Below are 72,089 nucleotides of genomic sequence, written 5' to 3' on the forward strand. Positions count from 1 at the left end.
ATTCACAGGAGGCACATAAACCTTGATAGGTTCACCAACTTTCTCTTTGCCCTTGGACCTTGGATCTATCTGCAGTTGTGATTTAGCCATGATTGCTTCAGGATTTGTCCTTTCTTTTATCACAATGCCTTTGAGTTTTGGAAGTGTCTTTTTATCAGAAGCTTCAAATTTAGATTTGACTTTTTCTGATTTAAGTCTGGCTTCTTCTTCCATCAGACTCTCCAAGTCCATTCCTGGATTTTCCTGAAGAAATAACTATCTTGACATTTCTTCATCAAGGTCTAAAAGTTCATCAGAACTTATCCTTTTACCAATAGCAGAAGTAATTCTCTTTCCAGCATCAGAGCTTGTCCCGTGACTTCTGATTTCAGCTTTTCTTGATGAGAAACCTCTACCTTGACTATGACCTCCACCCATTCCATAGTTTCCTTGGTCATCTTTTTCATTATCCTTCCCCTTCAGTGTCTTATCAGTTTTGGACTTAATTACTTTCTCCCCCTTTTTGGCATCAGCAGGTAAGAGAAGAGAGACAAGCAATTCCACTGAAGCTTGGATTTCATCAAGTTGAGATTGCTGAGAAGCTTGATTTTTCAAAATTTCATCAATCTGAGATTGTTGTTTCTCTTGAGTCTTCTCAATATAAGCAACTCTGTCAAAGGTAGGTTGGAAGAATTTTTTTCAAGTTTCTGAATTTGTTCTTGCTTGATTAATTCTTCCTGAATTTTATGTAACTCTGCATGAGTAGTGGAATGGAGACCTTGTATATGTTTAGTACTCAATGTAGTGACTCGAAGCTGTGTTTTGAAATCATCATTAATTAACATCTCATCAGCTTTTGTCAAGTGCTCAGCAAGATTCTTTGCAGATGGAACACAGGTAACTGAGTTCCATTCCTTAGTCCACTCATGTCCTGCAGGAGTTTCACTCCATGGAACTGGTGCTTCTCTTGTAACAAACTTCTTAACTAGTTCAGATTTAGGAACAGTTTGTTGAGGTGCATGTCCTGAAGGACCTGCTTCATCAACATCTGCAGTTAGAGCAGCATCACCAGTATTATCAGTATTTGCAGCATCAGAACTTACAAAATCAGCATCTTCTGATAAAACAACAGTATGAGAAGCAATTGAGGCTTCAGCATCATCCTCTAAGTGCTGATCTGGTTCCAAGTTCTGATCAACAGCCATATCCTGATGCTCACCTATATTCTGACCATCATCATCTAGATACAGAGAAGGTGTATTAGATAATTCTGGAGTTTGAGTAGCATCAGTAATAGGTGTTGTTGATGGATTAATAGCTTTTGGAGCTTCTAAGTAAAGTACTTCAGGCATAACCAGGTTCTGAATATTAATTTCAGCACTTGTGTTGGATTTTTAAACGCAGCGGGGCGTGGAAAAACACTTTTACACACACAAAATCCAAATAAAAGCATATAAATCATGAATAAAAATTCGAGGGATCGAATCTAACCTTTTAAAATAATTCGGAGACAACGATCAGAGATCCTTAGCAGTTGCTCCTCAAGTGTGAAGCACTCCACCGGTATCCACCAAGAAAACGACTTTTAGGAGGAGGAGGAGGTGGAGAGAATTTGGTTTTCTGAAACTTTTGGGTTTCTGGGGTTAGAATAAAATAGGGTCTATAATAGTGTATTTATAGGCAAAATTTTCAGCTGAAATTTTCCCATAAATATTATTATTATTATCCCATTTATTATTCTCATTAATAATTAAAACACCTTTTAATTATTAATCCTTTTTCTAAACACTTTAGAAATTATTCTCTCTCTTGATTTAATTTCCAAAAATTAAATCCTTAATTAATAATATTAAGAACTTTTCTTAATTAATTTATAATCAATTAAATCTCATTTAATCAATTATTAAATTTGCCAATTAATTATTTATTTCACAAATAAATAGTTATTAGTCATTATTAATTAATTTCTCCACCATAAAATCATTCTCTTTTTATGGTGTGACCCTGTAGGTTCAATATTAAGCCGGTAGTAGAAATAAATAATAATAAAACTATTTTATCATTATTTATATAAATTCTCTAATTTATTAAATATGATTAATTAATTAATCATATTTATTCTACATCGTGAGTGATGCTTCTCAACATATCGCGACTATCCAGATAATATGAATTCACTGCTTAGAATACCAAGAACCTGTCAGTGAATAGTTACCGTACAATAAACTCCTTCTACCCTACAATGTTCCGATTAAATACAAGGCATGGATCTCATGTCAAGCCTATCAAATTCAATCACTTGCTTACCATTTACTATGCGTAGTTCTATGCAAATTAGAAACTCCTTTCTAATTTCATTCACTCTGGCCATAGATTCCTGAACTAGCATAAGTGGATCAGCCTTGAACATTCGCTTCCTTCACTGGAAGGGGTAGATCCTTTATTGATCATACACTATCTTCGTGTACAAATTCCTATACCCAGAAGAGCCCTAATAATTGTCCCTGGAGACTAAGAACTAAACCAAAGCATAGTTCAGTGTACACAAGATGACTATGATGACCTCAAGTCTAAGGATACTTGTACAACTATCACTAAGCGAACAACTGCTGACACGTGAGTGAACTCCATCAGTTGTTCAGCTGGGCGAGTTATGTTCAGTGAACTTATTCTATAATAAGCACCTACATACTAGCTATAATGTCACCACACAAATGTCTATGAGAACAGACATCCTTCATAATGAAGCAAGCATAGTATGTACCGATCTTTGCGGATTATTAATTACCAGTTAGTAATCCTATGACCAGGAACTATTTAAGTTTAGAGTTATCATCTTTTTAGGTCTCACTATTATGATCTCATCATAATCCATAAAAAGCTTTACTCTAAACTATGGTATATCTTATTTAAACACTTAAATAGATAAAGCCCGTAATAAAAACAAAACAAGTCTTTATTATTATCAATGAAATCAAAACAGATTACATAAAAGTTATTCCTAAATCCTAATACATGATTAGACTTAGGACATATTCCTTTCAATCTCCCACTTGTACTAAAGCCAATCACTCTGGTATCTAATACCCATCTCATCTTTATGACGATCAAAGTGACTTTCAAAAAGTAGCTTTGTGAGTGGGTCTGCTATGTTGTTATGTGTGTCAACTCTATTTCAATACAATACAAGAAATGTTATTGCGCTCCCACTAACCCTTTTGTAGACGCATGGTTCATCTATGTTTTTGATAAAATCAAACTCTTTGATTATCTCATCAAAATGAATGTTCCATCTTTCGAGAAGCTTGCTTTAAACCACATTAATCGCAAGCAAAATCCGAACTGATTTTAACAGGGCTACATGTAAAAAGTTTCATCAAAGTCAATCCATTGCCTTTGTTTGAATCCTTTTCCCAAAAGCCTGGCCTTATAGGTCTCCACCTGGCCATCTGCTATAATCTATCTTTTGTATACCGTATACATAGATTCCATTCTGGATTTCATGGCACTATGCCATTTCTCTGAGTCAACACTACTCATAGCCTCATTATAGGTCACAGGGTCGTCATCATCAAATGATTGACAACTCATTGTCATTCTCAATGACAAGGCCATATTACCTCTCAGGTTGGTGAGACACTCTCCCTGATCTATGAATGGGCTGTTCCACAAAAGGTTGTTCAGTCAGAACAGGTGTTTCCACTTGATCCGTAGTAGTTTGTGCTTCTTGAACTTCATCAAGTTCAATTTTGCTCCCACTGTTTCCTTCAAGGATAAACTCCTTTTCCAAGAAGGTAGCATGTCTAGAGACAAACACCCGATGATCGGTGTAAAAGTGATACCCTAAAATCTCTTTAGGATATCCCATAAAACTACATTTTACGGATCGATATTCCAGCTTATCTGGGTCAACTTACTTGACATAAGCTGGACATCCCCAAATCTTAACGTGTTTAAGACTCGGTTTCCTTTCTTGCCATATCTCATACGAAGTTTGAGGAACAGATTTTGGAAGGCACCTTATTCAGTAAATATGCTGAGGTTTCCAATGCATAACCCCATAGGAATACTGGAAGATTTGCATAGCTCATCATGGACCGAACTATGTCTAACAAAGTTCGATTTCTCCTTTCAGATACCAATCTGGAGGAGTCCACTGGGAGACTATATCATTTACTTTGAGATAATCTAGAAACACTCCATTAAAGTATTCACCACCTCGATCTGATCGAAGAGTTATTATACTATGTTTGGTTGTTTCTCCACTTCATACTTATATTCTTTGAACTTTTCAAAGACCTCAGACATGTGTTTCATCAAACACATATCCGAATCCAGATCTATCATCTATGAAAGTAATGAAGTATGAAAATCCACCCATGGCTTGCGTAGACATTGGTCCACATACATTTGTGTGTACCAATCCTAGCAAATCTGCAGCCCTCTCTCCACGTCCACTAAATGGAGACTGCAGTGCCACAATAAAGTGAGACTTTCATCATCCCTTTTCTTTTATTAGTTTGTTCAATCTGAAGTAAATTATGTCACATATATACAGACCATTATTTAAAGCACCACGTCCATAAAGAATATTATCTCTAAGAATAGAACATTCATTATTCTCAATAATAAATGAAAAATCCACCCAAGTCTAACATGGGAATAATATTCCTCACAATCGAGGGAACAAAATAACAATTATTTCAAACAATAGTCTTGCCCGTAGGCCTATGTAAATGAAATGATTCTACATCTTCAGCAGCAACTCTTGCTCCATTTCACATCAGTAGAATCACCTCCTCTTCCTCAAGAGTCCTACTTCTCCTTGGTTCCTGCAACAAATTACAGATATGAGAACCACAGGCGGTATCGAATACCCAAGTAGAAATGACATATTCACTTCTATCATGAACATACCTGAATCAGAAGCGGTAGTCTCACTACCCTTCTTCTTCAATTCTGCAAGATAAACCTTGCAGTTCCTCTTCCAGTGCCCCACCTTGTTACAGTGAAAGCAAACAACTTTGCTCTTGGGGTCTTCAGCTTTTGGTGGAACCGGCGTTTTCTCACCTACTTTCTTCTTCTTGGAAGAGTTCCTCTTCCTTTTCTTAGGATTGGAACCTTCACCAATTAGAAGAACAGAACTCTTCTTAGGGGGAAAATTCGATTCCGCAGTCTTCAACATGTTGTGGAGTTCAGGCAGGCTGACATCCAACTTATTCATGTGAAAGTTCACAACAAACTGCGAGAACGAACTCGGAAGCGATTGCAAGACCAAGTCTTGGCTCAGCTCCCCATCCATGGCAAAACCAAGTTGTCCAAGACGTTCAATCAAATTGATCATCTTAAGTACATGGTCATTCACAGATGATCCCTCAGACATCCTACAACCGAACAGCTCTTTCGATATCTCATATCGAGCTGTCCTCCCCGCCACATCATACAACTCTTGTAGATGCATGAGGATGGTGTGAGCATCCATATGCTCATGTTGCTTCTGTAGCTCAATGTTCATGGAAGCTAGCATGATGCATTGAGCAACATTTGCATCATCTATCCACCTACGATACACAATATGTTCATCATTATATGCATCACTAGCAGGTTCAGTAGGCTTAGGTGAGTCAATCACGTATTCCAGCTTCTCAATCCAGAGAACAATTCTCAAGTTTCGAAGCCAGTCAGCATAATTAGGACCAGTCAATTTGTGAGCATCCAGTATGCTCCTGAGTGATAGTGCAGAAGACATAACGTACAAAGTAAATCTGTAAATGATAAACACATAACAACACTTAGCAAATATTCGATTTCATTTCAAAACACTATATGAATCGGGTCTTTATTCATAAGTGGCTCCCACTAGTTTTCCTAATTTATTCAACCCCCTATGTGAAAAAATTAAGCATTCATAATGCTAGTGGGAATAGGGATCCTACATTCCATTACACAACCCCGGCTGTGGCACGAAACGCCATGTAATGTTCAATAGGCAGACAACTCTTGTCAATTACATCTTATGTTATTCCCTAATCAAACTTTAGCCTCTTGAATAATTGAGTCACGGCTGTGGCACGACAAACTCAATATTATAAGTCAAGTCAAACCCAACATTCCGTACAAATGAATCAGTCCCCAAAAGCCCACGGCTGTGGCACGTAACGACCTTTAGATTCTTATTCAATGTACACATCTCTATGTAATAGACAAGTATTTCTTATTTCGAAATCAAGGCCCTCGGCTGTGGCACGAAACGACAATGATTCAAAAATAAGAACTTCTTTCTACCATGTTGGAAGGCTATGACCGACACAAGCCCGTTGTGTCGTTGGCCAATTACTACTTGATATTATTTAATTTTAGAGGGATTATATTACGTTACAATCATAATCATATTATAAAGAAATTCTTCCTTTCAAATTAAATATTTCAAATCAATAATCAATAATCAGATGATTCCCAGATCGGGTGGAGCATTGTCAAGAGGCGTCACTTAATAACCCTTTCTTACAGATAGAAATCTGTTGTTGACAGAATCATCCTTTCTCTCATATCGAAAATTCATATTCAATTACGTGTTTCATAAACACAAGAATCTCATGATTGTATTCATAATATTATTATTAAGGTTATGAAACAATTTCACTATACTAGGTTGTCTAACAAACGCCTTATGTTCATTCAAGTTCACCTAAATCTATCATCACATGATAAACTAAGCATATATCACATATATAAACATAAATAAACATCAAGGTAGGCATATTATATCATCTAGCACATTCGTCTAAGCAATATACATCTCTATGTATCACATGAAGTATTTAAAAGCAATTTAAACAGTTAAAAACAGCTTAAAAACACTTCTGTTAGCTATAAACAGTTCGAAACAATTTCATAAAATATCACATAATATACCATTAGAAGCGTCTCAAAAAGACGAATCCAACGGCACCAAAAACACCCAATTCTGAGCTCCCACGCGCTCTCACGCGCCCTGAGAAGGTGTCCCACGCGTCGCCACGCGCACACGCGCTGTCAGGCGCGTGTCAGACCTCCCCCATGCGCGCCCACGCGCCCACGCGCCCCTAACCCCTTATGCTGACGTCATCATGACGTCAGTATGACGTCACCAGCGCGTGTCTTCCACGCGCCGCGCGTGGCACGCCAGCGCGTGAGCCCCACGCGCGCGTGGTCGACGCGCGGTCCTCCATCCTTTTCAGTCAGCCGCTGTTTTTCTCTTATCGATCCCCGTGCCGCCGTCTGACATTCTCTGCCTTCTTTCTTTCCGTGCACAGCAGCACAGACAACAGCAAGCATATTTGCAGATGTACAGATAATACAAATATATATATATACTTTTATATACATATAATTATACTTATTAAATTACGAATTTAATTTCAACAACTTCAAAAATTCATAATAAAAAATCTATACATCCTAAAATTATGAAAAAAATACCCAGACGATCTACAACACTTGTAGAACCCAGATCAACATTCAAAATTATTCTGAGAAACGATTTCTCATCAGACAAAATTAATCCATAATATAACTTGTAAAAATCATAATTAATTCATACAAGCACATAAAATTCTGAAATTTTTACCACAGATCTATATGCATACGACCTATGCTCTGATACCATTGTTGGATTTTTAAACGCAGCGGGGCATGGAAAAACACTTTTACACACACAAAATCCAAATAAAAGCATATAAATCGTGAATAAAAATTCGAGGGATCGAATCTAACCTTTTAAAATAATTCGGAGACAACGATCAGAGATCCTTAGCAGTTGCTCCTCAAGTGTGAAGCACTCCACCGGTATCCCCCAAGAAAATGACTTTTAGGAGGAGGAGGTGGAGAGAATTTGGTTTTCTGAAACTTTTGGGTTTCCGGGGTTAGAATAAAATAGGGTCTATAATAGTGTATTTATAGGCAAAATTTTCAGCTGAAATTTTCCCATAAATATTATTATTATAATCCCATTTATTATTCTCATTAATAATTAAAACACCTTTTAATTATTAATCCTTTTTCTAAACACTTTAGAAATTATTCTCTCTCTTGATTTAATTTCCAAAAATTAAATCCTTAATTAATAATATTAAGAACTTTTCTTAATTAATTTATAATCAATTAAATCTCATTTAATCAATTATTAAATTTGATAATTAATTATTTATTTCACAAATAAATAGTTATTAGCCATTATTAATTAATTCCTCCACCATAAAATCATTCTCTTTTTATGGTGTGACCCTGTAAGTTCAATATTAAGCCGGTAGTAGAAATAAATAATAATAAAACTATTTTATCATTATTTATATAAATTCTCTAATTTATTAAATATGATTAATTAATTAATCACATTTATTCTACATCGTGAGTGATGCTTCTCAACATATCGCGAATATCCGGATAATATGAATTCACTGCTTAGAATACCAAGAACCTGTCAGTGAATAGTTACCGTACAATAAACTCCTTCTACCCTACAATGTTCCGATTAAATACAAGGCATGGATCTCGTGTCAAGCCTATCAAATTCAATCACTTGCTTACCATTTACTATGCGTAGTTCTATGCAAATTAGAAACTCCTTTCTAATTTCATTCACTCTGGCCAGAGATTCCTGAACTAGCATAAGTGGATCAGCCTTGAACATTCGCTTCCTTCACTGGAAGGGGTAGATCCTTTATTGATCATACACTATCTTCGTGTACAAATTCCTATACCCAGAAGAGCCCTAATAATTGTCCCTGGAGACTAAGAACTAAACCAAAGCATAGTTCAGTGTACACAAGATGACTATGATGACCTCAAGTCTAAGGATACTTGTACAACTATCACTAAGCGAACAATTGCTGACACGTGAGTGAACTCCATCAGTTGTTCAGCTGGGCGAGTCATGTTCAGTGAACTTATTCTATAATAAGCACCTACATACTAGCTATAGTGTCACCACACAAATGTCTATGAGAACAGACATCCTTCATAATGAAGCAAGCATAGTATGTACCGATCTTTGCGGATTATTAATTACCAGTTAGTAATCCTATGACCAGGAACTATTTAAGTTTAGAGTTATCATCTTTTTAGGTCTCACTATTATGATCTCATCATAATCCATAAAAAGCTTTACTCTAAACTATGGTATATCTTATTTAAACACTTAAATAGATAAAGCCCGTAATAAAAACAAAACAAGTCTTTATTATTATCAATGAAATCAAAACAGATTACATAAAAGTTATTCCTAAATCCTAATACATGATTGGACTTAGGACATATTCCTTTCAACTTATGCCTGGATCAACAGGATATATAGTCTTGTGAACAGGAGACACATATGGTGTGTTTGCCATTTCAGTAGCAGCTTCCTGAGGTGGAGTTAATGGAGAAGCAGTGGCTTCAGCAGATTCTTGTTCTGGTGAGATCAGAGATTCCTGATCTCCTTCCTTAGCTGCTGCTTCCTCATCATCTGAAACTGGCCTTTTAGCTCTCTGTTTCTTGTATCTCTTTGAAGATGGGGATTCTTTGGGAGTTTCAGCAGAAGTCATTCTTCTAAGCCTTTTGAGAAGCTTAGAGCCCCCTGTCCCAGAATCCTTCTGAGAAGAAACTTTCTCAGCTTCTTTGATAACAGGTTCTGATGTAGAAACCTGTTCCTCACTATCAGACTCATCTCTCAAAACAATCCTCCTTCTCTTCTGAGGTATTTGAGGAACAGTCTTTGTCCTCTTTGGCTTGGAAGATGAAGGCTTCACAGTAGGTGCTGAGGATGAAGGTTGAGCTGTCTGTGAAGTTGAGAGATATGATTTGAGATATGTTCTGAGGGATGATTGAGGGATAAATGGATGAGTGGTATGTTCTGATGGTTGCTGTGGTGTTTGGGAGGTGGTGGTAGGGTGGACATCAGGATAAACAGATCTATAGGTTTGAGGATCAGCATTTACCAAGATCTGTTTTACAGACTGAGGAATCTGTAAAGGTCTAACCACCTTTTTCTTAGTGTTAGCATTTACCAGGTCATTAAAGGCGCGTTTTACAATTTTGAATGGTGGAGTTAAGGTACTGGCTAGTTGAGGGGGATCAGTACAGCAAAAGTTATATATAAGCTGACATAATCTAGCAAAATAAACTACATTTCTATCTTCTGTCATCCTATCCCCTATGAAACCTATCACAGCACTGGCAAAATCAAAATGAGTTTGGTTAATGATAGCATACCCGATGTGCTGACTCATTATAGGAATGGCATCAAAGTGGGAACACTTATTCCCAAAAGCTTTAGTGATGTAGTCGAAGAAGAAGCTCCATTCCTTTCTGATATGAGCCCGTTTCAACTGCCTAAGCTTAGCCAAACTCTGCTCATACCCCAAACTGGCCATTAACTCTTGTAGAGCTGATTCCTTCGGGGTTGAAAAAGTACAGCCTTCTGGTAAATGTAAGGCCTTGTGAATTATACCAGGAGTTACCACATATGTAGAATCATCCACTTCGAAAACAATACTAGGAGTACCATATGTACCACCATTATCAAAGTGCCCAGTCCGCCAAAACGTCAGAACTTGTTGGCTTGAAAAGATTGAAGGCTGGGTCAATGCATACCCAATTTCACTGTGTGCAAGAAGATCTTGCACAAAATGCAACTCAGACGGAGCTTTAGCATGATCGAGAATTGCAGCATAGTTATTTGGAACGAACTTAGCTCCATCAATGATCAAATCCTTAGGTGCCATGAGAAATATCGAAAATTAAGAGTTGCCTGTTAGGTGTTTGAGAAAATGTCTGTATGAAAAACCAACGTCAGGAGATGAAAGAGAGTAAAAGAAAAGAAAGAGAGATAAAGTGTAAAAGTAAATAAAAGATTGGAAAATCTTCTCTCTGTCTTACTTATACATGGAAAAAAAATATAACCGTTGGACACCTGTCAAACATGCAGTAATAATGAATAGTTAATGGGCACGGGAAAACAGTAATCATTACTTACCCACTTGCAGTTTTTCAAGGAAAAACCGTTCCACTTACCCAGTAATCCCATTAATCGAGGTAAATTAGTTTTAATTCAAAATTGAAACTGTTCCCACTTATTCAATTATTTTTCACTGCAACACCAATATTCTGAGAAGAAATTCAAGTATGAGAATGACCAAAATTAAATCAAGTAAATAAGTACTGATATTGTAAGATCAGAACTTAATTTAAATCAAAATGGAAATGGTCATCAGAATATGGATATATCAGGATTTATCAGTGCATTTAAATTACAAACAACTCAGAGACAAAAACTTGCAAAAAGTAGAAATTCCATTAATATATTAAGAGAATACATTCATGAAATTTAAATTACATCAGAACTTTACAAGATTGTCCTAAGCTTCTAAACCTAGCATCAATAGCCTTAGTCCTAGCTCAAGAAGCAGGGCAAGGCTGACGATGAAGAAAAACAGGAAGAAGAAAATAAGTTATTTCTTCTTCCTACTCTTGACAAAAAGAATAGCTAGTCTGATGATTCGCTCTTGCTGGCGGAGAGCTTCCATCCTTTCCTCCTCCAATCGCTCCAGATGGCGATGGTAGTCTAGGTAAAAGAACAGGAGGTGGGTGAGAACCTCCTGGGGAACCGAGTCCCAAATCTCATCAGGAATGGAAGTGACGTGCCATTCCTGCTGCCATCCCTCACAGCTTAACTCCATGTTGAAGGTCTCATAGTTTAAAAACATATTGTAGTTAACCATGATGTTGTGTATATGAGGGAAAATAGAGTAAGTGTTTGAGGAAAGAATTGATGTAGAGGCTGATGTGAAGTGTTGGTTTATATAGGCAAGAGAATGCCAGGAGACGCAAGGAAATTTAATGCTGACAGGTAGAATTAATTCTACCTCGTCTCCCTAAACTATGAAGAAGAAAAACAGTCATTGGAAAGGTAAAACAAGGTTTAATGCGCACAAGAAACAAGTAAGAATTACTGTGCATGTACGTGTACCACGATCCCTAATTATATTGACTGTTAATATTCCTCCCCAACATATTCTGATTTAAAATGAGACTGTTTTTAGATTTTATCCACAAATAAGTCAAGGAAAGGATCATAATTTAATATCAGAACTTAGACTTATATCAGAACTTAACAGTTATCAGAACATGATTTCTTGACTCAAAAAATGAATGCCTCTTTTTGTAATTCTTCACACAAATTTTGATATAGATTCTTCAGAACTTAATCATCAGAACGTTCAACAGAACTTGTCCTCAGAATTTATGCAATGTGACACATAAACTGTTCATCTAAAATAACATAGACCACCACAGTAATTTTCATCATTCATATGGAGTGTTTAGTGTGTGCATTAAGCTAAATATCAGACAAAGAGTAAAGTCTGATTCACTTCAGTACATCTTAGAAATAAGGCATAACTAAAACTTTACTAAAAATCTGTCATTATTCTGAAGCCTACTATTGAATGAGTTCATGCTTGAGTCCACCTCAACTGTTTTGTGCTAATTTTGTGCATCTTTTTAAATTCCATTTTACAGTGGCTTCTCAGTGTAAGTGAGTCACGACTGCTTATCAGAATTTATGCTATTATCAGAGTACTTCTCCAGTAATCATAGAGTGTGAAAAGTTACCAAGAAAATATTTTACTTTTTTGATGCATATTACTTAATACCAGCAATGCACTTGGGTCGTCCCTTCCACATTTTTACTCTAGATCTCAAAGGAGTACCTAATTTTAATTCCTTGATTCTTTTTCTTTTTCTTTTGATAAGTGAGGTTTATCAGCACTTAGTACATTCAACAGATGTACTAGCATCAGAACTTAACAGATGAGAAGCATTATTCTAGTTTGTGACTTAGTAATAAGATAGACAAAGTAAACTCAACTAAGCTCAATATCAGAATTTGCTTGTGTCAATAGATTTCCACAGAAATAATTACTTCTAACATGGGATCTCTAGTGTATTGAAGACTACTAGGTCAGCATCTAGCATATATGTCCTCATAGGATAGAATAGTTACAAAAACAGACATATCACTATCAGAGTTTAGAAAGTCACATCAGTCAACAGTCAGTACTTAAGCAATTTTCAAGCACAGAATACACAAAGAGAGTAATTTCTGTAAATACTGAGTAACCTATTAGTTTAAAATCTGATTCTCTGGGATACCACAATCCCAGATCAGCTGTTCCCTTAAGATACTTGAAAATTCTTTTCACAGCTGTTAAGTGAGGTTCTCTTGGATCTGCTTGAAATCTTGCACAAAGACAGGTAGCATACATGATATCAGGTCTACTAGCAGTTAGATAGAGTAGTGAGCCAATCAGACCTCTGTAATCAGTAATATCTACTGATTTACCAGTATCCTTGTCCAGTTTTGTTACAGTGGCCATGTGAGTGGATGCACTTGAACAATCTTGCATTCCAAATTTCTTCAGCAAATTTCTGGTGTACTTAGTTTGACAAATAAAAGTGCCTTCTTCATTCTGCTTGACTTGAAGGCCCAGAAAATAGCTAATTTCCCTCATCATACTCATTTGATATCTTGACTGCATCAGTTTGGCAAACTTTTTGCAAAGTCTGTCATTTGTAGAACCAAAAATGACATCATCAACATAAATCTGGACCAGAAGTAAGTCCTTTCCATGGTTGAGGTAGAACAATGTTTTGTCTATTGTTCCTCTGTTAAATCTACTTTCCAGAAGAAACTGAGCTAAAGTCTCATACCATGCTCTTGGAGCTTGCTTAAGTCCATAAAGTGCTTTATCAAGCCTGTAGACATAATCTGGATATTTGGAATCTACAAAGCCTAGAGGTTGTTCAACATATACTTCTTCCTCCAATTCTCCATTGAGAAAAGCACTTTTCACATCCATTTGAAAGACAGTAAACTTTTTGTGAGCAAGATAAGCCAAAAATATCCTTATGACTTGCAATCTAGCAACTGGTACAAATGTTTCATCATAATCAATTCCCTCCTGTTGAGAATATCCTTTTGCAACCAGCCTTGCCTTATTCCTTGTAATTATGCCATCACTATCAGTTTTATTTCTGAATACCCATTTTGTACCAACAACAGATCTGTTCTTTGGTCTTGGCACTAGGGTCCAGACTTTGTTTCTTTTAAATTCATTTAACTCTTCCTGCATTGCTTGCACCCAATCAGCATCTTGAAGAGCTTCTTCCACTTTCTTTGGCTCAGTCTGAGAAAGAAAAGAATTGTAAAGACATTCACTTGAAGTAGCTGTTCTAGTTCTGATACCTGCATCAGGATTTCCAATTATCAAATCAGGTGTATGTGATTTAGTCCACTTCCTTGCAGATGGAAGATTTTCTCTAGAACTGGATGCTCCCCCATGATCCATGCTGTCTTCATTAACATTTTTTGACGCTCCCCCTGAAACTATGCTCTCTGAGTTGGATTCTTCAGAATTTAGATTTTCAGAACTATCAGAACTTGGCTTATCAGAACTTGACGAATCAGAACTTGAAGAGCCAGATGTATGTTCTGATGCTTCTTGAGATGTGGTTATATCTGGAGTATGCTCCCCCTGCATAGGTGCATCTTCCTTTGGTGTAGTCACCACAGTTTCAATAACATCAGAGTTTAATCCATCAGAGTTTGCAGTATCAGGATTTAGATTGTCAGGGTTTTCAGTATCAGAATTTGAGTCTTCATTTTCGAATCTCAGCTGATCATGATCGTTAAAATCTTCAAGTCCAGTAATCTTCTTATCATCAAAAGAGACATTGATAGATTCCATGACCACTCTTGTTCTCAAGTTATAGACTCTGAAGGCTTTTGTGGAAAGTGGATATCCAACAAAGATTCCTTTATCAGCTTTTAGATCAAATTTGGATAGCTGTTCAGGATGAGTCTTAAGAACAAAACACTTGCATCCAAATACATGAAAATACTTCAGATTTGGCTTCTTTTTCTTCACCATCTCATATGGTGTCTTTCCTTGCTTGTTAATGAGTGTTGCATTTTGAGTAAAACAAGCAGTCTGCACAGCTTCAGCCCAGAAATAGGTTGGAAGCTTTGCTTCATCAAGCATTGTACGTGCAGCTTCAATGAGAGTTCTATTCTTTCTTTCAACAACTCCATTTTGCCGTGGAGTTCCAGGAGCAGAAAATTCTTGCTTGATTCCATGGTTTTTGCAGAACTCTTCCATCATCAAATTCTTGAACTCAGTACCATTATCACTCCTTATTATTTTCACAGAATCTTTGACCAATTTATCCAGTTGCCTGACATGATCAATCAAGATAGATGCAGTTTCACCTTTAGTGTGCAAGAAATACACCCATGTGTATCTGGTGAACTCATCCACTATGACCATAGCATATTTCTTCTTTGCAATAGACATGACATTTACTGGACCAAATAGATCAACATGTAGTAGGTGATAAGGCTCAAGAATTGATGATTCAGTCTTGCTCTTGAATGAAGATTTCCGTTGTTTGGACTTCTGATAAGAATCACAAAGGCCATCAGGAGCAAATACTGACTTTGGCAGTCCTCTCACAAGATCTTTCTTGACTAACTCATTTATATTGTTGAAATTTAAATGAGAGAGTTTCTTGTGCCAATTCCAGCTTTCTTCAATTGATGCTCTACTCATCAGACAGATTGCAGAACCATCAGTACTTGTTGAAAGCTTGGCTTCCTAGATGTTACCACGCCTGTATCCTTTCAGAACAACTTTGCCTGTAGATTTACTTACAACTTCACAGTGTTCTTCAAAGAAATCCACATGATAACCTCTGTCACAGATTTGAATAACACTCAGCAGATTGTGTTTGAGTCCTGAGACCAGAGCTACTTCTTTAATGATGACATTCCCAAGATTGATATTGCCATATCCCAATGTTTTTCCAATGTTGCCATCTCCAAGAGAAACACTTGGGCCAGCCTTCTCCACAAAGTCTGATAGCAGGGCTTTATTTCCAGTCATATGTCCTGAACATCCACTGTCAGGAACTATGATGTTTTTCCTGTTGCCCTGCAATCACAAAGACCACTAATGATTAGTTTTAAGGACCCACACATGTTTGGATCCTTTGGCCTTATTAAGTCTGTTAATATATGCAGCGGATTTAGCATCAGAGTTTATGTTAACAATTTTCTTATCAGAATTTACACTATCAGACTTTGAATCAGAACTTACACTAGAAGGAACAATGGTAACTTTCTTTAAAGAAGGTTTTATTTGATAATAATCATAGTACAAACTATGATATTCCTTACAAGTATAAATGGAATGCCATAAACTACCACAATGAAAACAAGGATTTTGTGGCTTATATCTAACAAACTGACTCTTAACTCCTGACTTTGAAGGTAAGGATTTTATGTTCTTATTCTTCCTGCAAAAGGATGCCAGATGGTTAGAACTTCCACAGTTATGACACGTTTTCCTAGGAGCATTAGGAACTGGCTTATAATCATTACTTTTATTCACACCTTCCTTTCCATTCCTATTTTTCCTAGGTGATTTTACCTTGTTTGCATTCTTAACATCTTTCAGCTTATGCTTAAGCTACTTCTTAGTCATTAAGCCTACGTTTACTTCAGTTGTCTTTTCCTGTTTTAGTTTGTCAAAAGTTAATTCCTTTTTAACTTTTGATTTCTCATTATCAGAATTTACAGCTATAAACTTAACAGGTTTTAACTTTGGCTTTTTTTAACAACTACAGGCTTAATATCTACAGTTCCTTTATCATTCTTATCCTCTCCATAACCTAAGCCCTCTTTCCAGTTTTCACTACTTAACAGATTCTGAGTTGTTCTGCCAGAGTTAGTCCAAGTCCTGATAATCTCTCTTTCCTTTTCTAACTCAGCTTTTAGAGATTCATTCATTTTAAGCACTTCATTCCTAACATAGAAAGCATCATCTCTATCTTTCTAAGTTTGATGGAACATGACTAACTCTTTTTCTAAATAATCATTCCTCTTTTTGCAAGCAAGATTTTCAGAAGTTAATCTTTCACATGTTAAAGTTTGATCTCTATAACTAATGAACATGGTTTTAAGATATCTTCTCAACTCATTAATATCATCAGTATGAAAAGCATAAGTAGTTTGAGGTACCTTTAATTCAGCAGCTTCAGAACTGCTTTCAACACTTGCCTTATCAGCATTTTCCATCAAGGCATAATTCTCCTCACTTTCAGAATCTGAGGTGTCTGTCCTGCTTTTCTTCTTTGTGACAAGAGCCTTGCCTTTGTCACTCTTCACTTTCTTGCAATCAGGAGATATGTGGCCTTTCTCACGACAGTTGTAGCATTTGATATTTGTATAATCTCCTCTGTCAGAATTTCCTCATCTTCCCTCAGATTTTCTGAAATTCTTCTTATCAGAACTTGTGCCTTTCCTGGAAAACTTCTTTCCCTTCCTGAACTTCCTATATGCAATCTTTGTGATCCCTTTCACCATAAGAGCACACAGCTTCATCATCTCTTCATCAGCATCCGTCTCAGGCAAGCTTTCAGATTCTGAGTCATCATTACTCTCAGAACTTGATGACTCAGTATCAGACTTTATGAAGAGAGCTTTACTCTTATCTTTCCTTGAGGTAGCTGCCTTGGGGGATTCTTCTTCAGCCTTAAGAGCAACTGTCCTTGACTTTCCTCCTTTCCTCTTGCTTCTTTGTTCCATCTCAAGTTCATGAGTCTTGAGCATTCCATAAATTTCATCAAGAGTTGTTTCATCAAGATTATAGTTGTCTCTTATTGTTGTTACCTTCAAATCCCAGCATTCAGGAAGAGCTAACAGGAATTTAAGGTTTGAATCTTCAAGATCATACTCCTTATTAACCAGTGACAAATCATTCAAGAGTTTGACTAATCTATCATATAAATTAGTCAATGACTCATTAGCCTTTGAGTCAAAGTGTTCATACTCTTGAGTGAGTATTGTCTTCCTGTTCTTCTTGATCGTATCCGTTCCCTGACATCTTATTTCCAAAGCATCCCATATCTCCTTTGCAGTCTTGCATTTTATTACCCTGTTTGACATTACATTATCAATAGCACTATGCAGTAAGTGTCGTACCTTAGCATCCTTAGCAATTGATTCGATATCTTCAGCAGTGTAATCACTTTTCTCCTTTGGTACAGACTTTGCTGCTTCACCTGCAACTGTAACAGCGAGCTTGGTTGGTTTGTGAGGCCCTTCCTTGATTCTATCAAGATATTCTGGATCTGTAGCTTCCAGAAACATGGTCATCCTCACCTTCCATATGGCATATTCAGATGGTCTCAATATGGGAACTCTGATAGTCTCATATCGGCTTTGAATTTGTGTCTTTGGAGGTTCTTCAATTTTGGTGGGCTTAGTTGGAGTTTCTGTTTCAGACATGATTGTGTTTGGATCTTAAACTGTTTGTGCGTTAACAGATAGGCTCTGATACCATTTGTTAGGTCACACACACCGTAGAGGGGGTGAATACAGTGTATAGTACAATCAAATCGAACTTTAATAACTCAAGTAACAGAAAACAAACTTTATTGAAACAATAAACTCTGTTACAGTATGGAACTGTTCTCTCTCAGTGATGAACAAATATCACGAGAGCATCTAGGGTTATAATAAATAATCTTCTCGATTGTGATAACACTTATAGTGTAAACCCTATGTCTGTGTTTATATACTACACAGTTACAAGATAATTGCTAATTGATATGGAATATAATTCTGCTTCCTAAAATATATCAATCAGATATCTTTTCTTCCAAGTATTCTATTCTTCATAAAATTCCTTCTTCATGCATATCTCTTCTTATGTTTGTCTCGATCTTCTTTCCTTTAACCAGCTGCCTTCCTTATCTGAACGTCCTTCAATACTTAAGTTCTGATATCCATCTTCTGATAATATAAGTACTGATATCCTTAAGTCCTGACTTCCAGTAAGTACTGATTTATCCTGTTTAAGTAAGATCTGAAAATTAAACATAAATCACATTAGCCATGACATTATCAAATATATCTAACACCTCCCTTGATGCTGAGGCATTTACTCACCCTGTTCCAGCTTATCAACTTCTAGCTGAACAAGGAAATGACAATGCAGAAAAGATGCTCAATTTGGTGCATACCACTCAGTCAATGCTAAGAGCTAAGGATGCCATCACAGCTTTGCCTTCTACAGCCGGTGATGTGGATTATGAGACTGGTGGTTCAATAGATTTCTTTGGTGATGAAGGTGGAGATAGTGAAGAAGAGGCATTGGACATAGGGGGAGAAGTAGGTTCTAGTTCAAGATCAGGAATGCCATCATGGGCATTTTTAAAGCACTGTGATGAGCACTACTTCAAGACAACCCTGATTCAACTAATCAATCAGACAAATACTGCTCTTCAAACCACTACAAATGCCAACACCAAGAAGCTCCTTCAAGCACATCTTGCTTCTCTGCAACTATAACAGATTCAAGGCTTCCAACATGCTAGAGATGTTAACACCATCAAGGGTGATATTTATGAGATGAAGAAGGCCATTTCAGACAAAATGGATTCTAAGCTTCCAGAAGCTACAATGCTTGACATCAAAAGGCAACTAAGGAAAAATTATGATCTTACCACAAAGATAGATGCTTTGGATACAAGAATGTCAGCTATGGAAGCATCTCTAACAGCCATTCATCTTCATCAAGCCCAACAGACAGATTTACTTCAGAAACTGGTGGCTGCTCAAACCTCCTCCTCTACTCAATTTGATGATAACAAAAAGGGGGAGAAAGGACCAAGTGAGGGGGAGAAGATTCAAATCCAAACCAGTAAAGTACTTGTGCCCATAATTACTTTCTCCAAGCCACCAGTAACAAATAGAATAGATCTGATCAATACAGCAGCAGCTAATTTAAGAGAAGCTGAAAAGGAGCAGTTGAAGCCAATCAACTGGGAGAAAATTGATGAGGACATACAAAGGAAGTTTGGGCTAGTAAAGGAGCTAGTAAAGTCAGCCATTTATCACTCTGAAGTCAAACAGATCTCTGTGAAAGAAATAAGCATGAACTATCTGGAAAGAGGACAACCATCCTGCATCAAATCTCCAAAGGCTGAAATTATTCTGAAGCCGAGGGTGAACTATCCAAAATCATCATTAAAGAACCCTTTGGATACAGTGTATGAGACACCTAAACCTGATGAGAAGAAGCTTCTGTCAAGGTCAATTGCCTTCTACAAGGATCCAGCCGATTCAGCTTTAAAAAGAAGAATTGCTAAAGTTTTCAGGAATGGGAAAGAAATTTGTGTGGTGGCTGGACATCCTCAATTTGCTCAGGCAAAAAGAGAAGAAAAGGCAAGATTGAAGCTGGAAAAGAAGCAAGCTATTCTAGATGCCAAAAAGGCTAAGCAAAAGAAAGAGCAAGCTGCTATCTTGGCCAAGCTACAAGCTGTGAAACCAACACAACATATTCCTTCTCAGCCATCTGGAATCACTAAATCTCAAGATCCAAAGAAGCAAGCTGAATCAGAACAGAAGTAATCTCCAAGATACAAGGAATTGGCCAAAAGAACCAAAAGGAAACTGGATTTTGTTAATAATAATTGGATGATCAGTTTTCTAAGGAATCCACTTCAACTACAACTCAAGTATCAAAACCCTCTGTGGTATGTGAAGACATCAAGGTGGTGGATCCTTACAGGAACATTCATGGTGAACCCATTGTGTCTAAGGATGAACCAATAGACTGGGAGAGCCTACCAATTCCTGACTTCAATTTGCCAATCCTTAGCAAGCCAAAAAGAACAAAGTCAAGAGCAGTCAAGAAAGTGAAGTTGTCACCTCTCAAATCCAAATCTCTTGTCAAAGCTCAATCTAAAGTCAATAAGGGGGATTGCATGTACTTATGTGACATCAAGGAATTCTCTGATCTAAATCTCTATCTAGATGAACTAGAAGAAGTGAGAGGGATTGATGCATATAGAAACCTACCTGAAAGGTTAGTTTTCAAGTACAAGAGAGGAAAGAAGATTCAATGGCCACTTCACAGGATCCTTCAAGAAAGTGAAGCTGTACTGATTAAGGTTTATTCATCTTTCAAGAAGAACTTTGGGTTCAATGTAACTGCAAGAGCATTGGTTCTAAAGAAGATTGAAGAACTGAGGATTTTTAGAGCTAAAGATGCACTCCCAAAGACTCTAATTATTCCTTTCACAGGAAAAAAAGTGCATCTAAGGCCCTACTGGTTGATGGAGTTCATGGATGACAAAGGGGTTAGAATATTTTTCAGATTAGAAGACCAATTGAGCATCTCTAGCAGTGAGACTCTCTTGGAGATGCAAGAAAAGCTAAATCTCTCAGAATCTGATGAACTGGAATTCCACAGACAGCTCCAAAATCAGATAGATGAAAACAACAGAAAGCTTGGAAAGAGATCCAGACCTTCAAGGAACTAGATAAATCTGCTCAGGCTAGAGGAGCACCTTGAGAAAGACTATGAGCTAAACTTTGTACATTTTGTTAATTGAAGAACTTTACAGTTTTTTCTATCTACTTTCAAAGTTGTATTTTTTAGGGTATTTTGTTATCATCAAGTTTCTGTTAATTTATGGCTACAATTCCAGTAGACATAAATTGGGGGAGATTGTTGTGTATATATTATGAACTTGATGATTTCATTAACAAAACACCTTGGTAGATTTTACTTAGTGAAAAATGTAGCACTCGACGAATAAGGATAATAGTCCCGACGGATGACTCAATGTAGTCCCGACGGATGATGATTTATTATCCATCGGGTGAGTAGCTTATGTAACAATAAGTCTGTAGTACATTTCTACATACACATTGTTTATATTCTGTAAGTAGTACTCAAGTCATGTTGATTTTAGCTAGATATGTAGAATAGGTTGATTAATTATACATAGATGATGTCTTGTAATCCTGCATAAATGAAATGAAGTCAAGTGCCAGATTGCTACCCGACGGATGAACAACAATGCCATTCGACGGATGATCAACTAGACAACCCGACGGATGATCATGAACTCGACGGATGATCCTGAACCCGACGGATGATCATGAACCCGACGGATAAAGAATTCAAACATCTGTTGATAGTGACAACATAGTCACATGCGTCGAGTGTATGCAAATGGAATGTGGTAGCCTATTCAACTAGGTTTTCGAGAACAAAGAAGCATTACCATTTCCATGCTATTATGAAGATATTCAAAGATGCTGGAATAGAGTAATGAAGTAGCATAGTATTAGACTCGATAGTTTTTGTTTTATTATCTTGTCTTATTGCTTTGTAATCTTGGTGATATATAAACCAAGAAGCAGAAAATAGAACAACTAACAAAAACTAAGCAACCAAGGGAGAAACATTTGTAAGCTGTATTCTCAGTATTTCTCTGTATTCTTAGTTGTTCAACATTTGTAAGCAGCTGTGAGCTTTTTGTTACATAGAGTTCTCTCGATATATATTATATATCTCTGGTGAATACATTCAAATCCACCAGAAAATTTTTAAAGACTTGTGTTTTTAATTACTTGTATTTTGATTCATTTCAAGTTATTATTCCGCACTCTGCAAATCAATTCACACTGATATATATATTTAAGTTAGAACAATTTTATTTGTGAAAAAGTTTCAAGAATTCCATTCAACCCCCCTTCTGTAATTCTTGTTGCAATGTTAAGGGACTAACAGTATCCTCTCTTTATCTTCTAGGGGTGGAGAAGGGACGATATAATAATCAACCCTGTGTTTTCGAACCTCCTTGACAATCCACTCTGTAAGCTTTCCTTGTCTTATCAGCTTCTTGATTTCATATTTCAATTGTCTGCAATCAGCTGTATCATGCCACATGGCCTCGTGGTATGCATAATACTTCGAAGTATCCCTCTTGTTGTAGTCTGTGAGAGGGGCTGCTTTCCTAAACACCCCTTTTCCAGCATATGTAGCATATATGTGGTCGATGGAGGCTACCGGAGGGGTATGTGTCTGCCATTTTCTTGTATAGGGCCTCCCCGAATCTTTGTTCGTCTCTTTTCCCCTGGCAGACTTCTTGGGGCTTGAACTACGCTGATACATCTTCCTCCTCTCATCAGGGCTCGAGGACCGGTCTCTCTTGTCTCGATAGTTCTCGCTGATTTTCATCTCCCTCATTGACTTCTCTACCCTCTTAAAGGGTTCAGCTTACTCATAGAATTCTGCCAAGGTCCTTGGCTCGCTAGCTTGGAGGCTTTTCCAAAATTTTGACCCTTCTTTCAACCCCGCTATCAGAAAGTTCTTGATGGTCTCTTCACTAGAACCTCTCATCCTAGGAACTTCATTATTGAACCGGCGAAAGTATTCCACCAGAGGCTCCCCCTCCCTTTGTTTAATGTTGGCTAGCGTGGCCATAGGAGGAGTAGTGGAAGGTGGATTGAAATTGTCAAATAAATAGGTCTTCCAAATGCCGCCACGTCCTTATGCTAGTCGGTCCTAACTTGGAGAACTATTGTTGGGCACTCCCTCAGAGTGATGCTGCAAAAAGTCTGCAGTGGGTTGGCTCTGGCACCTAATAGACCTCCATCTCTGTGTTTCCGCTGGGTCGGCTTCTCTGTTGAACAGAAGATCGGGGTTGTGCCTGAATACTCGAGACAAGGAAGATGATCGAATGGCAGCCGTGAACGGAGAAGGGGCCGTTGAGGGCGGGGGTCCCCTCTTCTCCTGTTCCTTCTGATCTAAGATTCTCCTTAGGTCACCCATTCTAACGACTCTGTCACCATTTGCATTACTAGAGTGGTGAGAACCCTGAGGTCGCTCGTGGCGTCCCCTTTCTCCATCTTGTACATGCGACTTCTCTTCATGATTATCTCTGCGCCTACGTCATCCCTCCCTCTTGGGTGGGGTGCACTGTCGTATTTTTGGAGGAGTCACTGCACGCCCTCTTTTTAGGGTTTTCTGATCTTTGGGCTCCTTCTCTTCTCTCTCTTTTTTGATATTCTCCAATTTTATCCTGAAGTCATGCTCACTTAGCTTCTTACCCACGCGGTCTAGCACACTAGTCGACCTTGCCTCAGACGTAGATGTCTTCTGCTCCGATCTCTTAGAGATCTGGCTGCCCCGCATAACCCAATCACGAGGTATCTCTTCCTCTTCTAGTGATGCCTCTTTCTTCTGCTTAGTCTCGATTGTTGCGTCATCAAACTCGTGAATCAGCCTCTTTTGGGGAACCTTTCCCTTTCAGCTATGTTGAGAGAGCTTGAAGCGGCGAGCCTTGCGCTTGGCGTTCCGAACTGAGCTTTTCTCTACCCTTGACATCCGGACGTTGATCTCGTTCATCTGATCGGCCAGGTCTTCAAGATATGTCATGATTTCCTGCCTGTCCACGGTTGCTATTGGTGGAGGTGGCGCCTGATTCTCTTGGGGCGTGTGCTCGACCTCGTTCTGGTCCTTCTTCTTGCCCCCGTTTCCTGGTGTCACCGCTTGTTTGCCTTCTTTGGTCATCTCTTCTCCCTAAGATGAAAACCCCTCCTTCTAGCGCCAAATGTTATAGGGAGAATTTCGTATAATAATGTTATGGAGGTTGATGGTCAGAACAAGGGTCAAGGACGATATTTGAAGGCGGAGGAAGGTTGTTTTATGGTGGTGGTTGAGCTTGTATGTTGACTCTTTAAGAAAGAATAGGGTTTGTGTACGTACCCTATTTATAGGGATCAAGCCTTACGTAGGTCTTGGGGAAAAAGTCACGTAGGCTATGGTTAGGGTTCTTCAACCCGTGCAGCCCAAGCCCATGATAAAAGTCAGACCTTAATCCAATTAGTCAAGTAAATCTCGACCGGCTCCACACGCTTCCTACAATCTCGCGGCATCTTCGCATTTCTTCCCATAATTATAGGAACAACCCGTGTCGGCCCCAAAATCTACGAGCAACTCAATCATCTATGAGTCACTTTCCATGCTGCACACAAAGTCCTATAATGCGGGCCGACCTGGTCGCCTCGGACCGCACCGCCTTCCTTTTCAATTAATAAATACAGTGTTTCCTTCATTTTCATAAGATGTGGGCTCATGGGCCCAGCCCGCATGTGGGCACCTGATTCCAGCTCATGTGTGAGCACCTGAGCCCAGCTCATGTATGGGCACCTGAGCCCAGCTCGTGTGTGTGGGAACCTGAGCCCAGCCCGCGTGTGGGCACCTGAGCCCAGCCCGCATATGAGAGCCCAGATTACAAGTGTGAGCCCAATTCTCATGTGAGAGCCTACTGGCTCACATGTCACGAGCCCAGCTCGCATGTGCTGGCCCAAGTCAGATTAATCCACGATTCTAGCCCACACATGAGAGCCCAACTATTCAATGTTCCCATGGGGACCTGTTTAGGGCCCATGACCGAAAGCGGGCATAACACAATGTATGGATACTTTTAATAAAACATTAAACATATTAACCATAGTTGTACTTAAAAAAAATTTCACACTTAATATATTAGTATCAGTGAGTTGAAGATAAAGCATTGCTTACTTAGAGGAGTTCTAAGTAACTTCACATATACAAATACTTCACAATTAGTTTGTAGTTCAAATCTTAACTAAATATCTTTAACTGATATAAGTCAAAAATTTGAATGCAACTAGTCATGCTACAATCATGATTCCGTTTTCAATTAATTCTGGAGATATAACATTGCTAAACTCACTAAAACGAAGCTCTCATAATTAATTAATAATAATTTAGTTACAATCAATATACTAGATATTAATGATTAACAGTTTTAGTTGTAATGAATCATGCTGCTTATTTATCTTAAGTTAATTTGAATAATGGAGCAACTAAAATCATTGAATTGCTTCATTTTTCATAATCCAAAAAATAGAAAATAAATAATAAATAAATATTAATATCCACTAGTTAGATATTAGCACTTAAATATTTATAATTATTCTTGAATAATTGCCAATAAAATATATGATTTATACACATGGCAATCATTTTCCAAATAATACTTAATTTTAGAAATACTTCCTAAGAATATAATATTCACTAATACTAAAAGTGTTACAATTATTTGTAAATGATACAAATAACTATGTTGCATATTATTTTACTTTAATTTAAATTATGAGATTGATTATGACATGGAATTGTCTACCATCATAATTTAAATAAATAGAAATAATGTTCAAACTTTATGCTAGTAGACTTAATTACCATAAATGTAAATGATATTATAATCACAATGTAAATGACATTGCACATTGGAATCTTGAGAACATTATATGTTATCTATTTGCATTTGAGAAAATCAGTGATTGGTCATACCTCTATTACTTGTTATTATACCTGAGTTGCACTGATCAAGCGTTAATGGATATTGTTGGTAGGTAGTCTTGGCATGTTCGAAATCTTCCAAAAGATCCTTGACTTACTTGTATTACCATCATTCTTTTGGTTTACTTCTATTACTAAAAGAGTTTTTCTTTTGGCTTGCTTGAGCTCCTAAAAGAATTATTTTACTGGCTTGCTCGAAGTAATTCCAAAAAAATTGCAACTTTTTCAACACGCTCCTCCATACCTACTCTGCAATTACTTAGCAAATAACTTGCACAAGTTTTTGTTAGTATACCAACATATAATATTATCATGATTTCACTACACATATATAACATCATGTTTGTGCCTAATGATATTGAGAGATAATTGTATGACGACTTTACTGGTTCATGTTCAATTTTAAATTCAGTTAGAGTGCCATACCATGTCCTTGACGATTGCTTGAGTAAGATACTAGTCCATTCCAACCTGAAGTGAGCTTGTGAATAAGAGATATATAAAGTCTAGTTAATTTGTAATTACAAATTCCAGGAACTGTTGTACATTGACTTCCTCTTTTGACTCACCAACCAGAAGTGCGCTTGTTCATATTCACCTGTAAAATATTTAAGTTTGAATGTACAAGTTGCCAAATATGTCATAATATCCTCAAGTTTCATCACTGGTGAATTCTGTTAGAAACTACTTCCAGATAATAACCTAGCATCTAGTTTGGCCTTGTCCCTCTTAACAATGCCATTGTCATCCAGTTTGACTTCTGGTTATCCTTGTACCAATTGCAATATTGTTATTTGGTTTGGATACCAGCTTTCCTATAATCTGCTTTCTGACTGATTGAGTTCATCTTGCTCTGCAATCACCCAATTTGGATCTATCAGAGCTCCTGTAACTTTTTTAGTTTCTTCTTCAGATAGAAAAGTAGAAAAATAATCATTCATGCTCAGTAGCCCTTCTAATCATACTCCACCATCTGGTTCACTTAAAAACTAGACTCTGGAAATGGTTTTGACATCAAACCCTTTGTCTCAGCAGATATGTTCTTGTTGTGTCCTGTTGATTTATAATATGGTGTTGAGTTTAATTAATTGATCCTTCTTTTGGTCTCCCTAAGCTGTTGCTGGGATTTTCTGAAAATCCTTATCCTTGGTGAGTGGGTTCGTTGAAGTACTACGTTGTGTAGTTTTACTACCCACTTCTTGGATATGAATCATTGATAAGTGGAATGTATATCCACTTGGAACGCTTCTTATCAGCTTAAGTTGATGTTTTGGACTCCAGTATTTGGTATTTTTGATGTGTTTTATATTGAGTCATTACAGGGCATTAGTCGGAGGAAGAAAGGAGCTTTACAATGATTTTATGCTAATAAGAGGTCAGGAATGGAGTTGCGGAAAATAGCACGAAGAATGGAGTGCCAAAACAAGAAGCTGTAGAAAATTCCAGAGAGCAGGCGCGCCCGCGCCTGAAGGAGCGTGCCCGCACCCATGTGTCCAGAGAAGAAGCGCGCCCGTGCCAGGAAGGAGCATGCCCACGCCTGACAAAAGCTCCAGAATCCTGTTTCTACTATAATTTGGTGATTTGAAGAGTCCAGGTCAACCAAGGGCCTATAAATAAGAAAAAAAGAAGACATTTTTGAGAAGAAGGAAGCCAGGGAGAACATTAAGAAGACCTAGAGCACACGAGACGACTACGGAGAGGAAGAATTAGTTCATTCTTTTGTATTCTTCGATTTATGCGATACTTTTGGATGCTTGTTTTGTTCTTGTTCTAAACCCTAGTACTTTTTATATTCTTGAGTAGTATTTTGAACTTATTTATTACCATGTTTTCATTGGAACCCATGGTGATGATGTGTTCGATCATGAACTAATCGTTGTCATGGGGTTCTAGCGGATTTATTTATGGATTCCAATAGTTGATTGTTTTAAATCTTTAGTGTGTGGTGATATATGATTTTCTAGTTTGGTTGTGCTTATTCATCTTTGATGTGTAGCTAACATCTAAGATTGTTTGTTAATCTCTATTGAAGCGACAGTGAGTATATAGGTTTAGTACTTGCCATGCTAGCTTAGGTTTATGTATGAATTGGCATGCATGTTTATTAGCATAATTTTAACCTTCTTTCACACCCTATGTAATAATAATAGATAACTTGTTCTTAAACCGTTATGTTTTCAAATCTTATAGACATATAGGGTCTAAGTCTAAGTATAATTGGTGTCTACTCAACTTCTATCTTAATTGTGGATGTTTAGTAGTAGGGTATACGTATATCGAAAGATAGCGTATACTAATTTCGTGTTATCTGATTAGTTATCATCACCATAGCATACTATTGATAAAGACATTAACTTTGAATGAAATATTTGATGAAGTTAGAATCCCATGTTTTATTCTCATATAAGTAATTCACTTTTAATCTCTTAGTTAATGCATGCTAGTATAATCTCTTAAGTAGTTAATCAACTCAAATTTGTTACTTGTCTTAGCTGTGAACGATAATCATACATTGTTGCATAAGTGCATAATCTTAACTTAACCTAAACCAGTCTTTGTGGGAATGAACTTGATTTATATCTTATACGCTTGCGTGTATTTTTGCGTGTGTTTTTGTGCGAACAAGTTTATGGCATTGCTGCTGGGTATCGGTGTTAATTTTTAGTTTATGTGCATAACATCAGTGGTCATTGAAGTTCACTGACTCGGATTCTTTATCTTACAAGATTTATTTGTTTGTGTGTTTCAGGTACTCTAGAGAGCGTGTATGCGAACACGTTCTCAATCTCGTAAGGAAACACTAGAAGAAGTTGAAGAAAAGGTCAAAGAAGTTCTTGAAGAAGTTGAAAAAGTTGAAGAAGAAGTAATCATTGAAATGAGAGAACTAGTAGCAGAAACGAAAGCGTTGATGGATTATTCTCAACCGAAGATCAATGACATTCAATCTAGCATTGTCAGGCCATATATCGCAGCTAATACCTTTGAGATCAATCCCGACACAATTCAGATGGTACAGAATTCAGTCCAGTTTGGGGGTGCTCCAACGGAAGATCCCAATATGCACACGAGGGATTTCATTGAGATCTGGTACACCTTCAAGTTCAATAATATGTCTGAAGATTCTGTAAAGCTAAGACTTTTCCTATTCTCTCTGAGGGATAAAGCTAAGAGCTGGTTGCACTCTCTACCACCAGGTTCTATTGCAACATGGGAGGACCTTGCTCAGAAATTTCTTACTAAATTCTTCCCTATGGAAAAGACAACTGCAATCAGGAATGCTCTTACTCAGTTCGCGCAACAGTCGGGAGAATCTCTATGTGAAGCCTGAGAGCGCTACAAGGAGATGCTTAGGAAGTGTCCTCATCATGGAATGCCTGACTGAATGGTGATGAATTGCTTTTATAATTGTTTGGGAGCACAGTCAAGACCTATGCTCGATGTAGCATCAGGTGGAGCTTTCTGGGCTAAAAGCTATGAGGAAGATTATGAGCTGATTAAGATGATGGTTGTGAATGAATATCAGAATCTAACTCAGAGACTACCACAAGGCAAGGTAGCAGGAATTCTGGAGGTGGATACAGCTATGGCTATCGCTACTCAGCTAATGGCGTTGACTACGAAGGTCGATTCTCTGACCAACTATGATGTTCATCAGATAACTAGTGTTTGTGAGCTTTGTGCAGGTTCGCATGCGATGGAGCAATGTGCTATATCTAGTGAATCAGCTCAGTTTGTGAGCAACTTTCCGAGGTCGCAATAACCTGTTCCTGCTACTTATCATCCTAACAACTGCAACCATCTTAACTTCAGCTGGAGCAATAATCAGGGTGGTATGCAACAGCCATAACAACCATACCAACAGTTTGGAAATAAGCAATTCAATCCTCCTGGTTTTCAGCAACAGTATGCACCAAGGCAGAAATTTCAGCCACAGGAAATGCAACAAAAATCTCATGGAGGTGTCGGTTAATCTTCGAATGGAAAATCTGAATTGGAGAAGTTGAGGCTTATGTGCAAAAGCCAAGCGGTTTCAATCAAAACTCTGGAAAATCAAATAGGGCAAACTGCTAACGCCTTATTGAACCGACCATAAGGAACTCTTCAGAGTGATATAGAAGCTAATCTAGGCAAGAGGGAAGTCAAAGAACAGCTTAAGGTAATTACCCTGAGGTCTGGAAAGGTCGCGAGCCCCCAAAATCATCAAAACGCAAATTCTGAAAATTTATTCTCGAAGGCAGGCAGGCCTGCGCCCATACCAAGCACGCCCGCGCCCTGCCCTTTTCCAGAAAATGAAAATTCTGCTGAAACGGCTTCGCAAAAGGATGACAAGGTGGAATCGAAGAAGAATGCTGTTGAAAATAATACTCATAAGGATAATACAGGGGATAAACAAGAATATCCTCCACATCCATATCCTAAAAGACTTTAGAAGTAGAAGTTCGACAAGCAGTTTGTGAAGTTTTTGGAGGTTTTCAAGAAGTTGCACATTAACATACCTTTTGTGGAAGCTCTAAAACAAATGCTGAGCTATGCTAAGTTCATGAAGGGTATTCTATCTCGGAAGCTAAAACTTGAAGAGTTGGAAACTGTTGCTCTAACGGAAGAATGCAGTGCTGTGCTGCAACAGAAACTTCCTCCTAAGCTTAAAGATCCAGGAAGCTTCACGATACCGTGTACCATTGGAAATCTATCTTTCGACAAGTGTTTGTGTGACTTGGGAGCTAGCATCAATCTGATGCCCTTTTCTGTTTTCAAGAAACCTAGTCTACCTGATCCAAAACATGTAAACATTTCCTTGCAACTGGCTGACCGTTCCATCACTTATCCGCGAGGACTAGTGGGGGATATCTTGGTTAAGGTGGATAAACTCATCTTCCCTTCTAATTTTGTCATTCTAGACTTCGAGGAAGATAAGAAGATTCCCATTATCTTGGGGAGACCATTCTTAGCTACAGGTCAAACTTTGATCGATGTACAGAAGGGTGAGCTTACTATGATGGTTCAGGATCATGACGTGACTTTTAATGTCTTCAATGCAATAAAATTCCCTACTGATGAAGAGGAGTGCTTTAAAGTAGAGTTGGTCGACTCTGTAGTGACTTCGGAGCTTGATAAAATGCTAAGGACCGATGCCTTAGAGAGAGCCTTAACAGGGGAATCTGATAGTGAAGATGAAGAGGGGGCAGAGAAGCTGCAGTATTTGAATGCTTCTCCATGGAAAAAGAGATTGGATTTGCCATTCGAGTCTCTTGGATTAGCAGAGCTAAAGAATTCTCAGGAGCGTCTCAAACCATCTATTAAGGAAGCTCCCACACTTGACCTCAAACCACATCCTGATCACTTGAGGTATGCTTTTTTAGGTGATGCATCTACTTTTCCTGTTATTATTACATCTGACCTTTCAGGTAGTGACAAGGACAAGCTCTTGAGAATTCTGAGAGAGTTTAAATCATAGATTTGATGGACTATAGCAGATATCAAAGGAATCATCCCTTCTTACTGTATGCATAAAATTCTGCTTGAGGAAGGAAGTAAGCCAAAAGTTGAACAATACATAAGACTCAATCCTATCATGAAAGAGGTTGTGAAGAAGAAAATTCTTAAATGGCTGGATGCAGGGATCATCTATCCGATTTCTGATAGTTCATGGGTGAGCCCGGTACAGTGTGTGCCTAAGAAAGGAGGCATTACAATTATTGCTAATGAGAAGAATGAGCTCATTCCTACTCGGATAGTCACAATGGAGAGTATGCATGGATTATCAGAAACTGAATAAAGCCACCCGGAAGGATCACTTCCCTCTTCCATTCATTGATCAAATGCTTGGCAGGTTGGCTGGCCATGAGTATTATTGTCTTCTGGATGGGTACTCGGGCTATAATCAGATTTGTATTTCCTCGAAAGATCAGGAAAAGACCATCTTTACTTTTCCTTTTGGCACTTTCGCTTTCCATCGAGTTTCTTTTGGACTTTGTGGTGCACCTGCTACTTTTCAGAGATACATGATGGCCATATTCTATGATATGATTGGCACTAATATGGAGGTGTTCATGGATGACTTCTCTGTGTTCGGGACTTTGTATGACGAGTGCTTGCATAATCTTGGTTTGGTGCTGAAAGAATGTGTTGAGACCAATCCGGTGCTCAACTGGGAAAAATGTCACTTCATGGTATAACAAGGTATCATTCTTGGGCACAAGGTATCTAGTAAGGGTCTGGAAGTGGATAAGGCCAAGGTGGAGGTTATTGAAAATCTTCCTCCACCAATCTCAGTCAAAGGAATCCGCATTTTTCTCGGTCATGCGGGTTTTTATCGACGATACATCAAAGACTTCTCCAAAATCTCTAAACCCTTGTGCAATCTGTTGGAGAAGGATGTTCCCTTCAAATTTGATGGAGAATGTTTGGCTGTGTTTGAGAGCTTGAAGAAGAGTTTGACTATAACACCTGTTATTACTGCACCTGATTGGAATGAGACCTTCGAGATGATGTGTCATGCTAGTGATTTTACAGTTGGAGCTGTTCTTGGCCAGAGAAAGAAGAACATATTCCATGTGCTTTACTATTCTAGTAAAACCCTTAATGGTGCACAGCTGAACTACACTACTACAGAGAAGGAGCTTTTGGTAATTGTCTACGGTTTTGAGAAATTTCGATCTTACTTACTTGGGACAAAAGTGACAGTTTTTACTGATCATGCTGCTATTCGATACCTCGTCTTGAAGAAAGATTCAAAACCTCGATTGATTTGATGGATTCTCTTGCTTCAGGAATTCGAGTTGGAAATCAAAGACATGAAATGTACAAAAAACCAGGTAGCAGATCATCTATCATGTTTGGAAGATCAAGGTAAAGCTTCACAAGATAACACGTTAATCAATGAAACTTTTCCTGATGAACAACTTTTTAGGGTGCAAGAAGAAGAATCATGGTTTGCAGATATTGTGAATTATCTTGCGAGTAATGTTCCTGATTCTTCACCCGAAGAGGGTGATCCTGCCGACGACTAGGTATGCCTTGTATCCTTATTATTGCCTTCAATGAGGACATTGAATATTTTAAGTTTGGAGGTGAGGGATGATAATGTAAGGATTAGTTGTGTGTCGTGTTCATATAGATTCATATTGCATGTTTAGTTGTAGTTCGTTCATTATTTTTGCATGATTGTTCATATAGGTCATATTTGCTAATGTCATTATGTGAGTCCATGTAGTTGCATTTGCATGCATATAACATAATCCCTTAGGTTGAGCTGTTTCTGATTGATTGGTTGATTTTGATTTGAGTGTAGTGATGTCGAATAAAGGGATGATTAAGTCCTAATGAATTGATTCGCATGCCCAGAAACAAAGTTTTTTTCACAAGTCTTACATGTTGCTTTTGAACTAGATCATGATCATACTTGTTTGTTTCTTGAAAATTTAATCACTTGGTTATATTTATAATTTTTGCTATTCTCGTAATGACGTAGGAACACTGATTTTTAAACTAGGGGAAAACATGGATTTCATTGCTAATTATGAATAAAGCGAGGCGTCAAATGGCCAGTAGCTGGCTCATATTTTATGAGTAGTGTAGGGTTGAATGAGATGGAGCGAAACACACTCATTCAGAATAAAGGAAAAAAAAAGAAAAAAAAAGATAAAGAAAGAAAAAAAATATATGTGTTGTTATGTGTTTATGCAGAATTGACCAAGGGTGAGCTCTCTAATACTGGAGTAATTAAGTTCTAGGGGACTTTGTGCCTAGTGACCTAAGGATTGTATAGTCTGGGATCCGCTAACCTAACGCTCGCTACATGCGTATTATTGTATAAGTCTTTTGGGACCTCATTCATTGCACGGTCAAATAAGCATTTTGGTGTTTATGTTTCAGTATTATAGCATGAATCCTTGTATAACTCTAGTAAAATTGAGATGTTGTGAGTCATTATGCGTTTAACGTCTATTCTATTTATAAACTTGTGATTATTTTGGAGAAAAATAGGATACGATTATTGATCTAGTGTGGAGAATATATCTGTTAAGCATCGCATACATGCACATTTCTGGTTTATAAGTTGGTTTATGGGATTTAGTTGAACTCTATTTCGAGTAATTACATTCTTCGCGATATTTGCTTGTTGATTGGTTATGGTTATTCCGGGGGATTGTTGCATATTCATATTAGTTGCATTCATGCATTAGTTGTGTTTTTAGTGTTGAGTCTGTTTATGCTTGATGACAAGCATCGATTTAAGTTTGGGAGTGTGATAAGTGGAATGTATATCCACTTGGAACGCTTCTTATCGGCTTAAGTTGATATTTTGGACTCAAGTATTTGGTATTTTTGATGTGTTTTCTGTTGAGTCATTATAGGGCATTAGTCGGAGGAAGAAAGGAGCTTTACAATGATTTTATGCTAATAAGAGATCAGGAATAGAGTTGCGGAAAATCGCACGAAGAATGGAGTGCCAAAACAAGAAACTACAGAAAATTCCAAAGAGCAGGCACGCCCGCGCCCATGTGTCCAGAGAAGAAGCGCGCCCGCACTAGGAAGGAGCGCGTCCATGCCTGACAAAAGCTCCAGAATCCTGTTTCTACTCTAATTTGGTGATTGGAAGAGTCCAGGTCAATCAGGGGCCTATAAATAAGAAAAAAGAAGACATTTTTGAGAAGAAGGAAGCCAGGGAGAACATTAAGAAGACCTAGAGCACACGAGATGACTAAAAAGAAGAAGAATTAGTTCATTCTTTTGTATTATTCGATTTAGGCGATACTTTTGGATGCTTGTTTTGTTCTTGTTCTAAACCCTAGTACTTTATATATTCTTGAGTAGTATTTTGAACTTATTTCTTACCATGTTTTCATTGGAACCCATGGTGACGATGTGTTCGATCATGAACTAATCGTTGTCATGGGGTTCTAGCGGATTTATTTATGGATTCCAATAGTTGATTGTTTTAAATCTTTCGTGTGTGGTGATATACGATTTCCTAGTTTGGTTGTGCTTATTCATCTTTGATGCGTAGCTAACATCTAAGATTGTTTGTTAATCTCCATTGAAGCGACAGTGAATATATAGGTTTAGTACTTGCCATGCTAGCATAGGTTTATGTATGAATTGACATGCATGTTTATTAGCGTAATTTTAACCATCTTACACACCCTATGTAATAATAATAAATAACTTCTTCTTAAACCGTTATATTTTCAAATCTTATACACATATAGGGTCTAAGCATAATTGGTGTTTGATCAACTTCTATCTTGATTGTGGATGTTTAGTAGTAGGGTATACGTATATCTAAAGATAGCGTATACTAATTTCATGTTATCTGATTAGTTATCATTACCATAGCATACTATTGATAAAGACATAAACTTTGAATGAAATATTTGATGAAGTTAGAATCCCATGTTTTATTCTCATATAAGTAATTCAATTTTAAACTCTTAGTTAATGCATGCTAGTATAATCTCTTAAGTAGTTAATCAACTCAAATTTGTTACTTGTCTTAGCTTTGAACGATAATCATACATTGTTGCATAAGTGCATAATCTGAACTTAACCTAAACCAGTCTTTGTGGGAAAGAACTTGACTTATATCTTATACTACTTATGATCGTGTACGCTTACGTGTATTATCGCGTGTGTTTTTGTGCGAACAATCACCACTGCCATTATTTTCACCTCTAACAGCTTGGAGCATCGTGTTGTTAAACTATGCACTCTAAACTTTCAATCATCTTATATTGATCAAGCACAAACACCCTATAGGTTGTAGACTCCACTGAGTAGTCATGGAAAATATCCTCACGAGCCTTAGCGCAAACGCCAAGATTTTCAAACGAATAAAACATTTCATTATTTGCTTCTACAAAATATTCTCTTCCGGACACTTAAAAGTTATTCAGTGTTTGATAATGTTGGCCATTAACTCATTACTGGTCGTTACGTATACATCCTGATCAAGGACAGATCTTACCTCTAGCAAACGGTATTGACTTAAAGCTCTTAGTTACTTAAAAAGTCTTGATTTGCTTAACATTTTCATTGCAACTTTAATCAAGTTCCAGTTCTTTCTTTGTACAACTCCATTCTGACACAAAGTTTCTTGTTGCTAAATATTGTCTCTAAATATTCTTGTTGGTGCAAATATTATTTAGAATTGCTTCTTGAATTCAGTCCCTTTATCTGACCACAAAGTCTTTTTAGTTATAATTGCTTCTAGCTTGATTTTTTTTGGTATGATCAATCAGCATCTGTGATGTCTTGTCTTGAGAACACACGAACAACAACTTTGTATTAAGAGTTGTCATCCACCATCACTAAAATATATCTATACTTTGATGTATACATGACATTGACTGATCCGTAGAAATCCATTCGAAATATCTAGAAGTGGCTCAGTAATGTTAATCATGTCTTTACTTCTACGTGATGCTTTCTTTGACTTCTCTTTCTGACATGCCTCACATTTTGCATCTTGCTTGAATTCCAGATGAGGAAGTCCTCTCACCAATCCCTTTTCACAAAAGAATTTATTTTTATTGATGTTCAATGGTGAGAGATTCTAATGTCATAGCTAAACTCTTGTCCGATGAAGTTTTATAGTAGAAACCGTTGAATTTACCTTTGCCTGTAATTCCAGGTTAGCTATGAGCATATCTTTGCCTGTAATTTACCTTTGACATTTTGTTCTTTGTTGCAGAGATGTCTGATAAGAAGATTTGTGCATTGATTCTCCAGTAAGAAAGATGCTTCCAATTAATATCAGTGATACCAATTATTAGTTGTTATCAGTTATATTAATTGTTGAATCCATGATGATATTCCTTTTTAGCAAAGCTTTGTCCTGTAATGAAAACCTTTGATGTCATCTCCAAAGATTATTGACGAAATAGCTTTTGTCAATCATATTTGATTGTGAGGCTCTTTCTTCGATCATATGCCTTGAGTAACAATTATCAAGAACACATATGAGTCGATTAACTTGTTATGCCATGCACTCATAAATGAATTAAGAGTTCTCAGTATCCAACTTATTTGTTTGGGTCCAGATGAATTAGAGATTTTACTTTTAATATTAATAACAACAGCTTCAACCATAACATGCTTATTCTTATCTTTGACTGCCATTATCTCCATTTTCATATCCTTAGAAAAATTATCTCTAGGCTTGGAGAAAAGTGGTTCCTACCTTATATAAGGAGGACTAACAGTCTTTGCCCTATTGTAATTCTTGAACATGTTTTTTCTACGATTAATGCAATTACTAAAAGATGCATTCATGGCATTAAAATAAGCAAGCATTGCATTAAGAATACATGAAATTCATTCAGAAACATTACACATAAGAAATATAAAAGACAAACATGATATGGAATAAAAAGAATTAATAAATAAATTACTAATTATATCCAGTCCAACCATGTTGTTGTATGATATCTTGTTGTCTCTATTTCCTAAGTCAGTTATAAATACAGCTTGGTATACTATAAATTCTATTGACAATAAAGGTAACATTATGTTTGTTTGATATGAGTCTATCGTCTTAATACGTTTGTTATCATTACTATTCACATTGTAGACAGGCTTATCAAGATCAAGAACAGATAAACCATTAAACAAACGTGCAACCCCATAGGTAACATTATTCAATGAAAAGGAACAATTATAGTTATGAATCAAAAATGAAAAAACTTTCTTGTCTAAACAAGATCCCGAAATAATGATTCTGCAGATCGCAGGTACATAAAAACAATTCTCTAGTTCTAAAATGAGCCTAGTGCGCAACGATAAATGATTAGTCCCTACAGCTAAAGCATCAAACTTTGCTCAATTGCCAACACGTAGGTCAACTTCTCCCTTTTCCAATGTCCTACTTCCCACAGTTCCTGCACATTTATACAAATGTGAGAACCACATCCAGTATCTAATACCCATGAAGTAGAAGTAGACAAATTAACTTCTATAGCATAAATACCCGAATCAGAAGCACCAACAGCCTTCTTCTTCTTCTTCTTCTTCTTCTTCTTCTTCTTCTTCTTCTTCTTCTTCTTCTTCTTCTTCTTCTTCTTCTTCTTCTTCTTCTTCTTCTTCTTCTTCTTCTTCTTCTTCTTCTTCTTCTTCTTCTTCTTCTTCTTCTTCTTCTTCTTCTTCTTCTTCTTCTTCTCTTCTTCTTCTTCTTCTTCTTCTTCTTCTTCTTCTTCTTCTTCTTCTTCTTCTTCTTCTTCTTCTTCTTCTTCTTCTTCTTCTTCTTCTTCTTCTTCTTCTTCTTCTTCTTCTTCTTCTTCTTCTTCTTCTTCTTCTTCTTCTTCTTCTTCTTCTTAATTTTGTTTCTGCCTTTTTCCTTTAAAAATAATTCAAAAATTCAATTTTTAATTTTTAAAAATCATTTCTTTTAATTTCAAAAATTATTTAGTTATTATTTTAAATTCAAAAAATTATTTATTAATTATTTTAAATTCTAAAAATTATTTTCTTTTATTATTTTCAAAAATCCAATTTGATTTAATTATTTATAATTTATTTTAATTAATTATTTATGAATTTAATTAATTGATTAAATCATTTAATCAATAAATTTTATTTGTTAATAGTTAACAAAATATAAATTATTTATAATTAATTCAAATAATTCCTAAAAATTATTTTGAGCTTTTAAAATTTATATTAGGTTATTTTAAAATCATTTAATATTATTATTAATTGATTTATTTCCATTTATCTCTTATTTTATTCGTAATAAATAAATTGTTTGTCCGTTTAATACGAAATGAACGCGTATAGACTCAGAAAAATATTCCGCTTTCAATAAAAATACTTCCAAGACCTAGTTTCTTTTGTATTGAAAGGTCATTTGATTCGTGAGTCATTATGAGTCAATATTTGACTGATAAATACTATTGGTAACTGATTTCAATTCTAAAAGCACTGAGTCCTATCTTCTGACGACCCGACTTATATGATACATGAATTATGTGATTACGTGTTATATGAATAACATGATTATGTGTTATATGATATGCATGCTATCTGTTTATAGTTTTAAAATGCCATGATTAGTTATAAATGATCGGGCAGATGTCGAGACGTATAGTTACGTCGATTGAGTTTGGTTCTGTCAATTAAGATAGTCCTTTCTGTTTATAGAATCAAGTAGCAAGGAGCGTAGTCAAGTGTTAGACGGAATTGATAGCCAGCAGTTATAAAACAAGGTTACAGTGGGAAGTTATTGAGCATACCAGGCAAGTTTTCTCCCCTAAAATTCAGAATAGTTTATTATTTTACGTATTCAAAATATTAGAATTGCTTATAAATATTTTGGTAATGCATTAGATACCAACAATCATTTGATTATTTGAAATTCTTTTTATTCTAGCAATCATTTTGCTAGAACAAATTCTTTTGATTCGATAGATAGTGAATAACTATGCTATCCAGATATACTTTATATAGTGAAACTTTGCGATGAGATTAGAAAATAACTATTTGTCCTAGTTATTTCATCATCAATTGATGCAATTACTCCGGACCATGTGAAATGGGGAGTTAAATGGATAAGGATGTCATTGATACGACTCCTTTAATCAAAATTGTTTTGTGAATTAATTATTGGTTAGCGTAAGAGGCCGATGCACCTGTCCAGCGTGAGCTATTATACGAAAGTGTAATATCTTGCAAGTCGAGTATATGCTTTTTTGTGGATATCCAATAGGTACGGTATGGCTGCGGGATACCGATACCTATATTTACGGTATGGTTGCGGGATACCGGTGCTGTTTCATGATTGATCATCAGGCACAACATAGTGCATAATTGTGTTTTGGTAAAAATGTTGCTTAAACATTAAAGCTTATATTAGCTTCTGGTTTTACTCAAATATTGTTATTGTTCAATTATAAGCTATATACTGCTTGCTGAGCATTTTTTCGCTCATACTTGTTTATTATTCTGATCTTTCAGCTAAGCCAGATCAGGCTTGAGGTCCAGGTCTCACCAGGAGAGGTGTACGTGTAAATAGTTTGGTGTGTTTCCAGGTAGCCTGTTTTGGGACGTGTGATTAGTTTAGAGGTTTGTAATATAATCTGAATAATTTGTAAAACTAAATAGACTTATGACTTGTAATAACATTAGTGCCTGTTTCATACTATAACCTGTGATCGATCTAGTTGCATGCAACGGGTCATATTTATTATTTTATCCCGTTGTGCCTATTATATTATGGTTTATCAGTCAGTGACTCCCAATTCTAGACCCCAGATTTAGAGGGCGTCACAGGTTGGTATCAGAGCTACAGGTTATAACCACTGAAACGGGTTTAGGTGTTGTCTTAAGTAAGTCATAGGAAGATCACGTAAGATAGGCACGTATAGTTTAACTCTTATAGAGTTAAGTTTAGGTTATTGGGCTCGTTTATAGCTAAGTTGTTCAGGTTTCATGTTTTGCATTAGCTTTAGGCTTTTGTGCCATTCATTTGCTATTAGTGGGAATTGATAAAAGAGGTTGGAAGGTTGTGTTGCAACCCTATCCACCATTTTTTGGTTTATTTGAAATTTGAGCAAGAGTTGGAAGGTTTGAAAAATTCTTCGTTAATTTTTCTTTGTGTTATTATTCTCGAGATAATAAGCAGGATTATGTGATAATCGTATCGCATGTGTTAATATGGTAGCAAGTTTATGGTATTTTGGAAAAGAGATAATGCGTGAGAATTTTGATATGCTAAAAGATTGCTATATATTTGACACTATGCTTGACATATTATTATATAAGTTACTCATTTTCTTACCAGAATAATGTCACCAAAGAGGAGGAATAATTCAGGAGAGGATCGTACCGAGAGTCGTACAGATCCAGCGATTGTCCAGATGTTGGGACAGATGCAGCAAGAAGTGTTGCATCTCACGAACCAACAGCAGCAGCAACCAGCAGCTCCACCTGCGGTGACTTTTAAGCAATTTCTAGCTGTGAAACCACCTGAGTTTAAGGGAAGTGCTGACCCCGTGGAAGCCAATGCATGGCTTAAAGAAATTGAGAAGGCCTTTGACTTAGTTGGAGCAGAATTTGAACAAAAGGCCAAATTTGCCAGTTACTTTCGGAATGGTAAGGCAAACTATTAGTGGGAATCCACGCGAGCTTTGGAAGGAGGTGAGTTTGTAACTTGGGAAAGGTTTACAAAGCTATTTCTGGAGAAGTATTTCCCGAGGTATATGAAGAACCAAATGGAGATTCATTTTTTGAATCTGACATCGGGTGATCTTATTAAAGCGGAATATGAGGCCAAGTTTACTGAATTGGCGAGGTTTGTGCCAGGTCAGGTTGATACAGATGAAAAGAAAGCAAGAAGGTTTGAGCATGGATTAAAATTTTGGATTCAGAATAGAGTTGCCATATTTAAATTGACTTCATATGTGGAAGTGGTTCAGAAAGCAATGGTGATCGAAAGTAGAAGTGACATGTCTCAGAGAGAAAAGGATGGAAAGAAAAGGAAAATAGAAACCTCAGGAGTAGGACAATAACAAGGTAATTTCCAGGGCCGTTTCAACAAAAGGCTAGAGTTTCAAGGTAACAAGAATGTGGGATTTAGAAGACCACAATCAGGAAATGGGGGACAAGGTATCCGTTTTCAGAATTCAAATCAGTAGAGGTCTAATCATCCACCAATGCCAGATTGCAAGTTTTGTGGAAGAAAGCACTTTGGGGTTTGCAAAGCTAATTTTGTTTGCTACAAACGTAATATGAAAGGACATCATGCATATGAGTGCCGTAATCAGATGCCAGAAGTTACATGTTTCTGATGCGGGAAGACATGACATCATGCCAACAACTGTAGAGAGCAAGCTCCAGGTGTAAATGATCCAAGGATTGCAGGACCATCCTCTCAGGGTGTGCCAAGGATTGAAGGATCACCATCAAAGAATCAGCCAAAAGCCAGGACATTCAATATGAATATGAAGGATGCTGTTTAGAGTTCTGACGTGGTTATAGGTACGCTTCCAGTCAACTCCGTAGATGCTAAAGTTTTAATTGATTCTGGAGCTACAAGGTCATTTATTTCTCAAGATTTTGTCAATAAACTGCATTGCGTAGTTGAATTGTTAGAATAAGCATTAATGATAGAAATAGCTAATAAGTATCAAGTTTTTGTCGACCGAGTATGCCCGAGGTGTGACATTGAGATAGGAGGACATTATTTTTATGCCAACTTAATACCTTTTAAGTTAGGAGAGTTTGCTGTTATCTTAGGAATGGATTGGTTGTCAGAGAATAACGCTCAGATTGATTGTAAGAATAGGAAAGTGAGACTTCAGACATTGGATAGTAAGAAGAAGGTGATATTTCAAGGGAGTAAGCATGAAAAAAAGTTCTTAATGATAGCTCAGGCAAAGAAGTTATTATGTCAGAATTGCGAGGCATATTTGGCCCATGTGATAGACACCAGCAAAGAAGTTCCCGTGCTCGAAGCGATTCCGGTTGTCAATGAGTTTCCAGATGTCTTTCCAGATGATCTTCCAGGGTTACCTCCCGATAGAGAGATTGAATTTGCGATTGATTTAGCACCCGGAATGGAACCAATTTCTAAAGCTCCGTATCGAATGGTACCAGTGGAGATGAAAGAGTTGGCAACTCAGTTACAGGATCTTTTAGAAAAAGGAGTTATAAGACCAAGTGTATCCCCGTGGGGCGCATCAATTTTATTCGTCAAGAAGAAAAATGGGAGTATACGACTGTGTATTGATTATCGAGAATTGAATAAGATAACCATTAAGAACAAGTATCCATTGCCAAAGATTGATGATTTATTTGACCAGCTGATAGGTGTTGTATGGTTTTCTAAAATTGATTTAAGATCTGGATATCATCAACTAAAAATTAAGCCAGAAGACATTCCGAAGACATAATTCAGAACCAAATATGGACATTATGAGTTTTTGGTGATGGCATTTGGATTAACAAACGCACCGGCAGCTTTCATGGAACTGATGAATAGAGTATTCAAGAAATATTTGGATAAATTTATGATTGTGTTCATAGATGACATTTTAATCTATTCCAAGATGGAAGAGGAGCATGTAGAGCATTTGAGAATAGTTCTGGAGACACTGCGACACGAGAAATTGTACGCAAAGTTTTCAAAGTGTGAATTTTGGTTAAAAGAAGTACGATTTCTTGGGCACATGATTAGTAATAAAGGAGTGGAAGTGGATCCGTAAAAGATTGAAGGTATAATCAACTGGGAGAGACCAAAAATACCAACAGAAGTAAGAAGTTTCATGGGATTGGCAGGTTACTACAGAAGATTTGTGCAAGATTTTGTGAAGACAGCTATGCCATTGACAAAGCTCACTAGAAAGAACCAGAAATTTGAATGGAACGAGAAGTGCGAGGAGAGTTTCCAAGAATTAAAGAATAGATTAGTATATTCTCCAGTACTAGGTCTACCAGATGATCAAGGAAACTTTATGATCTACAGTGACGCGTCATATAAAGGATTGTGATGTGTTTTGATGCAGCATGATAAGGTGATAGCCTATACTTCAAGACAACTGAAACCACATGAAGAGATGTGACCAACTCATGATCTTGAATTGGCTGCTATAGTGTTTGCATTAAAGATATGGAGGCACTATCTTTATGGAGAGAAGTGTGAGATCTACATGGACCACAAGAGTTTAAAGTATATCTTCACCCAGAAAGAGCTGATCATGAGGTAGAGAAGATGGCTAGAATGATCAAGGACAATGATTGTACCATCAACTATCATCCAGGAAAAGCAATTGTGGTGGCAGACGCTCTAAGAAAAAAATAAAGATTAAACATGATCACTTCATCTGAGAAATTGATCAAGGAATTTGAGAAGCTTGAGATAGAGGTCAGTATTCCAAGTATGTCTACAGATATGTTGTATACAATGTCTTTTCAACCAGAATTTTTGGAGAAAATAAGAAGATGTCAGGAAGAAGTAATGAGCCATGAACAAGATTTAGATATTGTTGTTGTTCAATTATAAGCTATATGCTGCTTGCTCAACATTTTTTCGCTCATACTTGTTTATTATTCTGATCTTTCAGCTAAGCCAGATCAGGCTTGAGGTCCAGGTTTCACCAGGAGAGGTGTACTTGTAAATAGTTTGGTGTGTTTCCAGGTAGACTATTTTGGGACGTTTGATTAGTTTAGAGGTTTGTAATAAAATATGAATAATTTGTAAAACTCGATAGACTTATGACTTGTAATAACATTTGGTTTGTATTAGTGCCTGTTTCATACCTGTGATCGATCTAGTTGTATACAAGGGGTCATATTTATTATTTTATTCCGCAGTGCCTATTATATTGTGGTTTATCGGTTAATGACTCCCAAATCTAGACCCCGGATTTGGAGGGCGTCACAATCATATAGAAATATAATAATTTTAAATTAAAGGACCATTACATCATTATCACTGTGAGAACTACTTATGACACAACAGACATGTAGAATCTCACATTGGGTCTATCCAACACCATGTATATTTACACTTGCATATATTTTCGACTTTAGTATCACTATACCTATAATCAATGAGATGTAATCATCAGTCAACAAACACACCAGTCTTAATGCATTATTATTGTCCCTTAATAATAATACTCGGTTAGGGATATTTGGGAATATCGATACCATTTACATAATCTCATCTCTAAGTCACGTAGATATATAATTCATATCATATTCCAAGGACATTTACTAATCTAATATTAAAGTCACAGTAAATTAAGACTTAATAAATTATTAAAAGAATAATTGATAGAACATAAACATTAATAATCCAAATGTCATAAACATAATATAATAGTGTTGTTGATAAGTGGCATTTTATACCACTTAGAACATCTTAAAATGGCTTAAATTGATGCCTTGAAATCAAGTATTTTGTGTATTTGATGCATTTTTCTAGTGTTTATGCATTTCAGGGTATTAGTTGCATTTCGGAGGAGTAATCATCAAGAATAAGCCTTGGCATGTGTTCACCATTGCGAGAGGAAAGAAAGGGGCAGATTACGGCGAAAAAATGGAGCAAACTCAGGATTTTTCCAGTAGGGTCCTGAGCGCCCGCTCAGCTATGCTGAGCGGCCGCGCAGAAAGCTGAGCACCCGCTCAGCTATGCTGAGCAGCCGCGCAGGGTCGGGAAAAAAGATAAAATATTTTAGACTTCTACTTCTGTTTGGCTTCCAACTTCTATGTAATCTGAGTTTTATGGGACTATTATATAAGTAGATTTGGAGACGTTTTCACGAGGTTGGATCGTTGTATTAAGCAAGGAGCGTAGGAGATAAGGAAGAAGACCGTTTTAACATACAGCAACGAAGAGGAAACATACTTTCTTGTGATTCTTATTTCGTTGTAACGTTGGATGCTAGTTTTCTTACTTTAAACTTAATTACTCTTGTGACGTACTCCGATTTAATATAATTAGGTTAGTTATTATTTTCTTGTGTTTGTTTATCATGATTTCATATGAACCCATGATGACGATAAGTGCTATTATGGGCTAATCGTGATCATGGGGTCGCAACGGATTTACTATGGAATTCTTTAGTTAATTGTTTAATGCCTTAGTGTGTGATGATTGTATGATATCTAGTATTGGTTGTGCGTATTCGTCTTATGTGCGTCGCGAACATATAAGATAGGGTGTTAATCTCTTGTGAAGCGACGGTGGATCTTGAGATTTAGAACTTGCCATGCTAGCATAGGTTCATGTATGATGTTACATGATTAGTGGGTAACTCTAACAGTTTTATTTGCCCTGTGTAATCAAAAGGAATAACTTGTGCTTAAATCGTTATGTTGTCAATTTCTGTAGACATATAGGAACTCAACATAATTGATGCCTATTCAACTTCTATCTTAATTTTGGATGCTTGGTAGAATGGTATTAGTACAATGAAAGTTGGCTTTTATCAGTTTCGTGTTATTCGATTAATATCATCACTGTTGCATGCTAAGGGTAATAACAATAATTATTGAAGGAAGTAGTAATGAAGTTGTGATCTCATGAGTGTCTTAATATTGTTAATTGAAGTGTTATTTAAGTGATAAACTAAGTAATTAATTGTAGTTAATATTTAGTCAACAATTCTAAGTGTTAGTGTCTTAACATTGAGAAGTAATCATACATTGGTGCGTGAGTTAATTAAACAATAATTAGTCTGAGTCTCTGTGGGAACGAACTAGAAAGTATTCGATATTACTTGCGAACGTGTATACTTGCGTGTATTTTTAGCGCGTGTTTCCGCCCTAACAAGTTTTTGGCGCCGCTGCCGGGGACTCGGCGTATATGTTTAGTTTATGTACTTACCATCATTGGTCATTAGGACTCAGTGATTAGGACGTAGTTGTTACTTATTGTTTCTGGTTGTGGTTCAGGTACTTACGCGAGCGTTTATGCAAACTTGTTCTCGTACTCGCAAGAGGAGTTTAGATACAGCTGAGGAGACAGACGAAGTTCTTGATATTCCGGAGAAGATAGATTTTGAAGATTCGGATTCGGGAACTGAGCAGAAAGAACCAGTAAACATGGGTGATCATATTGTTCAGGCTGATCCAGCTCTTATGGACTTTTCTCGGCCTAAAATTGATGACATTCAGTCAAGCATTCTTCATCCGGCTATTCAAGCTAACACCTTTGAAATCAAGCCGGGCACTATTCAGATGGTGCAGAATTCTGTTTCTTTTGGAGGAGCTGCAACTGAAGACCCCAACATGCACATAAGGAATTTTGTCGAGATCTGCAGCACTTTCAAGTATAATGGAGTGACTGATGAGGCTATCAAGCTGAGGCTTTTCCCATTCTCACTGAGGGACAAAGCTAAGGTCTGGTTACATTCTGAACCAGCTGGGTCCATCACTACTTGGCAAGATCTTGCGCAAAAGTTTCTGGTGAAGTTTCATCCTAACAACAGAAATCATCCCAATTTCAGCTGGGGTAATAATCAGAATGCTATTCAGCTACCATATCAGCAAGGTGTGAGTAAACAGTTTAATCCACCTGGATTCCAGCAGCCACAGCAGTATGCTCAAAGGCAATCATATCCTCAACAGGGAAGTGCAGCTGCACCTACTAGTGCTGATTTTTAGGAACTTAAGCTGTTATGCAAGAGTCAGGCGGTTTCTATCAAGACCTTGGAAAATCAAATCGGTCAAATAGCCAATGCAGTGCTCAATCGTCAACCTGGCACACTTCCCAGTGACACGAAAGTACCAGGCAGGAAGGAAGCTAAAGAGCAAGTCAAGGCTATTACCTTAAGGTCTGGGAAAGTTGCTGATGCTGAAAATGCAAAAGAAGGAGAAGCTGAAGTTAGAGATGAAGAAGCTAAGCAAAAGGAGAAAGCGGCGGAACCAAGGAAGACTACTATTGAACACACTCTGCCTGAGGGTAATACAAGGGAGAAACAGCACTCTCCTCCACCACCTTTCCCTAAGAGATTGTAGCAGCAAAAGCTGGATAAACAGTTCGGTAAGTTTCTGGAGGTGTTCAAGAAACTTCACATCAATATACCTTTCGCTGAGGCTCTGGAGCAAATTCCTAGTTATGCAAAGTTTATGAAGAGTATTCTTTCAAGGAAGGTGAAACTGGATGACCTTGAGACCGTTGCTCTAACGGAAGAATGCAGCGCTGTTCTGCAGCAAAAGTTACCTCCAAAGCTTAAAGATCCAGGTAGCTTCACCATTCCTTGCACCATTGGTAAGTTGACTTTTGACAAGTGCCTTTGTGATTTGGGAGCAAGCATCAATCTGATGCCGTTGTCGATCTTCAAAAAGTTAGATTTGTCTGATCCAAAACCCACATACATGTCTCTGCAATTGGCTGATCGTTCTATTACTTACCCAAGGGGCATAGTGGAGGATGTGCTAGTCAAGGTGGATAACCTCTTCTTTCCTGCAGATTTTGTTATTCTGGATTTTGAGGAAGATAAGAAGATTCCCATAATCTTGGGAAGACCTTTCTTGGCTACTGGCCGTACCTTGATAGATGTGCAGAAAGGTGAACTTACTATGTGGGTACAAGATCAGGATGTGACCTTCAACGTGTTCAAGGCAATGAAATTCCCTACAGAAGACGAGGAGTGCTTAAAAGTGGATGTGATTGATTCTGCGGTTACTTCAGAACTCGATCACATGCTAATGTCTAATGCATTGGAAAATGCCTTAGTGGGGGATTTTGACAGTGATGATGAAGATGGCAACGAGCAATTACAATATCTGAATGCTTCTCCCTGGAAGCGAAAGCTGGACATGCCGTTTGAATCTCTTGGTACTTCTGACCTCAAGAATGTTGAAGGAAAGCTCAAACCATCAATAGAGGAAGCACCTACCTTGGATCTCAAGCCATTACCTGAACACTTGAGGTATGCTTTTTTAGGTGATGCATCTACTTTACCTGTTATTATTGCATCTGACCTTTCAGGTAGTGAGGAAGACAAGCTCTTAAGGATTTTGAGAGAATTCAAATCAGCTATTGGATGGACCATAGCAGACATCAAAGGGATCAACCCTTCATATTGTATGCATAAAATTCTGCTAGAGGAAGGTAGTAAGCCAACTGTTGAGTAGCAGCGCAGACTTAATCCTATCATGAAGGAGGTGGTGAAGAAAGAAATTCTGAAATGGCTGGATGCAGGCATCATTTATCCTATTTCTGACAGTTCTTGGGTGAGCCCCGTACAATGTGTTCCTAAGAAAGGAGGTATTACTGTGGTAGCAAATGAGAAGAATGAGCTCATCCCCACTCGAACAGTTACAGGATGGAGAGTATGCATGGATTATCGAAAGTTGAACAAAGCCACGAGGAAGGATCACTTCCCTCTTCCATTCATTGATCAGATGCTTGACAAGTTGGCTGGTCATGAGTATTATTGTCTTCTGGATGGCTATTCAGGGTATAATCAGATTTGTATTACACCAGAGGATCAGGAAAAGACTACCTTCACTTGTCCATTTGGCACATTTGCTTTTCGCAGAGTTTCGTTTGGATTATGTGGCACCCCGGCCACTTTTCAGAGATGTATGATGGCTATATTCTCTGACATGATTGGAAATAATGTCGAGGTGTTCATGGACGACTTCTCCGTCTTTGGACATTCGTATGATGAATGATTGAATAATCTTCGTGCCGTACTCAAAAGGTGCGTGGAAACTAATTTGGTGCTCAATTGGGAGAAATGTCATTTTATGGTGCGTGAAGGCATTATTCTTGGGCATAAGGTCTCTAGCAAGGGTCTGGAGGTGGACAAGGCCAAGGTGGGAGTCATTGAAAATCTTCCACCACCTATTTCTGTGAAAGGAATCCGTAGTTTTCTTGGTCATGCGGGTTTTTATCGGCGGTTCATCAAGGACTTTTCGAAGATATCTAAGCCGTTGTGCAATTTGCTTGAGAAAGATATGCCTTTCAAATTTGATGATGAATGTTTGGCGGCATTCGAGACTCTCAAGAAGAGTTTGATCACTGCACCAGTTATTACAGCACCAGATTGGACAGAGCCGTTTGAGATGATGTGTGATGCGAGTGATTATGCGGTAGGTGCATTTCTGGGGCAGCGCAAGAATAATCTCTTTCATGTGGTCTACTATGCGAGTAAGACCTTAAATGGGGCCCAAATGAACTACACCACTACGGAGAAGGAGCTCTTGGCTATATTCTTTGGTTTTGAGAAATTTCAATCTTATCTGCTTGGGACTAAAGTGACAGTATTCACTGATCATGCGGCCATTCGCTATTTGGTTTCCAAGAAGGATTCGAAGCCGCGACTCATTCGTTGGGTGCTCTTACTTCAGGAATTTGAGTTAGAGATCAAGGATCGAAAAGGTACTGAGAATCAAGTAGCTGACCATCTCTCTAGGTTAGAGAATCCCGAGTCTACTTCACAAGATAAGACATTAATCAATGAATCTTTTCCGGATGAGCAGTTGTTCACAGTTCAGGAGGAAGAGCCATGGTTTGCAGATATTGTAAACTATCTTGTCAGCAATATAATGCCTCCTAATTTGACCTCAGCTCAAAAAAAGAAGTTTCTGCATGAGGTGAAGTAGTATATGTGGGATGAACCATATTTGTTTAGACAGAGAGCTGACCAGATCATCAGGAGATGTATCCCGTTCTGTGAGACGGAGGGGATATTACAAGACTGCCACTCCACAGTTTGTGGTGGACACTATGGTGGTGAGAAGACGGCAGCTCGTATTCTGCAATCAGGTTTTTTCTGGCCTACTTTGTTTAAGGATGCTCATCAGTTTGTTTTAAGGTGTGATCGTTGCCAAAGAGTGGGAAATTTGACGAGAAAGGATGAGATGCCGTTAAATGTGATGCTTGAAGTTGAGGTCTTTGATGTTTAGGGAATCGATTTCATGGGGCCTTTTGTCTCGTCCTGCAATAATCAGTACATCTTACTGGCAGTCGATTATATCTCAAAATGGGTAGAAGTCAAAGCTCTACCGACAAATGATGCAAAGGCAGTGCTGAATTTTCTTCATAAGCAGATTTTCACAAGGTTTGGAACACCTCGGGTAATCATAAGTGATGAAGGGTCGCATTTCTGCAACCGTAAGTTCACTTCTATGATGCAGCGTTATAATGTGAATCATCGAGTTGCTACTGCCTATCATCCGCAAACAAATGGTCAAGCGAAAGTGTCTAACAGAGAGATCAAGCACATTCTAGAGAAGGTTGTTTGTCCGTCAAGGAAAGATTGGTCCTTAAAGCTCGATGAAGCTGTTTGGGCTTACAGAACAGCATACAAAACTCCACTTGGTATGTCCCCGTTTCAGTTGGTGTACGGTAAGGGATGTCATTTACCTGCGGAGCTTGAGCATAAGGCCTACTGGGCGTTAAAAAAGTTGAACCTAGATTTAGATACAGCTGGTAAGAAAAGAATGCTTCAGCTTAATGAACTTGATAAATTCCGACTTCAAGCGTATGAGAATAACAAAATGTACAAGGAAAAGGTGAAGAGGTGGCACGATAGGAAGCTACCTCCTAAGTTATTCATGTCGGGGCAACAAGTTCTCTTATTCAACTCTCGTCTCCGACTTTTTCCTGGGAAGTTGAAATCAAGGTGGTCTGGACCTTTTATTGTCAAAACTGTGTTTCCACATGGAGCGGTGGAAATTTTTGAGAATGATCCGAACCAAGCATTCAAGGTTAATGGTCAGCGTTTGAAGCACTACTATGAGGACATGGCAAACCGAGAAGTGGTTAGTGCCATTTTATTGACTACTTGAGAAAGGTACGCAACGTCAAGCTAATGATGAAAAAGAAGCGCTGCGTGGGAGGCAACCCATGTTTTGTTGTTACAGAAACCCTTAGAAGTTAATAACCTATCCAAAAACACAAAAAAATCAGAAAAACGGGACTGAAATTTTTTTTTCCAGTGACCCCCTGAGCGCCCGCTCAAGGGTCGACTGCTAGAAAATATTTTTAAGTTCAGAAAAAAATCAGAAAAATAAAAAAACCAATTTTAGCCCATAAACCCACGATTTTTTCCTACTACCCCATCATTTTATCCCTCAACCCCACTCCTAATCTAGTTTTAACCTAATTCACATCCTATATATATATACACCTATCCTACATATCCCCCACAAACTTTCTACACTCAAACTCTCTCCCAAACACAAATACTCAGTTCTTAAACACTTTTATTCAAGATTCAATGGCACCCAAGAGAGCACGAACTATTGATAGCAGCAGCACAGTCCCTACTGCTGATTCATCGAGGGGTACTGCTGCGAGGCCTCGGTTGAATGACAGAGTTGTGGAGGAGGAGTACACTAGGCTTTTGGGGAAGCCAATTCTGAAGGAGAGAGGGTTTTTGCCATCAGGGAGGGATGGTGAGTTGCTACCTATGATTGCAGAGAAGGGGTGGATAGCTTTTTGTGAGTCGCCCGAAGCAGTGCCGATGAGTGTGGTTCGCGAGTTCTATACGAACACGAAGGCCGAGAAGAATGGGTTTTCTGTGGTCCGAGGGCTGACGGTTGATTATCACCCAGCGGCGATTCACCGTGTGATTGGGCAGCGAGAGAGGAAGCCCGAGGAGGAGAACTGGAATGAGAAGACTGCTGAGGATTTCGAATTGGATTTGATTTGTGCTACTCTCTGTAGGTCGGGCACAGGTTGGACCTTCAAGACCGGCACTAATGAGTATCGTCACTTCCCGACGATCGCTATGAACAGGTATGCCCGTGCATGGAATGCGTTTATTTGTGCTAATATTCTGCCTTCTTCACATGCACATGAGGTCACAGTTGAGAGAGCACAGTTGTTGTGGAGAATTCTTAATGAGGAGTACTATATGGACCTTGGTGAGTTTATCTACCAAGGAATTCTGAAGTTTTTGAGGGGAGCTAAGCACATGAACATCCCTTATGCATCCACGGTCACGAAGCTTTGCCGAGTAGTGGGAGTGAATTGGCCGTCTCATGAGCAGTTGCAGTTGCCGGCCGCTCTGATTGATTCTGGGACTCTGAATGGGATACAGGAGTGGACATGTGGTGAGCCCGAGGAGCTTGGGCTGGGTTATCATCTTCCAGGAGGGCGTCCAGCACGAGGTGCTACTATGGCTAGGCCTAGGCGTGATGAGGCTGGTTCTTCGAGAGCTCAGGAGGGTGCTGGGATGGCTGATGCCCAGTATAGGAGGCTTTCACGACGGATGGATGCCATGTACGAGACACAGAGCAGGTTTGCTCAGGAGCTCACCCTTGCGTTAGGGACTGCTTTTCGGGGCCTTGGAGCTGATATCCAGTGGCCAGTTTTTGGTGAGGACTCTGCATACCCGCCGCCTGATACTCCACCCACTGAGGGTGATGATGATGATGACTCCGAGTAGGTATACCCTGTGTTCCTTTCTACTACCCTCACTGGGGACAGTGAAGATTTTAAGTTTGGGGGTGGTAGTTAAGGAATATTTTGTGTGTGTCATATAGTTGCATATTCATGATAGTTTAGTTCATATAGTTGCATAATTTTTGCCATATAGTTTTTTTATTATTTTTTATTATTTATAGCTTTAGTTGTTTATCATGTCATATAGCTCATGCATATACCATGATCCCTTTTGCGATGATTTATCGACTGATTTGTGATATTGATACGAGTGTAGTGATAGCATTAAAGTGATATTGAGTCGTGTAGGTTGATATGCATGCTAGAAGCACTTGTATTTTCACTAAGTCTTAGAGAATGCTTAAGGGCTAGATTGTTGTTATGATCTGATTGTATTCAACGATAATCTATTTATTATGCTTAGAATCTGATAATAGGTTCTTAGTGATAAAGGCATGAAAAAGAAAAAAAAATGGAGTAAAAAAGGAATTTGTTGTTAGTTGTGGCTAGGCGTCAAATGGCTAGTAGTCGGCTCGCATGTTATGCGAGTAGTCTAGGGTTGAGCAAGACGGAGCGAAACACACTTGCTCAAAAATTTTAAAAAAATAAAGAAAAAAAAAGAAAGAAAAAACATAATTGATCACGAGTGGGCTCTTTGGTATTCGAGTTATTAAGTTCTTAGGGGACTTTGTGCCTAGTGACCTAAGGCTTTTAGAGTCTGGGATCTGCTAACCTAACGCTCGCTACATGGATGCCATTGTATAAGTCTTTTGTGGATCTCACTCATTGCACGGTCAAATAAGCATTATTGTTGTGAATAAAAGCATGATTCCGTAATAAGCTCCAGAATTCTTGTAGTGTTATATGTTACTTTGTGCCTAGAATTTTTATTCTTTGTATAAGCATGTGATTGCCTTGATGATAGTTGAGTCATAATAACTGGTCTAGTTCCGAAGCATATCTGTTAAGCATCTGCACCCACCACGTTTCTGGCTGTATGTTCGTTTGCATGAATTTATTGATCTTTAGTCGCCTAACTGCATTTGTTGAGATGTTACAATTTGGTTGGTTTGTTCGTAGTAAGGGGGATCGCTGCATTTTCATATAGATCGCATTCATGCATGTTTTTATTTGTTTTTGAGTCTGTGACGCTTGAGGACAAGCATCAATTTAAGTTTGGGGGAGTGATAAGTGGCATTTTATACCACTTAGAACATCTTAAAATGGCTTAAATTGGTGCCTTGAAATCAAGTATTTTGTGTATTTGATGCGTTTTTCTAGTGTTTATGCATTTCAGGGTATTAGTTGCATTTCGGAGGAGTAATCATCAAGAATAAGCCTTGGCATGTGTTCACCATTGCGAGAGGAAAGAAAGGGGCAGTTTACGGCGAAGAAACGGAGCAAACTCAAGATTTTTTCAGTAGGGTCCTGAGCGCCCGCTCAGCTATGCTAAGCGGCCGCGCAGAAAGCTGAGCCATAGCTGAGCGGTCGCGCAGGGTCGGGAAAAAAGATAAAATATTTTAGGCTTCTACTTCTGTTTGGCTTCCAACTTCTATATAATCTGAGTTTTATGGGACTATTATATAAGTAGATTTGGAGACGTTTTCATGAGGTTGGATCGTTGTATTAAGCAAGGAGCATAGGAGATAAGGAAGAAGACCGTTTTAGCACACATCAACGAAGAGGAAGCATACTTTCTTGTGATTCTTATTTCGTTATAACGTTGGATGCTAGTTTTCTTACTTTGAACTTAATTACTCTTGTGACGTACTCCGATTTAATATAATTAGTTTAGTTATTATTTTCTTGTGTTTGTTTATCATGATTTCATATGAACCCATGATGACGATAAGTGCTATTTTGGGCTAATCGTGATCATGGGGTCGCAACGGATTTACTATGGAATTCTTTAGTTAATTGTTTAATGCCTTAGTGTGTGATGATTGTATGATATCTAGTATTGGTTGTGCGTATTCGTCTTATGTGCGTCGCGAACATATAAGATAGGGTGTTAATCTCTTATGAAGCGACGGTGGATCTTGAGATTTAGAACTTGCCATGCTAGCATAGGTTCATGTATGATGTTACATGATTAGTGGGTAACTCTAACAGTTTTATTTGCCCTGTGTAATCAAAAGGAATAACTTGTGCTTAAATCGTTATGTTGTCAATTTCTGTAGACATATAGGAACTCAACATAATTGATGCCTATTCAACTTCTATCTTAATTGGGGATTATTGGTAGAATGGTATTAGTACAATGAAAGTTGGCTTTTATCAGTTTCGTATTATTCGATTAATATCATCACTGTTGCATGCTAAGGGTAATAACAATAATTATTGAAGGAAGTAGTAATGAAGTTGTGATCTCATGAGTGTCTTAATATTGTTAATTGAAGTGTTATTTAAGTGATAAACTAAGTAATTAATTATAGTTAATATTTAGTCAACAATTCTAAGTGTTAGTGTCTAAACATTGAGAAGTAATCATACATTGGTGTGTGAGTTAATTAAACAATAATTAGTCTGAGTCTCTATGGGAACGAACTAGAAAGTATTCTATATTACTTGCGAACGCGTATACTTGCGTGTATTTTTAGCGCGTGTTTCCGCCCTAACAGTTGTCTCTAGGGCACAAACACTAACAGACTCTTCCATACAATTTTAGTCCATTCAATAGCTTTTAAAATCTACTGAAAGTATCATTCAAGGACTCACCATCTTCAAAATGGAAGTATTCATATTATTGTATGAGAAGTTGCATTTTGTTTTCTCTGACTTGCTCAGTTCCCTCACACGGTATTTGAATTGTGTCCCAAATATCCTTAGCAGTTTTGCAACTTATGACAATGTCAAACATGTCTTGATCAAGACCATTGAATAATATGTTCATGGGATTTTTGTCTTTATGGACTTCTTCAATATCTTCATCAGTCCATTTTGCTTTAGGCTTTGGAATAGTTTGCTCATTTCCAGTAGCATCAACAACATCTGTTGCAATCCTAAGAGGAGTACGAGGTCCATTTTATACGCAGTTGACACTACTGTCATCTTGAGAGAGTAGATGGAGGTGCATCTTCACTTTCCAGTGATGACAGTTGTCTTTGTCCAGAATTGGAATCTTCACTACAATATCCTTCTTACTCATGTTATTTGATTGCTTTGATCTTTAAACTCTTTGTAAGTTAAAAGCTTGCTCTGATACCAATTATTATTTCCTCACAATACAACAGAATTACTGAAGGGGGTTGAGTGGAATTCTGGTTTCTTTTTATTTTCTGAAAAACTCTTTATAAAATATACAATTATGTTTTTAAATAAGCAAGAATGCGGATAAATCTTTTGAAGTATTCTATTCACACAAAGTAAATAAACACAATGTTTAAAAACTTTCTGGTGGATTTGTCTTTCCACTAGAGATGTATATTTGAAGAAATCTTTGTGATATAAATTGCACACAGCTGCTTACAAGTATTTCCTTACAACTTTGAACTTGAGAGTATTTTCTAATGATACAGCTTGCTAAACTCTTGAGTTCTTACTTCTTTTATAAATACTTGCTACACTTAACCTATATTGAACCAAGTTTACATGTGCAATAAAACAAGAATAATATTCCTAATAGCTAGGTCCAACCACATGCTTTTTTTATTTCTCTGTCCAATGCAATCCAAGAAAGATATAGCATCTTTGAACATCATTGCTTTGCATGGAAATGGAAATGCTTCATTTTATTATTGTAACGCCCCCAAATTCGGGGTCAGGAATTTGGATCGTCACGCCATCCTTCACTCATGTGTAACCTGGTATTGATTCAATAATCCAATAGACCCCAATCTCATACTCGCACACACAAGTTATAGCCTAAGAAACGACGTACAAAATGTAATCTTCTTTTATTACAGTCAAATGTACTTTACAGGATCTCAAACAATTATTTATAACCTCTACATGAAGTTACAATAATTATGACCGATATCTTATATCTATGTGATATTCTAGCATACCTGAGACAAAGTTGCCATGGATCCTCCCCATGACTGCAAGTGATTAAGTCCCACACCGACATACTGTTTATCTGTTGTGTTATGTCATTTAAAGAAAACAAGAGTGATCTATAATGTCCAGTATAATAATGTACAGTATGAAAATGATTGTGTGATAAACTCACGTAAAATATCATATTTGATAAATACGTTTTCTTCAAAAATAGTTTTCCTTGGTGATACACACCTCTTTATGAAAACAATCCTTTAGTGGATTTTATTAACCTGCGAATACCTTAATAGTAAACCCAACACCTAGGCTTGGGTTACGGTATTGCATCACAATTCCAATTGGAAGAATAGGACATTCGTTGGAGCCACCGCATACGATGATCAGTCGTACTACGATAAAGTAACCTTTTCTACTAGTAGAAGGATGAAACCGTCATCTCTCGGGTATTACCCTTGCCGCATTTGGGCTACGTGTCCCATTTTCGGGTATACACATACTTCATAAGTTCCTGAGTACACTGAGTACCTTCTCCTACGGTACCTTTGGTAGTCCATCTAGCACACATAGTACAAGAGTCTACCCCTCCCTTGTCCTTTAAAAAAATTCTATCAATCTCGAGAACTCGAACCACATCGAAGTTCCCCAAGCGTTTTGCTTGTTGATAGAAATAGCTTATCTCTCTAAGATATAAGTGTATATATATGTATATACGTACTTCCGAGAATTTCGGAGGAAGTACTAAGGATATGAGTTGACCGTTGTCAACAGATAATTAATAAGTGGGAAAAGTTTCTTCTCGAAACTATATTCAACATATTAAATATGTCGGGATAATACGAACCGACGATCTGAAATTATTCGAATGATATTCTGAAATCAGAAAGTATATTTTAAATCAGGATCCATGATTTTTAAGTCAATAATAAACCCTTTAATAAATAATTAAATGATGATTGATAATAATCAAACCTCGAATGAGTTTACTTTCTAAATAAATATTTAAAATAATATTTCTCAACTAGTTTGTGTCTACATAATTAATAATCTATAATGATTAATCGAGTTTGAAATAAATAAACGTTGGAGTATACTACTCCCATAATAAAGGAATAAGTATATAATATTTGTTATTCGAACAATAAAATATAGTTGAGGGAATATGATCGTTTGTAAATCGTTTTAATAAAATTTCGAGGTGTTTTAATATTTCGTAAGTGGACGATGAGCCCCTTTTAAAACGTACTACTATGGACTTATAACCATCCCATAATATCTCCGGAATGATTCCCGGGTTTTATCTTTATAAAACAAAACTGACCGACTCTCGGTCTTACGACTTATACATCCCGCTCTACTATAGCATTAATATTCATAATTAAAACACCTCCGGAATACTTCCGGGTTTTCATCAATTTTTACTAACCGATCCTCAGTCTAAAATATATACACGCCACGCTACTCGCTAGCGTCAACATTCTCAATTATAAACTCCTGCGGGATACTTTCGGGTTTTTATAGGCTTACACTGACCGACTCTCAGTCTAAATATAATATTTCGAACTCGGTATGAACATATACTAGAAATTATCAACAATTGAGTAATGTAATACATCTCAAACTTCGTAAAACAGTTTAAAGCAATCTCATGCATATATCACAGTTTTGTAAAATATTCACACCACAATAGTTCTTAAAAGGTAGGGTTTGAAAACTTTCCCGGGTATCTCGAGGTGGAGGATGCTCTAGGTTCCGCTCAGAAATCTAATAAACACAATTCATTTCGTTAGGTCCCGTTCTAATTTACGGCGACTCACACTCATGCGCTACTTATAATACACCCTCTTAACTTATACTACCCTTATTATTCCTTTAGTCCTTATTCACATCATGGTCGCTTCATTATTCTATGTATCTTAGGTTCATTCTATTTATCGTCGTCGGCTCCGCTTATGGATTCTTACGGTTTCTAATCGCGCGGTCTCGGCTCCGATATTTTTATAAAATTGAGAAATCATTATTTTTACTTGAAATTTTTGTGGCAGTTAGGAAACTCAATATGTTACTCTCTGTAAAAATTTAATGATTTATGAATAATTTTAAGTCGATCCTTTATATTTTCAAAGTTCGTGATTTGTAGCAGTTTTTGTCGCGTAAATCACTTTTACTAAAACGACCATAACTTTTGTTCCGTAAATCGGAATCAAACGATTCAAGTGCCTAAACGATCCTTATAACATTTCATATCATAATCAAGGGTTAGTTTTCAAGAAACTACAGTTTAAAACTCCGGGACTTTCTGCAGAAACTTTAAAGTTACGATTCGTTGGTTTTAACGGGGTTACGTTTACGACCGGGGTTTCGTTTACGCCCTAACTCTTAACACAACCACCAACAATCATCATTTCATCATAAACACATAAAATCCTCTCAATAACATCATGTTCTTGAGGCAATAACAATCAACCTTAAATCTACTCAACTTAAACTTCAAGATCTCAACAATACCACTTCTTAAACTAAGTTTTCTACCACATACTAAATGGATCTTAAAAATGAATCTTAAATAAAGTTGGGCCAACTATTTTTACCTTTCTTGAAAGCTTGATATGTGTTCTTGAGGATGGTGGAGGCTTGGAAGTGCTTGGTATGATTTTTGGAGCCTAGAACCACCATTGAAATCAAGAAACCAAAGAGAGGTTACTATTCATACTATTCACTAGTGAGTTTTTTGAATTTATTTTACCCATAAAACCTTGATAAAAAGAGATGAAAGAATTTTCTTACCTTATTTTAATTTCTAGGAAGCTTGAGAATTAATGGGATGATTTTACCATGGCTAGATCTTGAGATTTGAAATTGAATTCTCCCCTTTTTCTTCAAGGGGCCGAATGGAAGCTTGATGGGGTGGGGGGTATTTATACTTGCTTCCCTTGGTTTCTTAGATTGGTTGCTTTGCTAGGTTTCTTCTAGGAAATGGGGTGGGAGATCATCCACTTGATTTGATAATCTTCCTAGCATAGCATTCTAGGTTTATTCTTGTTGCAAATCTTAAGGACAAATCTTTGGTAGCTTCCTAGAAACTACTTATGTTAGCTTCCTTAGCACATTATTTGGATAGCTTGCTTGATAATCCTATGGTTAGCTTACTATTTGATAAAGTAACCATGGTTACTTTCTTACCATGGTTTAGTTAGTGCATTACATTTATTTAATCGTTTACGTGTTCGCTCGGTTGCTTAAACGTTTCCGTAATACTTACTCGTAAATGGTTCGCGACGTAATTCCTTTCGTATTTATTCCTTATATTTTTAATTATCATACTTGAATATAAATCCGTAGGGTTTTAATTTCGTAATTATACTGTGATTCCCGTAATCCTCGATGAGTCGTAAATACGGTCGTTTTTCAAAGTTCATTTTCTTCGAAAACTAATAGCGTTTACATACACTCATTTAGTACGTATAATCATAATATCAACTCGGAAACTCATTTTCATGCACTACACAGTGTGGGCTCAAAAGTTTTTCCCGTCTGTCAGGGTTACTATTCATTAAACGTTTTACAAGGTCTCAAAAATTCAAGTTATTATATTACCATTCATAAAGGTCTTTTACCGATGTCAAAAATTTGGGTTCTTACACTTATAAAACCTGTAAGCAGGCTGCCACATTACTTTTGTGCACATCAACTAAGTGACTCTGTCAGCCTTTATCAAGTCACTATCAACTACTATCTTGTTGATCATCCGTTGAAGCTTCATTGATGTTATCCGTTGAAGCTTTATTGTTGTCATCCATTGACACTATACTAGTGTCATCCGTTGAAACTTTCTTGTTAGCATCTGTTGAAGCTTTATCTGATATCAGTTGAAGATATATTGAGTCATCTGTTAAGCTTGTAGTTTAGCAGTTGAAGATGTTTCCTTAGTAGTTGATACTCTTTCGCTTATACAAAATTACGAGGCATTTTATATCTACACTTAACCCACCTATTTTGTTTATCTTGCTAGTAGTCAACATGACTTAGAAATCACTAAAACTCCCATATCCCTCAGCTAGCATAGTGTACAAAATGTTCTACATAATTATTATATAAGCTACTCCTTCAACGGATAGACAGGCTGTGGTTATCCGTTGAAGGCTATTAAATGACACTTAACAATTCTACTTAAGGTGTTTTGGTGAGTTATCATCAAGACTACAATATATTCCTAACAGCTAGGTATGTCAAAACTTTCTTTAATCCTTATCATATACATGCTATACGTAGCCAAATTATATACTATGAATTTTGATAAAAATCTATTCTTCAATCATTTTAATGCTTGTAGATTTTCAAAATCAGCTTATGCTTAATTGTTTAGTAGTCATAGGGCATAATCTGGATTTTAGCTATAAAAGCTTATAAAAGTCATGAAATCTGATGATTTATACTAATGGGTGAAATCGTGTTGCATGTTAATCAGTAGCCGAGTGTTCAAATGAGATTCCTATCCAATATACAGTTTCAGGTAAGAGAATTATGAGTCTAATTAAAATCTGCTTTAACCTCATCAATGGATAACTTTAGCCATTGACAGTCAAAATACATGTGTTATCTAACAATGGATAGATATATCATATATATATAATATCTGCTAGTTCTTAGCCATCGATATAATTGTTCATCATTGGCTATGAGTAGACTACACAACGGGACTTCGAAGATTCATAGTCTTCACCAAACTCTGTGTTTTGAAAGTCAGTTGTAACATTTTTATTTGTAGCAATAATCATTTATCAAGATTTATTAGTTATTTAAAAACTGATAAATACTGATAAAACTGACCATTGATATATCAATATTTAGGTGAAACCAGTAAATACTGATACTGAGTCTTATGACTAGGTTTTATGGTGTGATAAATTTCTGACAAGGATTAAGTTATATATAAAGAATACTTTCATAGACTGATGCTCATGATCTGTTACTCAATTTTTATACTTAACTTAAACCATTTTATTAGAAAATTTTATCGATAGCCTTAAAGATTTCACTCATGAATCTGCTCATATTCTAGAAGTAAACTCTAGTTGAACTTGTATGTGGTTGTTTCTTTTCTAAGAATCAATGTCATAAATTTAGAGCAAGTTTTTAGAATTTCTATGTTGAACTATCTTACTACACAGCTAATGGAAGGTTGGAAATTTCAGCTGAGGAATTAAGTAGCAAGGCATCAATCACTTGTTAACTATTGGAAGGTCATAATATTTTTCTATATTATAAAGTTAACAAGAAAAGCTGTTTGAGATAAATAGTCAAAATTAGTTTTTTTACTTAAAGTATGTCTTGATATCCTTATTCAGCAATAAATATGTGAACACATAATTTATGTCTGTTAATCAAAGAATTGCCGAAAGTTGATTTTTAACATCTCGAGTTTATCTTTTTCGAGATTATGGTATGAAATATTAAGACTTTATAATATAATTGACTTTAATGCAAAGTACTCTATATTGAAAAAGTGTATGATAAACCACTCCAATGAACAATAGTATTCAAATTCTTTGTTATTATAAATAAACTATAATTTTAAAAATTATTTAAATTATTTATTTAAGACAATTTCAATGAAAATATATTTGTCTTCAATAAATAAAAGTAAATTTTATTGAGTAGTCTTTCTTCGGTTTATCATTGACTTTAAAATGAACATCACTAATAATTGTTTAGAAGACTGCTCTAACAAATATTATAGGACTGAAAATAACACCAAGCTCAAGAAAATAAAAGCGAACAAGTCTTATCAAAAGAGAGTTTCTCTTAAAAAGGCTGATAGAAGATTTAAGATCTTGATCATATAAGCTTCTCTTTGCACATATTGCTTTATTGTGATGCTAAATTTAAATTGTTTGTCTAGATGAGTGTACTTGCATGTTGTTTCGAATAATATGCACTAGTATTATGATATTGAGTCTACCGACTTACTTTCTTTTATGAATAAGTCATACATTTCTCAGCATTCTGGATTTTACATGGTTATCATTAATGTCTAGATTTATAGCCCTTCAATTCAAATTTTATTCACTTCTCTTTTATATTTTTCATGATGTTTAATGAACACTTCTAGTATCAATAAAGTATTTAAGGCACTTCTGACTTTTGATATTTGTTCATACATTTTCTTGGCCTTTAAATACATGGCTGTCTCGTCACTTTTTCTTCCATAATCTACTTTAAAATTTTCACTTCCCTTCAAAACTGGCAATCATCTTTCTTCACGATATCAACAACGTCATTGTTGATGGCATAATATTTGACACTCCTACCTCAGAAGAAGAAATGCCTGCTATCCTGGCTCGCATCCAGGCAGCACTCTTAGAAAAGCAAGCCAGGGAAGTTGCTATAGCAGCTGCTGCTCTTGCTTCTACTCGTTCCAACACTCGAAAGAATGGCAATGGAAGTGGAAATCAAGGCAGTGCTTTCTCCTCTTCCAACAACATAATCTAGATTTCTAGATTCTAGGATTTACTAGAGTTGGGAATATTTATTTTAGAAGAACTTTTTACTGTAAATCATTCTTTATGAATAAAATTTATGATTATCTGCATGTTATTCCATGAATCTTTCATTGATTATTTTCTTTTCTCATTGTTATTATGAGTTTGTTAGGACTTGAATCCTCTCAAAATTCACATAACAAGTTAATGAGACTACTTACCTGAAAAATCTTTAGGCTTATAATCTTTGTCAGTCAACAGTGGATAGCCGTTTGCAGCTGACTAGTTTGATGAAAAAATGAAAATTAAAATGAACAAAAGCATTATCACTATGTTACCAGAAGTAAATAATTTGACCTTAAAAGGAACTTTAATGAAACCCACAAGTTATTAACCACCTTATATCTTAAACTCTCTAAACATAAGTGATAAGATTACAAAGCGTTGTGCAAGACATGCCTGTACATTAACAAGACTAAGTCAAATTGACAACCCTAAGTAAGTTGTATTGTAATCTTAGTTTGCATTTTGTATTATAACATTTAAGGTATGTAAAAATGTCAAAGAGCAGACTGGATTCTTTTTCTTTAAACAGTATCAAGCCTAAGAATTCTATCTGAAAAAAGATCAAGAAGATCATGCCTTGGAAGAATTATGAAGAAACTTGGAGTTGAATAAATCTGTTTTGAGAAAAATGTTTTAAGTCAAGATCTCTACAAGTCACAGATTTAGTGTTATAGAGAAGTCATTCGAGAACTCCAAATGACTTATCAAGAAGTCAGGAAAGCTACTAGAGAAATCAGAGATATGGACAAGCCAAATTGAAGATATAAAGATTGGAGATATCGACAAGTCAATTCTTCACTAGAGAACTCCAGAGATATCGACAAGTCAAAATATCATTAGAGATCTCTGAGATATTGACAAGTCAAATATCACTAGAGATATCTGAGATATCTACGAGTTAAAATATCACTAGAGATCTCAGAGATATCGACAAGTCAAGTGAAGACATGAAGCTGAGAGATCTCGACAAGCTAAAGTGTCTTCTAGAGAAATCAGAGATCTACAAGTCAAAATAACTATGGAGTATTAGAGATCTCGATAATCCAATATACTTATCGAGATGTCAAGTTCTCTATATGCCTAACCGGAGATCTCGAGGTAAAATCTCAAAGTACAAATTGCAGACCAGTTCAATATTCAAGATTATTAAGCAACAAACAATCTAATCAAGTTGGATTGACAACTCCACAAAAAGCACCTTGAAGAGTGCAAAATCAAGGGTGAAGATTAACTGACAAAAGAAGATCAAAGTTAACACAGTATGCAAAGATATGCTAAGCCAGAAATGGAAGATATACTTTTCCTAAATTGGAATAATTCGTGACAGCTTACTAAAGTGAATATCATCTCTTATTACACACTGTGTAAACCAGTAGTTAACTATCATATAAAGTTAACACTGGTCCTTTATTAGAAGTAACAATTTGGATCAGAAATTTTGTATTCTCTCAAGGAAGCAGCTAAGCTCTTTATCAAAGAGCCTAGAAATTTTGTAGCAAGACATTCTTAATTTTAATATAAAATTAAGTGAGATTTGAAGATCTGTATTCTTTATTGTTAACTGCTTACTTTCAATACTAACACATTTCACTACAAGATTTATTTTACTTTGTTCACCACCATTCATATATAAAGAAAAGCATAAAATACCAAAAACATATTCACCCCTCCCCCCTCTGTATGTTATTTTTTACCTAACAAGTGGTATCAGAACAAAATCTGAAAGTAAATAGATCCAAGATCTTGGAAGAATGAATACATAGAAAATTAGTAGCATCAAAATCCCTACTTTTGATAAAGCTAACTACACTCTATGGAAGAAGAAAATGATGTTGTTTGTCAGGATGGCAATTCTACTATACATTCAGATCTTCAAAAATGGGCCCTTCACTGCTATGGTTAGAGTTGAGGAATCTACAGATGGAGACATGGTTATCCCACCTCATTATGCTCCTAAGGATCCTTCAGAATACATTGAGCCTAAGAAAGAAAAAGTCTCCCTAGATAGTGGCTTGCTGTTAATCTTAATAGAGTCACTAGATAATGTGATGTACAACAACATTGTCAATTATGACACTGCAAAACATATCTGGGAAAAGATAGAAATATTGTGTGAAGGAACTGAGGAAGTTAGGTCAAATCAAAGAAGGATACTGATTTTACAATATGAGGGTTTTATGACTAAGCCAAAGGAAAGCATTACTGATATGTTTGAAATGTTTAACAAGCTGATTAATGACTTACAGCTTCATGATAAATATTATAAAGCTGAAGAAGTGAACTTGAAGTTTTTGCTCACTCTTCCTGATCATTTGGAACAGAAAATCTCAGCAATAAGAGAAGGGAGAGACTTGAGCTGAATAACTCTGGAAGTTCTTTATGGAATCTTAAAAACATATGAACTAGAAATAATTCAAAGAAAATCATTAAGAGCTGGTCAAGGGCATGTTGTAGATGGTTCAAGGGCCCTAACTGTCAATGAAAGCCAGACCTCTAATGATGAGCCAAGATTCCAGACTTCAGTTGCCTCAACAAGTGAGCAAAGAAACAATGATTCACAGGAACAAGTCATACTGGAATTGGAAGAAGATGAGTTCTACACCTTGGATGAACTTGATGAGCTAGATCAATCAATGCCCTACCTAGCAAGAAAGTTCTCTAACATTAGAGTAAAGAAGCCAAGATTCTTCAAGGGTAAAGGACAATCATTCAACAAAGACAGCATCTGGAAAGGAAAAGGGAAGTACACATCTGATAGAAAAAATGGTTACAAAACTGGATCTGTTGACAGATCAAAGATAAGGTGCTTTAATTGTGAAGAGTTAGACCATTTTGCTACCGAATGCAGGAAACCCAAGAAAGTAAAGAAAGATAAAGCTTATCTTGAATTGGAAGCAAAGTATGAAGCTCTTCGAAAGAAACAACAAAGCAAAGCTTATATTGCACAGGGTAAAAGTTGGGATGATTCTGATAATGATGAAGATGGGGAAGTTGGAAATTATGCACTAATGGCCTTGGAGCAAGGAGAGTCATCCTCTTAAAAACACATGTACCAAATCTTACCACCATTGATTTAAATATGAATCAATATAAGGAAACTGTTGAAAAGATGAGCACAAAAATGTTTCACATTCATACAAGCATGGTTGCTGCTAGTGAAGAAGTTAGCAGACTGACAAAGATAAATGAGAAGCTTGAAAATAAGAAACAAGAAACTGAATTGCTGATGTGGAGATTGAAGCTGTAAAACAAGAAAATGCTTACTTGAAAAATAAGCTCAAGTATGCAAATGAGATTGAAGCTGTGCTAAGGGAGAAGCTAGAGAAAAATGAAGATAAATAAAGTCCTTCAAGAATGCATCTGAGTTGGTTGGATTATATCATGAGAAAAATAAACCATGTGCTAACATAGCCATTGGATTTGATTATGAGGCCTTGAATAGAAAAAAGAAAGTTACAGATGACAAAGATAAAAGCATTGCTAATGAAGATGTCCAGTAATTCTGAGAAAATTAAAGTCGCCTGTGTTCAAGGCTGGAGAAATTAATGAGTTAATAATAAAACAGGAGCTAGCAGATGAAGATGTTGCAAAGACAAGTGAAGAAAGCTCTCCTGTTACTGAAGTTAAGAAGAAGCTCATGAATAATCAAGACTCCAAGACACCTGTCAAGGAAATAAAAATTGCAGATGCAAAGAAGGAGAAGAAGAATAGGAATGGGAAAATTGGAATAAACAAAAGCAATAACTTTTCTTATATTGCAGATGCTCCAAGAAAGAAATGTGAAAAGTGTGGCTCTGTAAATCACCTAACCTATCTTTATAAAAAGATGGTTAGCAAGCCAGTTGAGGGAGCCTGCAAGTATAATGAAGCCAGGGCAAATGATCCCTATTCATTCTGTGATAAGTTTGACTGCATTCCCTGTAATTTAAAAGTAATGAAGAGTTGCCACAAGCTCAGAGTAGATCTTAAAGAATTTAGTATTGGATCTACAGCTGCAAGGGAGAATGCACAAACATCTATGAACACTATTCTTTATGAGACTTCTATCTCTACTTCTGCTAAATCTAGTTAACAAGAAGAAAGTACCCAACACTGCTTGGGTTGCTAAACACACTTAAAACTCATCGTGTGCAGGGAAAAATGAAGAAAGTCATATGGATTATAGACAGTGGATGCTCCACACACATGACGTGATAAGGCCCTGCTATCATAATTTGAGGAGAATGTTGGCCCTTTGGTGACCTTTGGAGACAACAGCAAAGGATTCACAATGGGATATGGCAAGATTGTTTCTGAAATTTTGTCATTGATGATGTAGCATTGGTAGCTGGTCTTGAAGTTAATCTTCCTAGTGTCAGCCAGTTTGCAGACAAAGGTTTTAAAGTTCTATTTGATAAAAGAAGAATGCATCTTCATCAACAAGAAACCTAATGAAGTTGCTCTAAAAGGAGCAAGCAAAGGAAGCTTGTTTGTTGCAGACTTGGACTCAACAAATGAGGATGGAATTTGTTGCTTCTACACTGAGGTATCCACAGAGCAAAACAAATCATGGCATAAGAAACTCTCACATCTAAACTACAAGGAAATCAACACTCTGGTCAAGAAGGAGTTGGTGAGAGACATGCCAAAGTTAGAGTTTGCTCAAATTGTAGTTTGTGAAACCTGTCAGAAAGGAAAAATGAAAATATAAAGTCACAATTCAAAAACTGTGAATTCCATAAGTGCATTATTGTAACTTATTCACATGGACATATTTGGGCCAGTTAATGTCTTATCAATTTCAAGGAACAAATATGCACTTGTGATGGTGGATGATTTCTCAAGATATACTTAGGTAGAATTCATGCATTCTAAGGATGAAACTCCACACATCATAATTGAGCACATAAAGAAGATAGAAAAATAGGCTGAAGATCATAAATATGTGAAAAGATTGAGAAGTGATAATGGGACAGAATTCAGAAATGCAATATTGAGTGAATTATGCAAAGGCAAAGGCATTGTTCAAGAATTTTCTGCTGCTTGAACACCTCAACAAAATGGTGTAGTTGAGAGAAAGAAAGAACATTAGTAGAAGCTGCAAGGACAATGCTGTAAGATGCAAATTTGCCAACTAGTTTTTGGGAAGAAGCTGTTAACACTGTATGCTACACTCAAAATAGATATCTCATCAACAAAATACATGGCAAATCATCCTACTCAATCATGTCTAAAAGAAAGCCTACTGTAAAGCATCTTTATGTGTTTGGAAGCAAGTGTTACATTTTAAAAGACAACTCTGAATATGTGGGAAAATTTGACTCAAAGGTTTTTGAAGCAATTTTTTATGGGATATTCATTGGAGAGAACTGCCTACAAGGTTTATGTAGTTGATCAAAATAAAATCATGGAGAGCATATTTGTGACTTTTGATGATGATAAATGTCCAGGCTTGGAATGCCTTGATGAGAATGAAGCTGAAGCCCTTACATTTGTAAATCTTAACATTAATAGTGATTCTGATTAAGAAGGTGAAGTCAATACACAACAAACAATGAATGCAGAGTCTACTAAATAGGAAAATCATGGAAATGGAAGCTCATTTCAAACACCTGATTTTGATGGCACAAATTCAGGGGGGAGAAAGAGAAGAAGGATATACAAATCATACCAATAATGAAGAAAATGATGAAGGCACTAGTCATCAAACCCACACCAGAAAATGGGATAGAAGTCATAATCCAAATGTAATTATTGGTGATCCAAATGCTGGTGTAAGGACTAGAAGTGCAACTGCTAATGAGTGCCTACATACATGCTTTATGTCTCAAGTAGAGCCCAAGAAAACTGAAGAAGCTCTAATGGATCCTTCTTGGATATCTGCAATGCAAGAGGAGCTTAATCAGTTTAAAAGAAACAAAGTTTGGGAGCTAGTTCCTGCACCAAAGAATAGAAGTGTAATTGGAACAAAATGTGTGTTCAGGAACAAGATGGATAAAAATGGTGTAGTTACCAGAAACAAAACAAGGTTGGTTGCAAAATGCTACTCACAGGAAGAAGGAATTGATTATTATGAAACTTTTGCTCTAGTTACAAGACTTGAAGCAATAAGAATTTTTCTAGCATTTGCTACACATTCAAATTTCAAAGTGTATCAAATGGATGTTAAGAGTGCCTTCCTAAATGGTGAGTAGAAGAAGAAGTGTATGTGCAACAGCCACCTGGCTTTGAAGATCCAGAATTTCTAAATTTTGTGTACAAGTTACTCAAGGCTCTATATGGACTAAAGCAGGTACCTAGAGCTTGGTATGATACATTGTCAGAATTCTTGCTTAAACATGGTTTTACTAGAGGTACCATAGACAAGACTCTCTTCTACAAAAACCATGGTGATGATATGATCCTAGTTTAGATATTTGTGGATGACATTATCTTTGGTTCTACAAATGAAAAGCTTTGCCAAAGATTTTCTAAGCTTATGCAGAGTGAATATGAAATGAGCATGATGGGGGAATTAAGTTACTTTCTTGGACTTCAAGTTAGTCAAAGAAATGATGGGATCTTCTTCAGCCAAACTAAGTATGTCAAGGATTTATTGAAGAAGTTTGGTATGGTTGATTGTTCACCTGCTTCTACACCTATGTCTACAGCAACAAAGTTGGATGAAGATAGAAAAGGCAAGAGTGTAGATATTTCAAGCTATAGAGGAATGATTGGATCATTGCTTTACTTAACTGCAAGTAGACCAGACATCATGTTTGTAACATGTATATGTGCAAGATTTCAAGCCAATCCAAAATAATCACATTTGATGGCTGTTAAAAGAATTTTCAGATATTTGAAAGGGACTCATAACTTGGGATTATGGTATCCTAAGAAAACTGGTTTTGAAGTTGTTGGATACACAGATGCAGACTTTGCTGGATGCGGGGTGGACATAAAGAGTATTAATGGGATATGTCAGTTTCTTGGACAAAGACTTGTATCTTGGCATAGCAAGAAACAACAATCTGTGTCAACTTCCACGGCTGAAGCAGAATACATAGTTGCTGGAAGTTGTTGTGCTAAAGTGCTTTGGATTAGAAATCAGCTAATGGACTATGGCCCAGTGTTACACAAAATTCCAATTATGTGTGACAATACTAGTGCTATATCTATTGTGGCTAATCCAATTAATCACTCTAGGATAAAGCACATTGATGTAAGGTACAATTTTATTAGAGAACATGCTGCAAATGGTACCATTGAGCTCATTTTTGTTCCAACAGAAAAGCAATTAGCTGATATTTTTACTAAACCTTTGGATGAAGCTAATTTCACTAGACTTATAGGTGAAATTGGAATGTTAAATTCTTCATTTTAAGGCAAGAACTCAGCTACTGTATTGCGGCAGATTAATTTCAAGTAAATCAAAATTAATTTGATTTTATTAGAAACTAATTGAAATATGAATTATAAATATTTCAGAAATCTCTGCATATTTATTCTTCAAAAATAAAAACTCAGCTTAGAATTTTTCAATTCTAAGAAAACTGTCAAATGTTAATTTAAATCCTTAATATGTAAAATAAACACAAGACAGAATGAAAGAAATGAAAAGATTGAGAACTGAGTTCTCGATAAGTCTAACTGACTTATCGACAAGTCATTTTAAGACTTCTTGAATGAGTTCTCGGTAAGTCAATATACTGACTTCTCAAGTGACTTCTCGATAAGCTTTACTATGAATTATCGATAAGTCATTGTAGAGTTTTTTACAAGTGTTAACTTATAGAGTTCTCTACAAGTATAATTATTAGACTTATCAATAACTCAAAACTAATATAATTTAATTTTATAAATTATTTTGGTAAAATACTTTTGGCAAAATTATTCTGATTTTATTTTGAATTAATTCGAATAAAAATTGGAAATAATTTAGTCCATTTTGGACAAACTAGGTATTTATTTAACATATCAGTAAGTCAATTTTTTAGTTCTCTACAAGAATAAATAAGATGACTTATCGATATGTATCTCATATCTCAAAATGACTTCTCGATAAGTATATTTCAAATGTTTATTTTTGACTTCTCGATAAGTCATTAGCTTTTACTATAGATACCCAGACATCTCGATACATATACATACTTATACTTTCAAGAACTCAAGTGACCTAGCTTTTTAATCCAAAACCGATTTCTCTCTCGTTTTCACTCCTTTCTCACTAATTTTTCTTACCCACTAAACTTCATACTCATAACAATGGCAGCAAACAATATTGTACTCTTCATCCCAAGGGAGACCAACTTCCTTGAATTCTTAGATGCAAACCAAGCACCTGAAACTTTCCAATATTTTGTCAAGTTCTTGTCTGAGACCTACTTTGTAGGGGCTCTTACTGTTAATCCTGTGTGGTACTTGGATATGTTAGGGGACTTTTGGAACACAGCTACAACAAGAACAATTGTGCATGAGAACCAGGCTGCA

The 72,089-nt window shown here is 36.7% G+C and overlaps 1 non-coding gene across 1 annotated transcript; it reads right to left on the reverse strand.

Annotated features, from left to right (window-relative positions):
- Positions 1-29,517: 29,517 nt before the first annotated feature.
- LOC141721902 (small nucleolar RNA R71) lies at positions 29,518-29,624 on the reverse strand. The gene has a single exon (XR_012574943.1). It is a non-coding gene; the product is annotated as a small nucleolar RNA R71 (small nucleolar RNA).
- Positions 29,625-72,089: the final 42,465 nt, after the last annotated feature.

Source organism: Apium graveolens, chromosome 4, assembly GCF_009905375.1.
Source record: "Apium graveolens cultivar Ventura chromosome 4, ASM990537v1, whole genome shotgun sequence".
Classification (NCBI taxonomy): domain Eukaryota; kingdom Viridiplantae; phylum Streptophyta; class Magnoliopsida; order Apiales; family Apiaceae; genus Apium; species Apium graveolens.